This window comes from Rhineura floridana, chromosome 18 (genome assembly GCF_030035675.1).
Source record: "Rhineura floridana isolate rRhiFlo1 chromosome 18, rRhiFlo1.hap2, whole genome shotgun sequence".
In the NCBI taxonomy this organism is placed as follows: Eukaryota; Metazoa; Chordata; class Lepidosauria; order Squamata; family Rhineuridae; genus Rhineura; species Rhineura floridana.
The window spans coordinates 19,404,612-19,476,514 of NC_084497.1; the positions used below are offsets into that span (position 1 = coordinate 19,404,612).

General features: G+C 46.7%; 1 protein-coding gene across 1 annotated transcript; it reads right to left on the bottom strand.

The window, feature by feature from the left end:
* Nucleotides 1-7,437: 7,437 nt before the first annotated feature.
* Nucleotides 7,438-42,944, bottom strand: DISP3 (dispatched RND transporter family member 3). The gene is made up of 20 exons (XM_061601311.1): nt 42,008-42,944; nt 38,961-39,180; nt 34,303-34,439; nt 33,898-34,032; nt 33,001-33,161; nt 31,098-31,237; nt 30,430-30,575; nt 25,290-25,451; nt 23,634-23,795; nt 21,647-21,772; nt 20,602-20,738; nt 18,152-18,333; nt 16,103-16,233; nt 14,565-14,740; nt 13,838-13,964; nt 12,876-13,021; nt 11,558-11,717; nt 10,175-10,288; nt 8,856-9,022; nt 7,438-7,800 (listed from the first exon to the last, which is right to left on the bottom strand). Exons 1-20 carry the CDS (start codon nt 42,942-42,944, stop codon nt 7,438-7,440), a joined length of 4,029 nt encoding a protein of 1,342 aa, XP_061457295.1.
* Nucleotides 42,945-71,903: the final 28,959 nt, after the last annotated feature.

A 71,903-nucleotide genomic window follows, 5' to 3' on the forward strand; every position in this document is an offset into this window, starting at 1 on the left:
AGCGGGGCCACCCACCAGCCACTCATCCGACATCCATTTTTGCCCATGAAGTTGATTGACAGGGCTTTGAAGGTGCAAACCCCCTTCCAGCACAGCTTCATCTGTACCCGCCCCTTCACATAGCTGTAGGGGAGGTAGACATTGCTTGGCCAAAACAGCCTATTGTGCCAAATGTGGAGGCCTGCCCTGCCTAAGCAAGTTGCAATCCCAAACACACTTTCCTAGGGAGCAAGCGCCACTGTGCATGGTAGGACTTCCTTCTGACAGAACCTACGTAGGGTTGCACTGCATACAGACATCAGGTTTTATCTGGGGTGGGTAGGATAGGTTATCAAAAGCTGGACCTAATCCCCAAAGCTCCAGCTGTCAGACTTTGGGATTTTCACCCGCCGATCAGCAACTCTAGAAATTCTTTTTTTAAAAGGCACAAACTCACTAGCTTACTTGGTGATACAGGCAGTAGTGTAGTGGCAAATTCAGAAGTGCAGGGTCCCTTCATGATAGTCACAGCCATGCCCCTCCCCTTTTGGTGCTGGGCTGAGAATGAGATCCCCATTAATGCCCTTTCCCACAGCAATAGGAGCCAATAAGCATGAAAGAGAACGTTAGCTACTGAAAAGAGTCTTCTCAGTGGCTGACTCACCTCCTTTCACTTGGATTGGCTCCAACCAGCAGGAAAGGACAAGGAAGCATGTTAGAAGACTCTTCTCAGTGGCTAACACACTCCCCTTTCGTGTTGATTGGCTCATGGGATGCTGAAGACATAGGAACCCTGCTCCCAAAAAAGTAAGGGGTCTAAGACCTCCCAAGACCCTGGACAACTACACCACTGGATACGGGACCATTTCTTTTTATTTTAATGCTGATTTTATTTTCTTCCCCCTCCAGCTGCACAGATACATCAACAAGGAAGGTCGTTGCTCCTCGAGTGGAAATAGTTGCTTCTGGGGCCCATTTTAAAGCGAAAGCACAGTGCAGATAAATCTCCCTCCCTGCTGCAGCCTGTTCAGGTTTTTATAAGCCCAAACCCAGGGTTTCAATTTTGCTTCCCACAGGATCGTAACAAGGCTCCTGCAGGAAGATTTTAATTGTTCAAAAAATGGGAGAAAATGGGTTTGGGGGAGATACCATTTAAAAGTTTATTTTAATTTCTTGCTAGACTCTGGAAAGACCACTGGGGATCTGAAAGACATGCTGATTTTGGTCTCAGTGGGAGTGTGGTACACTTTTCTGCTCTGGTGGAACCATGGGACATTGGGGGAAGAGTCTGAGGCAGATTCCACAAGCATCCCTTGTTTTAAACGCTCTCTGCAGCAACGCTGATTTACCTAAGCAACAAGCGGGAGACCTCCCCCCCTTGAGTTTCCCCAGTTTGTCTGTAAATCAGTTAGTGGCAGCTCCAATACTGGAGAGCATCAAAGGATTTATGCCCGCCACTGTGGTAAATAATGGGCGGTTTATTACCTTCCTGGGAGAAGCAGGTTCTCTCGTAAGGAGAATTCAAGGCACACAAATTATGCTTGAAAGAACAAGGAAGGCTTCATCTGAGAAAAATGAGAGGGGATTGCAGCCCAGGGCTACAAACGCCCCAGCTGGATCCACACCAGTGCTGAAGCAACAGTCCTGTGCTAGCTCCCTGCTGCTTAGTTATCCAACCTGAGCCTGAATCTCTCGTTTCACAGGGAACGCTTCATGGTGCCGACCTTCAACTGTCTGATCTGCACCTTGCCATACTTTGCTTCAGCCAAGGACAAGAGACTTCCTGCCTGCCAGCGAACCCTCGCCTTTTCTTTATTAGGACAGTGGTGTTACCAGGAATCACATGAACAGTTCCAGACGTCACAGCCCTTGTGCAGTGCAGCAGCTGCATACTCATTTCCACCATCTATCTGGCAAATCACAAGCGTGTAGAACGCCAAGAACAGCCTCATTCTCAGACTAGCGGGAATTCTACAAGGCAAACACAGTGGCTTCTGAGATTTTGCTACATCCATAAGGGCTAGAAGCTTAGCCTTTTTTTTAAAAAAAGAGTTGAATATGTGCATAACACCATTAGCTGGACTTGCTCCAGAAGTGTAGGCAACAGAGCCTTACAGAACTCAATTTCTCTTAGCGCTTGGGGCTCATCACATGGAGAAGCCATGCAGCTAGACCAGAGGCCTGCGATTCTGGTCCTGACATCACGGCAAATCTGTTCTAGTTTGGATTGGATTGTGGTGTGGGACGTCACTGGTACCAGATCGGCATCTGGTTGGCCACTGTGAGAACAGGGTGTTGGGACTAGATGGGCCTTTGGCCTGACCCAGCAATCTTCACATGATTAAGAGCGAGACAGCGAATAGAGTCAACTCGCCCAACGATGATGGCACACCAGAAACAGCAGGGGTGAAAAGCAAATGGTATCATTTCACAAGCTGCACTTCTGCCGGGTTTCAGGAGTTTTGCAGCGACACTGGAAAATGGCCACATCGTCAAGCTTAGGCACAAGCCCTAGTCCATGGCTTGCATGCAATGCCAGCCTTACTCAGAGTAGATTCGTTGAAGCTAATGGGCGTGACTAACTTAGGTTCATTATTTTCAGTGGGTCTATTCTGAGTAGAACTTAGTTAGATACAAGCCCACATGTCCTCATCAAGGGAAGTGAATGAGAATGGACCTTTTCTGTGGTGGGTCCCCTCTTATGGAATGCTCTCCCCAGGGAAGCATGCCTGGCACCTTTATTGTTTGTTTTTAGGCACCTTTGGCCCTTAATTTGGAGAGCAATTGGTTATGGCTACAGCTTTTTGTACGTGTGAGTTCATCCTGTTAGTGGGATGGGTAGGACACACGTACACAGAGAGAGAGAGAGAGCTCTTGGTTTACTGTTACCCTTATATTTGGTTTTAATTTGGTTATCCCAGTCTACATCTGTATTGGAATTATTTGTTAAACTCTTTTTCCATGTGGGATTGTTTTAAATGTTTTAGATATGGAACTGTTATAAATGAGTTTTGCACTCGTTTTACGGTTGTAACCATTTTATAATTTTTTATTTTATTGCAACCCACCCTGGGACCTTGTGGTGAAGGGCAGATAAGAAATGTAATAAAATAAAATAAAATGTTCCTTGTCATTTCTATCCTCAGTATGCAAGTCACTGCAAGACACAGGTATAAAAAGCAACGAATAAATATGAAAAATATTAGAAAGCTAGGTGCCCGACAAAGGCAGGTATACAATGTCAACCTCCGCACGTTCAGACTTAGTCCTACTTGAACAGGCACTATACTGATTCGGCCAGTGGCAGCTCAAAAGCATTCCATTGACCTAAGAGGCCAGTACTGATGCGAGTTCATTCTTTGTCCACTAGCCTCTGCTTCCACTCATCCATATTTTTCCCTTTGCAAAAAATAAATAAAAATGATATTATTATAAATATTTTCAAAGGAAATATAGGGAATTTTAAAGGAACACCAATATTTTGAAAGGAAATATCGGTATTTTGAAAGATCGATAAATGAAAGGAAATACCAATAAAATTATCGTCGTTAATACTGATGTTTTAGAGGCAGATTTTTTTTTTAAAAAAAAAAATCTGTTTTTGAAAATAGCAGTGGAAAATCGTTACATAAAAATCCAATATGCAACGATAGAGACTAAGCAAACTAATGCAAAATTCGGCATGAAATCTGCACTGGGCAAAATTCTAGCACATCCCTAATAGACCTTCAGCCTGTGCCAACCAAGGAAAAATCTCAGCCCTGCCGACAGATCCACCTCTCTCTGTCTGCATTCCTGTGAGTAAAATGTTTTAAGAGGCAGCTCCTAGCAAGAAATTCTCCCCTGCTTTTTCCCGTTTGCATTTGCTCTCCATACTAACACTGATGCTTAGTTATTCCAGGCATAACCCTATGATGGAATCAGTGATGCTTCAAATGTACTTGTTAATGGAGTTGGTTTGTGGTTTCATGTGAAGTTTAATACAAACCATCTGCTTAGAACAGGCGGCTCGTGGGGGTGGAGGGCAGGGCATAGGGACCAGAAGAAAATTTAGTTCATGCTTCCAGAAAATAAATATGCGAACCAAAATGCAGCTGTCCTTTGGAAAAGCGCACTTCTCCGTATTTTGCGGCAGCATCCTGCACACAAATCTGTGCCTTTTAGGGGGAACACTTGCATTAAAAATAAAAACACCCTCGTATTCTTGAACAGACCCATACAAAAATGCACTATATTGGGGGCAGCGGCCTGCAAATCTGGGCCCGTTAGGTAAAACCGCACACAAAAATGGTGTATATTAAGAGAAATGCACGCTAATATACTGACGGATTTTCACAAGGGCTGTTTTTTTCTTCTTCTTCTTAAATCTAGCTGATGCAGAAATCTGATGAACTGGAAGGCAAGGTTGAAAAAGTGAGCAACCGAAGCTGATGTAAGATTTGCACATCCCTCCCTAGCAGGGTACATGCAGCGGTGAGCAAAGGGGGGTGCCTTTGGCAGCAAGGAACTCCTAAGCTTTCAAATCGCAAACCGGTGCCCTCATCACATCTGAGCCTTATGGAAACCTGATAACTCCCTTCTTGCATCCAAAAGAGGATGCTCTAATTGGGCCGGAATGGGAAATGTCAGCCCCGAGGCCAAATGTGGCCCTCGAGGCCTTTGTATCTGGCCCTTGGCACTTTCCTCAGGGCACACCCCTCTTCACCCCTGCTTTCCACCCTCCTCAGATGTTTTCGCCTGGCTGGGATGGGTCCGTGATGTCCAGAAATGCCATTTCCTTGCCTGGACAGAGGACAGAGAGGAGTGTGCGAGTGTGTGCAGAAACGAGCCTACTGTACAAAGGTAAACATTTACATTTTTTGCTCCGCTCACTTTTTGCCTGTGGACCTCCCCGGCACTGGCATGTGGCCCCCGGAAAGCTGACTAGAAGGGAATGCAGCCCTCAGGCTGGAAAAGGTTCCTCATCCCTCCTGTCGGGGGTTCAAGCATTGTCATGAACTGTTGGGGCGAGAACTGGGAAGCGACGTGGAGTTGCACACAGGTGTCCATCAGGGCCAAACTGGTTGGATCGTCTGCCGGGTACTGGGATGCATCTCCCTACCCAGGCTAGCACCTGACTCTCCTCAACAGGAAAGTCTAGAAAAGGGTCCTGTTGAGGATGGACAAATGTAGTCTTTCCTGGGTAGGGCTCTCTCTGAAGCTTGGCTTGCTCTTGTCCTCCATCTCCTGCTTCCACCCCCTCAGCGGCCGCTAATGGATTCCGTTGGCCCAGCCTCTTGCAGAAGGGAAAACGTTAAAATGACTTAAGAAATCATGAAGGTGTTTGTCACACTGTTTAGAAGGCCAACCTGCTACATTCCAAGGTAACCATTTTAGTCCCGATTTGCTCAGGGCTCTGTTTCCACTGATACCGCTTTGCTCAAGGACTCTGTATCCCTCAGTATTGTCTACACTGACTGGCAGCAGCTCTCCCATGTTTCAGAAAGGGTCTCCCATTTCTGCTCGGAGAGGCCGGGGATTGAACCTGGGACCTTTTGCATGCAAAGCGGGTGCTCTGCCACTGAGCTACATCCAATTCCCCCATCCATTTTTCTTCATTTATGTTTGACAAAGGGGACCTCCCTTGGCTCATTTGTGCCATCAAGTATTGATGCAGAAGGACTACCTAGTTCTAGCGAGGTTTAGGATTTGATCGTTTAGCCAGTTAGTTGAGGCTGCACTTTCTGTTTTACGTTTTGCTAAGATATACTCTAAAGGAGATTGAGTTTGCAGCTCTGGGTCGATGAGCCTGAATGTTCTAGTATTACCCTCTTTTATTTGGATGGACTTTTGGGTAAGATAGATTGTCAACTCTTCCCTGAACTTTAGAAAGGCTATTCTAGTCTCTACCCTAACCCTTGTTTGTACCCCCCAGTTTGTCATCTCTGGCTTGGCTCCTGGCTCCCACGCTCAATTTTATTTCCTTAGGGTTGAATCCAACTAAATTTTACTCAGAGAAGATACTTTGAAATCAATGAACCCAAGCTAGCCATGCCCATTAATTTCAATAAACCCTGATTACATTGACACCCCACTCTTTCATGGAATCGTCGAGTTGGAAGGGGTGGTAATTGCTGCCCATGGATCAAGCTCTGATGACAACTTTTATCATGAGGATTAGAAACTTTGCTTGGAAACAAAACACAACAAATGCACGCACAGATCCTATGTGCGCAGGAGACAGACAAAGGCAACTGGGTCCCTCTTAACAGACGGCATCAGTCAGCTTCTTCCTCTGATGTGTACGCAGGATATGTCACGGGGATACCGGGCGGGCGGTGAGGGGAACCTGAGGTGGCTAAAATAAGAGAATTCTGCACATCTTCTGTCTGCTATGACTCCCCCCCCCATTTACTCCCAAAACCTGGCAATTCCCTCATCAGCCACCATGTACAGATCCTTCATTCCAATAAAATTAAACTCGCTGGTTTAGAGCAGATAAAACAGGGAGCCAGGAAGTGAAGGGCCACTGGAAATTGAGAGGTGGGAGGACATTGGAGAGTAGGGGCGTTGGGGTGGGGAGGAAACGGGAATCAAATTTCTTCTGGACTTACAAAAAATCTTCTTATAAAATTAGATGTGGAAATTAAGGGAGTCAAAATACAAAACAGCTCACGGGTCCAGAGCTGGGAAGAAGGCCCATGCTCTCCAAACCCCCAGGAAGGGGTGCTCACTGCTGGTCCATCCCCTGCCTGTCCCTACACTCAAGTCCACAGAGAAAGGCCCGTCTCGCTGGGTTCCATCACAGGATGGGGCAGCCTTCCTCAGGTTGGTGCCCTCCAGATGTTACAGACTACAACAGCTGGCTGGGGCTGGTGGGAATTGTACTCCAAAATATCTAGAGGGCACCAGTTTGAGGAAGCCTGGGCCAGGAGTTCAGCTCATCTTCCTTTCATATCTCCAGTGGACCAGAGAGGGAAGAGATGGACCTTACGCCCTGGTGCCCTCCAGCTGTTGTTTGGCTCCAACTCCCCTCCAACCTCTCATCATTGGGCATGCCATTGCTAGGGCAAAAGGGAGTCCAGCAATATCTTCAGAGCACCAGCAGAGCTTGGAAAAGTTACTTTTTTGAACTACAACTCCCATCAGCCCAATCCGGTGGCCATGCTGGCTGGGGTTGATGGGAGTTGTAGTTCAAAAAAGTAACTTTCCCAAGCTCTGGGCACCAGGTTGGAGAAGGCTGCTCTGGGTGTTGTGTGTCATCATCAAGCCCTACCAGTATAAGGGCAGGACTCCAAGTGCACACATAACATCCAGGAAATTGAGAGTGAGGACTGTCATAAAAGTTCCCTGGCACATCCTCTGTTTAACCCTCGTGCTCCCAAGAGTCCTGCAAGAATTCCCGTTTTGGGGGAGAGGAAAGAACAAATACATATCGGGGGGAGGAAATATTAAAAGAGGTTGTCATGGTATGTGGAACTATAGGACTGTCCCATTGGGCAGGGGGATCTTGAATCCACTTCTTAGCAACACCAGGCAAATGCACAGGCCCACCACCACGGCCACAAGCACCCCAGCCAGGGCTTTGAGGAAGGAAGTCCGGCTACGGGTGAAGGAGGGGGGTCCCATGATGCTCAGCAGGGCAGTGCTCACAGTCAGAGTGTAAAGGATGGAGACGCCCGTGTTAAGGGCCACGATCTTGCCAAACTTCGCAAAGGGGGCGATGATGCAGAAGAAGAGCGGGACAGTGGCAATGACAGTGGTGACGGCGCTGGACACGATGGCCACGCCCACGTGCCGGACCGCCTCCATCGTCCTCCACTGGCGGCTGGAGCTGGGGTCCTGAAGGGAGAAATGGGGTGGGGTGTGGGAGAAGGGAAGTGGGTTGTCTTTAGGCCCCGTGAATTTGCTCGCCATGACTCCTTACAGAGCTTCGAAAAGTTACTTTTTTGAACTACAACTTCCATCAGCCCCAGCCAGCATGGCCACTGGATTGGGCTGATGGGAGTTGTAGTTCAAAAAAGTAACATTTCCAAGCTCTGCTCCTTCCCTCTCATCCCTGCTGCAGGCCTGTCCTCCCTTTTACAGAACCTTGTAAATGAACCAGTTAAGATACCAACTCCTGCGCACAGCAGAGCTTGAATTCACAGTTAAGGTTCAGCTGACGACACAGGAATTGGTATTAACGGGAAAAAGGATTGTTGTGTCTCCACGTGGGTCTGTCTGGATGAGGGATGGGCAAGAATTACGATTCAGTTCACACTCCAAGCCAAATCTATCAAATCTGCATGAAACCATGTAAGAACCAAAACACAGCCTTCCTTTGAAATTCACGCTTGTCCAAATTTTGCGATGCCGTTCTCCAAAAAATGTAGAAGTAAGGTCCAGAGACAAACAGGCTTCCAAAGAAGCATGCAGAATGGCATTGGAGCACTTGTGGGCCTCCAGAGATTGTTGGACTCCAACTTCCATCAGCCCTAGCCAGCATAGACAACGGTCAGGGATGGCGTCCAACCACCTCTGGAAGGCCACAGTTTCACTGTCCCTATATCAAAAGAAGCCAGAGTTGTGATTGAGGTAGCTAGGGGCAGCAAAGGCAAGTGATGGTCTAGTGACTAGTCCAAGGATGGGGAATCGGTGCCCTTCCAAATGTTGCTGGACTCCCATCAGGCCCAGCTAGCATGGCCAATAGAACATCACAGATGATAGAACATCAGCAATGTTTAGAGGGCCACAGGTTAGCCACACTTGATCTACTGGGGGGGGGGGAACGGACCGGCCCTGAGAAGTAATGTGGCTCTCCATCCAAATCTGAAGCTCACGTGGCACCTGGCTGATGAAGGCAAAGAGGTCCAAGGACAAAGTCTTACCGAAAGCCCAGGAAGTGGCCATCTTACCTCTGCCAGGTGAAGCGGCAGGGTCTCTCCTGCTAGAAGGAATCCTTCCACGAGATGGACACAGTAGTCGACAGAGGAGCCAACAAGGATGGAGAGGGAGATGGCCTCCACTGCTCCCATTTCCCAGCCAGACCAATACATGATGGTCACTACTAAACATACAACTCCTGCAGAGAGAGAGAGAGAGAGAGAGAGAGAGAGAGAGAGAGAGAGAGAGAGAGAGAGTGTGTGTGTGTGTGTGTGTGTGAGAGAGAGAGAGAGAGAGAGAGAGAGAGGAAGGTTAACTAAGAACATGAGAAGAGTCTGCGTGCTGGATCAGGCAAAAGGCCCCTCTAGTCCAGCACCCTGTCCCTGCAGTGGCCAACCAGATGCCCATTATGGAAAGCCCACAAACAGGACCTGAGCACAACTGCACTCTCCCCGCTTATCATTTCCCGGCCACTGGGAATCAGGGTCATACTGCCTCCGACAGTGGAGGTAGAACATAGCCATTGCGGCTAGTAATACTCTTACCTTAAGACTGCTCCCTTCATCCCCACTGCTTTTAAGGTTGAGCTGAAATGCCCACCCCAATTTCACCACCCTATATGAGAGCCAGTGTGGTGTAGTGGTTAAGGCAGCCTTTCCCAACCAGTGTGCCTCCAGATGCTGTTGGACCACAACTCCCATCAGCCTCAGCCAGCATTGCCAACGGTCAGGAAAGATGGGAATTGTGGTCCAACATCATCTGGAGGCACACTAGTTGGGAAAGGCTGGGTTAAGGTGTTGGACTACAACCTAGGAGACCAGGGTTCAAATCCCCACACAGCCATGAAGCTAAATCTGTGACCTTGGGCCAGTCACTGCCTCTCAGCCTCAGAGGAAGGCAATGGTAAACCTCCTCTGAATACTGCTTACCATGAAAACCCTATTCATAGGGTCGCCATAAGTCAGAATCGACTTGAAGGCAGTCCATTTCCATTCATTCACAGGTGACAAAATCTATTTCTAGATTTCAGGAATGGAATGCTGACAGCATTGGTCCCCTTGCTGGGTGTCTTTATTTTACAACAGCCTTCCCCAACCTGCTGCCCTCCAGATGTTTAGGTCTTGGAATGTAGGCATTTAGGCACATAGAAGCTCCCTTATACCAAGGTCCTTTGGGGGGGAAGGCCGTAGCTCAGTGGTAGAGCACCCGCTTTGGATGCAGAAGGTCCCAGCTTCAATCGCTAGTGGCATCTCCAGGAGAGCTATTGCCAGTCAGTGTAAACAATACTGTTTCCAGTGTTGCTATGCAAGAAGCCCAAAGATGCAAAATATGTAAAATGATATCCAGATACCTAAAATGGTGAGCAGCACAGGAAGCAGGAGGAGGACATGAGTGGTAAAGACAGCAACAGCGGCCACACAGATCACCAAGGAGAGGATGAGACCATACAGGGCACTTTGTACACCTGGAACACAGAGAATTGTGGGAGGAAGAGAGGTTTTATTTATTGCATTTGTTGAATTAAAAACACACCTGCTATGGAGGGCCGTAGCTCAGTGGCAGAGCACCTGCTTTTCATGCAGAAGATCCCAGGTTCAATCCCCAATGGCCTCTGCACTGGTAGAGCCCGTGTGAAATCCAGGAGTGCTGTTGCCAGTCAGTGTATGCAGTATTGAGCTACATAGACCAGTAGTATGACTCCGTATAAGACAACTTCCTATTTCCTAAGGGAAGGTCCATAGTTTGATGATGGAGCACCTGTGTTGCATGCAGAAGGTTCAACTCCTGGCATTTCCAGGTAAATAGGAGAGGGTGGTGGGTGATGGGAAGATTCAGCCCATATTCAGCTCTCTGACATTCGGGAACCATTCCTCGTCAGAACAGACAGTCCTGGTGGGCTAAATGGGTTAGCAATTTGACTCAACAAAAAGGCCCCTGAGTGTGTAAATGTCCCTTGTGAACCATCTTGTCAAGGTCCATAGTCATCCAGCTCTCTTAACAGCCCTGGAAGTGGGGCACATGAAATGAGGGAGGCACTGGGATGAATGCGCACCTGTCCCTCTTATAAACAATACTTCGTTGCAATTGCTGTAATTTTGCTGGTATTTTTCTTTTATTTCCATTGCAGCCCACTTTGAGAACAATTGCTTCCAAAGGCATAAACAATCAACCATCCAACCAAACATTCATTCATTCATTTATATCCCACTTTTCCTCCAAGCAGTTCAAAGTGGTGTACATGGTTCTCTCCTCTCCATTTTATCCTCACAACAACCTTGTGAGGTATGTTAGGCTGGGAGATAGCGACTGGCCCAAGGTCACCCAGTGATGCTACCAAGATGCTATAGATGCTACCAAGCCAGACTGGTGGGAGGGAGGGAGGGAGAGAAAGAATTCACAGATGCCCCAACAATCAGAGACATGGTGTGGTGTGGTAGTTGGACTAGGACCAGGGAGAGATGGGTTCAAATCCTCACTTAACTTGGTTGGCCTTGGGGGTTAATGTACTTTAAGGGTTGTTGTGAGGATAACATAGGTGGTAGCAGGGGGCAGCCACGCATGCCATCCTCAGATCTGTTGAGGACAGATGGGTTAATGGTGCTGTTGCAATAAGCTTCACTGTCCACGTGAATTGATACTCCCAGTTTGCTGCTGTTAACCCCGTCTAGGCTCTTCCTGGCTCTTCAGCTGGGATGCTCTTTGGCTTTTGTGAGGAAAGCAAAGGACCACTTACCTATGATCTCCATGAAGATTTGTTTCCAGTGCTCGCAGGTCTGGAAGCCCCGGCGCAACGCTGAGCCTTTCGGGAACTGCTGGAGTTGATCCTGGAGGAAAGTTTCCCACTTGAGATAGTCAGAGTAAGTCTGGAAGGATGACTTCCCTTTGTAGGTAGTCTGGAAGAAAAGAGGTCCCTAGTTCAGTCCTCAGAATCTGCAAGTAGCCCCTGAGACCCCGCAGAGCTGCTGACGATCATTAGACAATACTGAGCAGGGCGGAACAATAGTCTGATTCAATTTAAAGCAAGTTCCTACATCCCTAGATCTTAAGGAAACGGCTATAGTTCAGAGGTAGAGCACCTTCTTTGCATACAGAATGTCTCCTAGACCTGGTTTCTGACACACCCAGACACTGGAAGATCATCCCCAATGTATCTCTTCTTGCTTGTAATCAAGAGTTTGAGCCTGGGTTTATTTCCTCTTCCCTCCCCATTGATATTCCTTTTGTGTCATGTCTCTTTAGATTGCAAGCCTGAGGGCAGGGTCTCTCTCTCTCTCTTCTCTCTCTCTTTCTGAGTTGCAAGCTGTTCTGGGAGTCTTTTTGTTTGGTGAAGAGCCCTTTTTTTAAAAAAAAAAGTCTTTAAATAATACAAATCTGAATATATCTCACCCAGCATTCTGTATGTGGGAGGACTAGGGGAAAATAACCACTGAACTTTAGGATTAGTTGTTTCTTTCAATCCTTGGGCAAGCTTAAACAGACAAATGGACAACTTGAAAAAATAAAATGCATGGCACAGAAAGCTTGATTTTTTTTTTAATTCAAAAAGATGAAATTGCTGGGGATAAGAAAATATTCTGCATAAACCAAGACATGCTACTCCTAGACAGTCAAAAGAGGCCCATCTCAAGGCACCCATGCTGGTTAGCAGAGGCTCTGTGCTCTGAAATTTGGAGACTATATATCTCAATTACCAACGAGGACTAGAAGCTTGACTTTTTGAAGCCAAAAGATGAAATTGTTTGGGGTAAAACAAACATTCTGCACATGCTATTATCAGAAGGTTGTAGCTAGCGCTTTTCCTATCCAGAGCTGACCCATCAAAGTTAACGGACATAACAAACTTAGGTTCATTAATATCAATGGTTTGCATCCAATACTACCCAAAGTAGACCCACTGAAATCATTCAAATTAACTTCAGTGCGTCTACTCTTAGTAGGACTAGTATTGAATACAAACAATTGAGTAGTCATGTCCATTAACTTCAGTGGGTCTATTCTATAGCACGAGCACCTGTAATGGGGGTGACAGAATCCGGTTGGGGAGCCCTCACCGACTCAAAGGCCATGGAGATCCACTGTACTTTGCCATCCTTCACCCCCACTGCCCCATGAGAGAGCTGTCCGGGCAGAAGATTTGGCTCGGGGAGGTTCTTACACTCTGGGTGCAGCATCTGCAGTACTGTGGAGATACTGTATCCTGGAAAGAGAGAGGGGGAGAGAGATGGCTTCTTTTCATACAACCTAGACTACCTGAGGCTGCATTTGAAGAACTGAATGCAGAAACCCAGACCCAAAATAGGTTCAGCACCTTGGACAGCTCCTTGAAAGTTCAGGCTAAAACGCGGAGCGGATTCACTGCCCCACTGACATGGGAGACGCCAGTCTTCACTGCCAACCCCCCACCCCCTCCAATCATAATGCATTATCCACAACCAATGACTTTCCGTGGGTTGTTGGGCTGGTTATTGATTTTGCGTGGAAGGTCAATGGCCTCTCCAATTGGATGGGAGAGAGATGCCATGCCGTTTGCATCGAAAGGCGCACCTGCCTAATTTGAACTTTCCAAAGCGTTACGCAAACCAAAACACAGCCATCCTTCAACATGTGCACTTCTCTGAATTTGGCCGCGCAGTTCTCCAGCCACGGAATGTACACAAACATTCATACACTGGGGCAAAGCGTGCAGAAAAATGCATATATGTCAGTGAGAATAACATAAAAAGTGAAGCCTGACAAAGATCAGCCAGCAGTGGGGTACTGATTAGATGGTGTTGGACTGAAGCTTGGGAGACCAGGGTTCAAACTGCTCAGCCATGAAGCTCAGTGGGTGACCTTGGGCCAGTCACTCTCTCTCTCTTGGCTTAATGGACCTCACAGGGTTGTGGTGAGGATAAAAACCGAGGAGGGGAGAATCACGTTGTTAGCCACCTTGAGCTCCTTGGAGGAAAGGTGGCATACAAATGCAATCAATCCATCAATCCATCTATCAATCTGTACATACATACATACATACCTGAGGGCAGGCATTGGGCTCCTCCTGGTTTAACAAGCTCTGCATTGCGGGCGATGGCCTTGCAGATCCGGCACAAGTTGCCAATCTCTTTGAAGAGGTCAAAGCCGTCATCATAGATGACGCTGCCCTTTCACAAGGAGACACACAGAGAAAGGGAAAAACAAGTGAGACAATGCCTTGCGATCCAATGGCCAGTCCTACTCAGAGTTAGGCCCACTGCAGTTAACGGACATGGCTAACTTAGCTTCATTAATTTCAGTGGGTCTTCTCTAAGTAGGGTTTCCTTGGATATAACCCAATGGGATTACCCACCGTGAGCAATGGATGCAGGACTAGATGTGCCATTGGCCTGATCCAACAGGCTCTTCTTATGTCCTTATGTTTTCAAACCTCCTGACTACCCTGGTTGTCCTCCCTTAAAAATCGAAGAAGAGCCTTCTGCATTAGGTTAGTGGCCCATCCAGTCCGGCATCCAGTTTCTCATAGTGGCCAACCAGATGCCCCAAATGGGAATCCCGCAAGCAGGCCCTGAGCGCAACATCAATGCTCCTCTCCTGTGGTTTCCAGCAACTGGCATTCAGAGGCATCTGACACCAGAGGGAGGACAAAGCTGTCAGGGTTAGTAGCCATTCACCGCTTTCTCCTTCTTTGTCATTTTGTCTAATTGGGGGGAGGATAGTCTTGTTGTCACCCAACCCTCTCATTCCATGCAGGAAGGCGGGTGTACCATGTCTCCAATGACGTGGTTGTCCATGCGTCGGGAGCGATTCACCCCTAGGATGCCAAACACCACAAACACCATTGCCCCTGTGTCCACTAGGGGGCGCACCGCTGGTTTCCCACAGCTAGCATTCCCGCAAGGGTTGAATCCAGAAGTGATCGACAGCTTGGGTTTTGCGGAGGCTGGGGAAGAGATGGGTTGCAATTAGTGTCCAAGGCTCTTACTGATGATTATTTATTGAAGTTAAATGTAAGAACATGGAGTTGTGTTTAACTAAGTCCTACTCAGGGTAAAGAGAGCCAGGGTGGTGTAGCGGTTAAGGTGTTGGACTATGATGTGGGAGACAGGGGTTCAAATTCCCATGTAGCCATGAAGCTCACTGGGTGACCTTGGGCCAGTCACTGCCTCTCAGCCTCATAGCCTCATGAAAACCCTATTCAGAGGGTCGCCATAAATCAGAATCGACTTGAAGGCAATACATCTACATCTACTCAGGGTAGACCCATTGAAAAGAATGGACTGCAATCAGCCATGTCTATAATTTCGATAGGTCTACTCTCAGTAGGACTAGCATTGGATACACCGCATTAAGAAGAGTCTGGCCAGCGAGTCAAGCCAAAGGCCCATCTAGTCCAGCGTCCTGTTCTCACAGTGGCCAACCAGATGCCCCTTTGGGGAGAAAACACCAAGGTCACCATTTTGTTTCAAGCCTTGCTTTCAGGCCAAAATCCTCAGAAGGCAGTTTAGTACCAGCCATTTAAAAGCAAACAATGGCACAAAGTTCAAAGCAGACAGTAAAACAACCATCATAAGGGGGCATCATTCAGGGGGCACAGGAGGGGGAGCTAAATGAAGGTTTAAGTGGTTAGAGTGTTGGACTACAAACTGGGAGACCAGGGGTTGAATCCTCACGTAGCCATGAAGCTCACTGGGTGACCTTGGGCCAGTCACTGCCTCTCAGCCTCAAAAGGAGGCAATGGTAAACCCGCTCTGAATACCACTTACCATGAAAACCCTACTCATAGGGTCGCCTATAAGTCAGAATCGACTTGAAGGCAGTTCATTTCATTTTTTGGAGAGCCAGTATGGTGTAGTGGTTAAGGCAGCCTTTCCCAACCAGTGTGCCTCCAGCTGATGTTGGACCACAATTCCCATCTTTTCTGACCATTGGCAATGCTGGCTGAGGCTGATGGGAGTTGTGGTCCAACAACATCTGGAGGCACACTGGTTGGGAAAGGCTGGGTTAAGGTGTTGGACTACGACCTGGGAGACCAGGGTTCGAATCCCCACACAGCCACGAAGCTCACTGGGTGACCTTGGGCCAGTCACTGCCTCTCGGCCTCATGGAAACCCTCTTCATAGGGTCGCCATACGTCGACTTGAAGGCAGTCCATTTCCATTTCCACTCTACCACCTGCCAGTGGAGAGGAGTGGCACAGCAGGTAGTGGAGGGCTGTGCCATAGCAGAAGCTCTGAGCTTCACCCTGGCAGACGGGAAGCTGTTGGCAATGGTTCTCTCACCGGCAGTATCCACTATGGCTCACCTTTTTCACTTGGCACATACAAGAAACCCTTGTTTGGTCCATCCGGGCTAGAGCTAAGAAGACAGCCAGGAGGTGCCATGCACACTCTGCCGTGATAAGGAGGCTTGTGCGACTGGGCAAAATATAGTTTCCTGGAAGAGGGAAAAGTAAGTAAATGAACTGGAATGTTCAATATGAGCGCCATAGAACATCCTTTGGGGCTTCAGAGAAGCCCAAGACCCATTTCAATGTCTATATTTCTCTCCTATCCAAGAGTTGTCACAGATTCTGTGCTTTAAGCAGTAGAGGTCAACAGGCAACATAGAAAAGTAAATGCCTCACTTGCCAATTTTCGCCTCTCATGCAGCTGGTAAGAGCCACAGAGGCGTTTCTACAAGCACAGAAATTGTATCTGGAGGGTCTAGGGCAGGCTATCACTTTTTAAAAAATGCATGCACACAGACCTTTGAGCACACAACAAAATGAGTACATAACACTAGAGCAATTCAGCCCTTAGCTATTTCTGATATTATTAAATGCCTATTAAAAATTCTCTAGGCATCCTCCATGATGTTTAAAAACACAATATACAATAAAAATCCACAGTAAGTTATAATATCCAAGTTAGTGTAAAGCCCCCATTACAAAACTAGAATTAAAATACAGTAAACCACAGGAGCTAAAAATAAGAACAATGCAATTCAGTAGTTAAAACCACCAGTCATACTACAGGGATTAAAACATGATCTTAAAAAGCCTGGGAGGAAAAAAAAGGCTTAGCCCAAGACCAAAAAAGACAGCAAAGTAGGTGCCAGGCGGGCTTCTCAAGGGAGGGCATTCCATAGCTGGAAAGCCAGTACCAAGAAGTCCCCCACTCCCATAGCCACTCTTTGAACTTCTGATTGAAGGAGGAGGGCATTCCATTAGGTACCACGGTCCCAAGACATGTAGGTGAAAACTAGCACCCTGAAGCGGGCCTGAAAATAAATCAGAAAACAATGCAACCAACAAAGAACCTGTCCTTTCTCGCTTGACTTTAAGAGAAAGGTTTAGCTTGGATGTCTTACATCTCAGGGAACCCGCAGAAGAAGATACCAACACAACATTTTAAACCAATCAAGGAACCCTGGGAAATGTAGTTCTGTGAAAGGGCTGCAGTTCTCCAGCAGCCAGTCATCTGAATCCTCAGAAGACTACAACTCCCATGGTCCTTTGAGGAGGAAATAGCACAGAACCCATTTCAAAACATGCTTGAGTTTTGCAGTGCAGTTTGTCCACAAAGGCAGTCAAGCTCAGTCTCTAGGAAGCCCCCGAAAGAAGGAATTCTACAAGTATGGCACAGCCATGACAATGGGTTGTATTTAATACTAGTCATACTCAGAGTAGACCCACTGAAACGAATGGACAAGACTAATGTTGGATCATTAATTTCAGTGGATCTACACTAAGTAGTACTTAGCTGGATACCATCCAATACATCTATGTGCTATTACTTAAACATAGGACACTGATAGTATAATTAGAGGGGTCCCCCCAACAGTGGAACTGATCTATTGCAATGGGATTCCATTGTGTAAGTAAGTTAAATGTTGTAACCACAGGCCATAGAACGGCAAATCAAAATATACACAAAAACATGAATACATCGTACATCTGATGATTAGTAAAATAAAAATAAGTAGTTGTTACAACAGTCCATTGGCATCAAAGGTCAGATCAGAACAAAATCTTGAACTGTGCTTGGACGATTACGGGCAGTGGAGTACTTAAAAAAAATACCACAACCACACTGGGTGACTGTCAGTGCTAGCCCTACTCAGAGTAGACCCACTGAAGTTAACAGACACGGCTAGCCAGTTCATTAATTTCAAGGGAGTAGGGCTGAGATGAATACAACCCACAGATCTGTAGATGTCTTGCAAAGCTTATAGCTGCAGCCATGAGGGCTAGGAAATTGCTTTCTAAATCTAAAACTGGAATTTAAAGAAATGTGACCAGGCGCAATACATTTCAAGTAACACTGCACAGGGACTCCATCCCTGCCCTAGCTGTGCCTGACCGTTCCGTTACCTTGTGCGCTGCTGTTCCTTCGCAGCCACATAGAAATTGAAGTCGAATTTCCACCCTCTCTTGGCATCGCAGGACAAGGTCGTCATCATCCATTTCTTGGGGCCCATCTGTTCGACATGCCCTACTGTGGACATACAAGCGGTCAGCCTCTTGGTGAAGTTACCGTAAGGAACTCTATACACCTAAGCAATGGATTAACGAAAACAGAACACTTAACCACACATATCTTGGAGCGGGGAAAAGGGGGCACAAAAAGAGAGATTAGCATGGCATACTTTCCCGTTTCACCCTGCCTGAAGCTGCAGCTAGATGGTAAAAACATACACCAGGTGTGGGGAAGGATCGTAGGGTTGTTGTGCGGATAAAATTTATTTATTTATTTGATTTATATCCTGCCCTTTCTCCCAGCAGGAGCACAGGGTGGCAAACAAAAGCACTCAAAACACTTTAAAACATCATAAAAACAGACTTCAAAATATATTAAAACACAACAACCATTAAAAACATATCGAAACAAAACACCTTTAAATACATTAAAAAAAAAAGCTTTAAAAACATTTTTTAAAAGGTTAAAAATATATTAAAAAGCAATTCCAACACAGATGCAGACTGGGATAAGGTCTCTACTTAAAAGGCTTGTTGAAAGAGGAAGGTCTTCAGTGGGCGCCGAAAAGATGATGCCTGTCTAATATTTAATGGAAAGGGGGAAATGGGGAGAGGAGAACCATGTGTGCCGCTTTGAGCTCCTTGGAGGAAAGGGTGGGATATAAATTAATAATTTGAGGAAGGGCCACAGCTCAGTGGAAGAGCATCTACTTTGCATGCAGAAGATCCCAGGTTCTATCCTATCTGGCATAGAAACAGTGATGGATGTGGGGCTGTCCCAGGTGCTGAAACACAAGCTGTGGCTCATAGAATAGGGATATGATTGGAGCTGTCCAAGGTGCTGAAACCAAAATTACTGTCCCTGTAACAGGGATGAGGAATGTCTGTGACCTCCAGATGTTGCTGAACTATAACTCCCATCAGTTCCAGCTCGCATGACCAATAGCCAGGGATGATGGGAGTTGTAGTTCAGCAACATCTGGAGGGTCTAAGGCACCCCACATCTGGTGTACACACAAAGGAAAGGGGAGAAAGTCAGCTCAGTTTGCATTTCAAGACAAATTGACTTGAATTGCCATTTTCAAAACCGTATGAGAACTGAGACGAAGCTATCTTTTGAAATGTGCACTTCTCTGAATTTTGAAGTGCAGTTCTCCAGCCATGTAATGTGTACAACAACACATATACTAGGGCAAAAAGTCCAGAAAATACAGATATATTGGTGAAAACAGCAAAGAAAAATTCATTACGTTAGGGAACACTGCTTGCCGAAATGTGCGCATTGAGAAAATTGTACTAAAATGCTGATTAATTTTCATAAGGAGTGTTGTTGTTTTTAAGCAAACTGATGTGGAAATCTGAACTGAAGATTTGGAAAATGAGGAGCTAAAATGGACAGATTCACTCATCTCTCGCACAGACACACACAGATCTCATATTGTGTGCAAAAACTATTCCACAAGCCCTTCAGAAAAGTGCTGCTGTATCAGAGCAAAGCTAGCCTATACATCTCAGGATCCTTCCATTTCCGATGTTCAGGCTGTGAGTGTCATTCATTATTTAGCAAAAATGGCACCACGATATATATATATATAAATTAGATAATGGCTTACTGTTGTAAGCTAGCCTATACATCTCAGGATCCTTCCATTTCCGATGTTCAGGCTGTGAGTGTCATTCATTATTTAGCAAAAACGGCACCACGATATATATATATATAAATTAGATAATGGCTTACTGTTGTGGGGCAGGGGACAAGATGTATGAAAAATCTGGAGGAAGGGGAAAGGGAACGGAGTGGCTGGAAGCTTGAACAGTGAGCACTCCACACTGTGACACTGCATTGCAGGCTCTGCTTGTAAGGCTACATTCACACTATACATTTATTCCCCTGGTCTTCCACTTTAAACTGTCGTGGTTTCCCCCAAAGAATCCTGGGAAGTGTAGTTTGTGAAGGCTGCTGTGTGTGTTCCCATCCAGAGTGGTTTAACTGTCAGTCCCTCTTCCCAGGGAACTCTGGGAATCATAGCTTTATGAAGGGAACAGAGGTCTCCTAAGAACACACAGCACCCTTCACAAACTACACTCCCCAGGATCCTTTGGGGGAAAGGCATGCCTGTTTAAAGTGGAATAAATGTAGAGCATGAATGTGGTCTAAGTCTCAGAATTCTGAGTTCTGGGCTTATGCATGGAAGTTGGATAGCACACCTATCCCAGGTCGCATATTTTGAAACAGCACTCAGATAGGTCTTTGGAGAAAGAAAAACAGGGGCTGTGGTAATGACAGCATTGTGTGGCACTGCCTTTTAGCCACATGAGCATTGACGGATCCTGGAAAAACTTACCGGAAAAGAGGGGACTTCCCCATCTCCCGCGGACACCATTTGCCATGGCGCTGGGACAGTGGCATTGAGAGAGAACCTGTAGATCACTGGCCTGCCTTTGCCTTTGGATTTGAAGATGTAGACTGTCCCCTGGGGGTCTAGAGAACATGTACAGTCAGCCTGAGGCAGCCCCTCTAGTAGCAAAGGATCCTGCCATGCCAGAACAAGGACACAATCCACCCACCAATTGGGCATCGCCCTCAATGTCAGTCATTCCATGTACCATGAGACAACTGATAGGATGCCGTGAGAAGCAGGTTATTTTGAGGAGGATGCCTTCGGTCTCTCTGTATGAGTCACAGCTTCTAATCACACTCTGCCAGTGGGGGAGGAAGGAGGAGGAGGAGGAAGGAAGAGTGGTGATTCTGTTGCTTCTCCATGTTGAAGGTGATTGAATGATTCAAATCACTCTCCTTGCAGAGACGTTGTGAGAGGAAGAGCCTGTCTGTCACATCTCTGCATGAGTAGTTGTTCTGGGCTTGCCTCCTTCCAGACCCAAACCAGTGAGGTCTTCTGATGGCTGGTAATACTTAAACCAGCCGTCGCCAACCTGTTGTTTTCCAAATGTTCTGGACTACAACCCCCATCAATCCCAACCAGAGGTATGAAAACACCACTACATTTCTCGATCCAAGAACAATCTGGCATAGGAACTGTGCAACTTTCAGAACTGCTGCCTGTGTTTGCTTATTTTCCCTCCGCCTCCCTTCTTCCTCTTGTGTCATGGCTTTTGGGTTGTCTGATTTTGTTGATCTTATGTAAGCTGCTCTGGGAGCCTTTGAGGATGAAGAGCAGGGTTTAAAAGGCTTTAAGTAAGTAATGAAACAACCCAGCTATTAGACTTTTATTGAACATTGCTCTGTAGCGCTTCATTGCTTAGCCAGCCTAGGGACTAACAGATAACAGAAAGGTGCACTCCACCATAGAACTCCTATAAGGGTATTCTATTAGGGCAAGGAGGCATGGACGTATGAATAGACAGAGGTGGGCACATTCATAAACTCACCCTGCACAGCTGCATCGCTCACAGCACTCCCTCGACTGCCCCACGCCAGACCCGATCCCCTTTTTTTCTTCTCCAGTGAGGTGCGGATGTTATTCTGCAGATTGCGGGGTTTTTCCTGAAACAAGCCTGTCACACAAGGTTAGTCAGGGACAAAAGGGTATCCAGCATCAACAGACATACAACCAAACTGGGCTGTCCTCGCTTGTAAACGAGGAAGCAGCCGTGCCACAGAGGACCCTCTATTGGGAAATTGTTTTAGGAACAAATGCTTCGGATGGTTTGGCTTTTTTCCCCCCCAAGCCACACCCCTCACCCCGAATGTTCATGTCTGGATGGAATGCATCCTTCAGCGTGGAGGATTGCCTTACCACATCTGTGCCCATTCGACCCTTTCAGCCTGCGGAACTGGCCTGTTACAGCTGCCACATAATACTCGTTCTGCACTTGTAAGAAATCGATCTCTTAGCATGGCAGCATCTACCCGTTGGAACTCTCTGCCTGTTGACATCAGGCCGGCGCCTTCACTGTGCTCTTTTCGGTAGCTGCTTAAAACATTTTTGTTTAGCTGAGCCTGCCCAGACCCATAGATATTGATGTTATGGAAATATGCAGAGTAATTCAGTGGTCTGAGCTGCGTGCGTGCCAGTGTGTGTGTTTACCTAAGCAGCAGGCTTTTACCCTGCATTTAGATCACTGAGACTTAAGACTTAGTAAAATAAGAAAAGCTACTTTATTTATAGAAATACATAGCAGATGGGAAAGGCATACCAAGTTCTAACTAAGTTGGAAGTGCAATGTCCAGATGGCTCAGGAGAGACACAAAGATGTCTCCTCTCTCCTTGGACAGTCAAAGAAGACGACAAGGGAAGGAGGGGCAGGTCAGCTTCCCTGAGCGTATCAGTTTACAACGGAAGGAAGTTAGGTAGAGAAGAGGTCAAGGCAGGCAAGCCTAGCCAGCTGGAGGACCCGAACTCTATCTCCCTTCTGGAATACACACAAAAGAACTCAAACAGGAGTTGCCCTTGCCCCACTTCCAACAATTGATGTATTTTAATCTTTTGGATCTCTTGCTATGTTCAAGGTTTTTAAAATGTTTTTGATTACTTGCTTTTAACTTTTTTATTGATAATGTTTGTTGTTGTTGTTGTGAACCACTTAGAAGTTTTCTACAATCAAGTGGTATATACATTTTGTTAAAGAAAATAAGAAATAAAACCAACAAGGCCTCCAGAGAGGGGTGTGTAAGTGTGTGTAGAAACTACCCTATGTAAGAAAGTTACGGTACGTTGCAGCTGACAGAAAAGACTCTTCTCTGCCCAGGATCCTGAACAGCCAATACTGAGCTTGATGCACAGTCCGACCTAGCATAAGATAAACTATTTCATTCCTCTAATGCAAAGCGATGTGCGCTAACACAAGGAACATGGGAAGGTGCCTTATACCAAGTCAGGCCATTGGTCCATCTAGCTCTGTGATCTCTGCACTGACGGACAGCAGCTCTCTGGGGTTTCAGGCAGGAGGACATTCCCAGCCCTACCTGGAGATGTCGTAGGATTGAACCTGAGATGCTGTACCATTGAGCTATGGTCCTTCCCTTAAGACACAGGAACGCAGGAAGGACCTTATACTTGAGCACACTGATGTGTTAAACCTCCTGATTTGTAGATGCTAAAGTCTTTGTCCTGAAATGTATAAAAACCCCAGGTAACCAGTGCCATGGGGCAGTTCTCTACTCACTAAGAGGGAAACTGACCAAGCATATGCTTGTCATCCAATAAAGGCCTACCTTTTTGCTGCAAGCCTGTGTTCTTTGGTTTTACTCAAGGACCCCCAGTCCAACGAACTACAAAATTCCCCATCAACTATTTTGCACTGATACTGAACCACCTAGACCTGGCTCAGGATCCTCATGTACAACTCTGCCAGCCAGCAATCTCCTGCCACAGCTGTTTCACGTTGGGCATTCCAGTAGGCAGGTCCGACTCACCTGAGCAGGTGACGCAGGAGATCCCCTCAGCGCTCAGGTTGTACTTGAGATCCAGCAGCACCTGGATGTTGGTGTCGGGCCTGAACAGGAGGGGAGCCCGGCTGGCCGGGCGGAGGCGGCTGGCGAAGAAGACAGACAGAAGGAGAACGGAGAGAAACAGCCCTGGAAGAAGAAATAGGGTGAGGTTCAAAGATGGGTTTGGGATTATACACAGACCGTGTTGAGATCTTCTAAATAGGAAAGTGTTGTCGCTGCTGGTATTGTTGCTGCTGTCGTTACTGCTATGACATTTATATCCCACCTTTCCTCCAAGGAGCTCAAGGTGGCCTACAAACATTCACACATGGTTCTCCTCCTCCTCATTTTATCCTCATAACAACCCTGTGGGGTCAGCTAGGCTGAGAGATGGTGACTGTCCCAAGCTCACCCAGTGAGCTTCATGGCCAAGCAAGGATTTGAACCCTGGTGTCCCAGGCCCCAGTACGACACTCTAACCACTACACCACACTGTTACAATATTGCACACACAGCGGGATATACAGAGGCAAGGTATAAGCTGTCTAGAACAACTGCGACTTGAGTAAATCATTTTAACACATGGGAGGGGAACCATTTACAGGCCGAGGGCCACATTCCTGCCCAGGGGAGGCTTCTGGGGGCTGCATAACAGTGGTGGGCAGGGCCAGATGCAAGAGCGGGCAGAAAAACAGCTGTGACTCTCACCTTTGTACAGAAGGTAAAGTTCCAGCCATGCAAAACTAACTCTCTCTCTCTCTCTCTCTCTCTCTCTCTCTCTCTCTCTCACAGACACACACACATGAGCCTCCATCCTCCTTCCAGAAAAGCAAGAGACATTATCACAGTTCAAGGATACGTTCCAGCCAGGCAAAATGACTCAAGGTAGGTGTGTAGTCTTGGGAAAGCGGGTGTGGCCTGGGGACAAGGGCGAGCTGGGGAGAGCACCGAGGGCCAAGTACAGAAGCTTGGAGGGCCACATTCGCTCCTTGGGACGGCAGTTCCCCAATCCCGATGCTGTTCTAGCTTTGAGGAATTAAGAGATTTCTGTTTCTGAGAATCATATAAACTACTCAGGGGCGGGAGGAATTCAGGGCTGAAAAGCAGACTCAGGTCTCCTGTTTTAACTGCTGTGTCTTAATGGGATCATTTCATTGCGTATTTTAATTATGGAGGCTTATATTTTAATGGCCGTGTAAAGGGTTTTTACATTTTGTATACTTTGACAAAGGAGGCTGCTTTGGCATTAAGTGGTATAACGACAACAATAATAACGGCCCAATGTTTGATAGGAATTTAATAATTTTTCAATGGCATTTTCATATTGTGTATTTTGATGATGGATGCTTGTATTTTAATGGCTGGTTTTTATACTTTCTAAACTGCTGTGAAGACTGTACGCAACAATTTAATAACAATCATCACAAGAACTTTAATAATTATTATTCTAGGTTGTATCCAAGTAAGTTTTACAGAGAGTAGACCCACTGAAATTAACAAACCTAAGTTCGTCATAGCCATTAATTTCAATGTGTGTACTCTGTGTAGGACTAGCATTGGATACAACCCAATAATGATGACGACAACAACAATAATCAGATTAAATCTCCATAAAGACAAAACACAATGAATAGCGCTTACCAACAATCACCCATTTGCTCTTCACTGCCGACCACAGAGCCCAACACTGGAGAAGCTCTTGCAGGTGAGCGATTAGCTGTCCCTGGTTGCTCTTCTTTGTGGGTTGCTGAAGGTTCTCGGGCAGCACTGAAACCAAGGGAACATCCCCCATTTCCAGAGTCACTAGCAGAGAAAGAGAAAAGACAACCAAGGCTGAGGGCAGGCTTCCTTCCTTCCTTTTGTCTGTCCTGAATCTTTCAATGTTCACCTTCATTAGGTGAGGGAGGGAGAAAAACTTATCTCCACTTTCTCCACACCATGCAGAATCTTATGCACCTTACTTACCTTTGTTTCCAAATCAGAGGTAACCTCTCCCTATAAGGGGAGTTGCTTCAGTCCCTCGGTCATTTTGGTTGCCCTTTTATAGAACCTTTCCCACCTCTTGTGGTGGTTATGTGCCTTCAAGTTGATTATGACTTATGGTGACCCTATGAATCAGTGACCTCCAAGAGCATCTGTCATGAACCACCCTGTTCAGATCTTGTAAGTTCAGGTCTATGGCTTCCTTTATGGAATCAATCATCTCTTGTTTGGCCTTCCTCTTTTTCTACCCCCTTCTGTTTTCCCCAGCATTATTGTCTTTTCTAGTGAATCAGGTCTTCTCATGATGTGTCCAAAGTTATCCTTTTATGAGCGGCGGCATCATGACTCCTGAACCTAGCAGTGATATGGACACAGAGCCAGAGGCTGTGGGGGCACCAGATAGAAAGTTGGGTCAGGTTCAAGGCTCAGAGTTGTCTGCTGACAATCAGGAGACCATTTCACCTGTTGGGCAGGAACCCCCAGAGGAGCCTCAGAGATCAGCAGGGCCTATAGGGCCAGAGCCTTGACCCTCACGAGCACCTTTCCCTGAACCTGAAGAACCATTCGCCTCCCACTGCACATCACCAGTCCAGGTTTGCAGGGTGCGTGCCAGGAAGGAGGCTATGGAATGGAGGAGGAGTGCCCATCTTCAAGCCAGAAGGTTGGTCCTTTAAGGCTCTAAAGTTCTAAACAGGAGACTGGAGGAAGTAATCTGGAGACAGCAGCTTTCAAGGCCTCAGTCTATTCCCAACCTTTGTTAGAGCATGTTGCTTACTTGGAGCTATCCTTGGGTCAGCAACCTTTGCCTTGCCTTGCCTTGCCTTGCCTTGCCTTGCCTTGCCTTGCCTCTTTCTCTGTGGGATCCAGCATCGACAGGTGGCAACCAGAACTATATGCAATATTCCAAGTGTGGCCGCACCACAGATTTGCAGGAGGGGCATTGTAATGTCGGCATTTATTTTCAACCCTTTCCCCAATGACCCCAAATGTAAAAGTTGCCTTTTGATAGTCCTGTTTGACTCTCTGCACCCCCTCCAAATCATGAAAGGACAGCTACCTTTCAGCTTAGCATCTGCCTCTTGATAAGCTTCTTTGTCTCCTCCAAAGCCTGAAAAGGACACCTTCCCTTCAATTTAGCCTTTTGGAGTGAAGCACTACCTTCCTGCCTCCATCACTATTACAAGCACAAGCAAGCCTACACAGAGCTACCTTCCCTGCCCTGTTGACCTGAGGGGGTTCCCAGAGGAAATTGCCCTCCTGTCTTGTATCATTCCAGGGACGCTGCAAAGAAGCCATTTCCATAAATTACCATACAGTGCAGGGATGGCATATCAACGAGGTTACGCTCCTGAGGCAGGAGCTCTAAGCGCCTCAGGCTGTTTGCTGAGAGGCACCTGACCCTGGATTGCAAAGGGGAGGGATGTGCAAAATGTTCCGCAAGGAACAGCCTCCGACAAGGCAAAGAAAAAAAAAACCCCAACAAAACTCTTCACCTGAGTTTCCCAATCTAGGCAAATGCTTCCAATCAGGAAGCTGTCACATCAGGTTGGCTCCAAGGCCATCAAGAGGATGGAGTGGGAGGGATAAGGATATAGAATCATAGAATAGTAGAGTCGGAAGGGGCCTATAAGGCCATCAGGTCCAACCCCCTACTCAATCCAAATCCAAGCATTCCCGACAGACGGCTGTCCAGCTGCCTCTTAGGTAGGCGGTCTCACTTAGTGTAGGGTTTCCCCTTTCATTCCTTGACTCAGGCTCTCTACCTATAGCACCTCTGTGGTTGGCAGAACATTTCCCAAAATAATGGTGTTGGGTGGCTGGGATTCATAATCCGGTAAAACTTGTGTGCTTCACAGAGGCATCAGGATGTTCATTGCTGGAACAGGTTTTTGCAGTGACAGACCTCTGGTCTGATCCAGCAGGGCCCTTCTTATTTTATGGAGTCCCCAGTCCCTTTGAAGTCAATGAAATTAATACAAGCACCATAACCTAGTGGATTAAGCTGACAGTGAAATCAAGTGCCACCTTCTCCCAAGTGCCACCACCAAGTGAGACAGAGGGCCTTCTTTGTGATACACTATAAAGTGAAACACTTTATAGGGGGAATCAGCAGAGGGAAGACCAGATGGTCTTTCTGTTTATTGCCCTCCAGGTCACTTGTTAGATATGTTAATTTGAATTTATTTCATAGAATAGTAGAGTTGGAAGGGGCCTATAAGGCCATCAAGTCCAACCCCCTGCTCAGTGCAGGGATCCAAATCAAAGCATTCCCGACAGATGGCTGTCCAGCTGCCTCTTGAATGCCTCCAGTGTCAGAGAGCCCACTACCTCTCTAGGTAATTGGTTCCATTGTCGTATGGCTCTAACAGTGAGGAAGTTTTTCCTGATGTCCAGTCGAAATCTGGCTTCCTGCAACTTGAGCCCCGTGTCCTGCACTCTGGGATGATCGAGAAGTGATCCCGGCCCTCCTCTATGTGACAACCTTTCATGTACTTGAAGAGTGCTACCATATCTCCCCTCAATCTTCTCTTCTCCAGGATATAAGAAGAGCCTTGTTGCATCTGGCCAAAGGGGACGCTGTCCTCACACGGGCCAACTTGATGCCTCTAGGAAGCCCTCAGGCAAGACCTGGGTGCAACAGTTCTCTTCCCCACGTGTGACACTTAGCAACAGAGGCATATCCCAGAGACAGAAGTAGAACATAGTTGTCGATGCCTAGTAGCCGTCGATAGCCTTCTCCTCCGTGAATTTGTTTGGTTCTCTTTTAAAGCTGCCCAAGCTGGCGGCCATCACAACTTCTCGTGGGGGTGAATTCCACAATGCACCACGGGGCCCGTTTTAAGAGAGGAGTTGCTGCACAGTGCTTGCTTACAAACTTACTCGCCAGTAGACACATTTATAGTGAACCCTTATGGGATGGAACATGCAGGAGAGCCCTGGAGCCGGATCAGGCCAGTGGCCCATCTAGTCCAGCGTCCTGTTCTCACAGCAGCCGACCAGGTGCCTCAATGGGAAGCCCTCAAGCAGGACCTGAGTGCGAGAGCTCTCTCGCCGCTTGCGATTCCCAGCAAGTGGCATTCAGAGCAGGGATGGGTGAGTCTCTCAGTTTTGGCTTTTCTCATTTTCTCATCTTGGCAGCGGTACGTTCAGTTCTCCACATTTCTGTATCTGCCTGCAATTTTTAAAAAAAATCAACTCCTCATTCCTCAGCATTTTAGTGCCATTTCTCCTAATACACACATTCTTGTATGCAGTTCTCCTCCAGCATCACCAATTATGCCGCCTGACGAGATCAGCCACACAAGGCCTTCTCTCGGTCCCACCAGTTAAGATAGCGAGGCTGGTGCGGACCATAGAGCGGACATTTTCGATTGTGGCCCCCACCCTCTGGAATTCCCTTCCTTTTGACCTTCGCCATGCCCCTTCCCTGATAGGTTTCCGCCGGGCCTTGAAGACCTGGCTGTTCAGGCAGGCCTACGGGATCTCTGGGGTGGGTTGCTTTTAATATTGGTATATTAATTATTGTTGGTGGTTTTCATTGGTTTTCATTGTATTTTATCATGTACATGTACATCGCCTAGAGTGGCCGTTAATTCGGCCAGATAGGCGACTCACAAATAAAAAATTATTATTATTATTATTATGCACATTTTCACGAATATATGCATTTTATGCACCTTCTCTCCAACAATATATGCACCAATATATGCTGGTGTACAAGCTGGGAGAATTGCATTACAAAATTCTGAGAAGTGCACATTTTGAAGGATAACTGGGATGTATTTCTTTCTTCCCCCTCCAGGATGCACACCTTAATGTGGTGAGGGGGTTTGAGAGTGTCGAAGAAGCTGAGAGCAATGCCGTCAGGCGTCTCGACCAAGAGGCTAGACTCCTAGCAGGGGCACCCACGGCGGAATGGTCAAAGCTGAGACACCAGACTAAGATGCATCCAGACTCAGAGGAAGGAAATGGTAAACCACCTCTGAATACCTTTTTCCACGAAAACCCTATCAACAGAGGATCCAAAATGCAACATGAGATAGAGCTGGAAGATGAGACCCCCCAGGTCAGAAGGCACTCAACGAGCTACTGGGGAAGAACAAAGGAAGCCACAGAGCTGCACTTACAAGATCTGAACAGGGTGGTTCATGACAGATGCTCTTGGAGGTCACCGATTCATAGGGTCACCATAAGGAAAAATCGACTTGAAGGCACGTAACAACGAATTTATTTCTTACTACCACTACTATTTTATTACCTGAGGTCACCCGGAAGTCCCAGGTCAGGTTACAACAGTTTCAAATACATAATTAAAAACTTGAAATCATGAGATTCAACTAAGGTAGAAACATAGGAAGCTGCCTCATACTGCATCAGACCCTTGGTCCATTACCTCAGTATTGTCTACACTGACTGGCAGCAGCTTTCCAAGGTTTCAGGCAGGAGTCTCTCCCAGCCCTTCTGAGAGATTGAACCTGGGACGTTCTGCATGCAAAGCACGTGCTCTGCCACTGAATTATGGCCCTTCCCCTACTCAGAGTAGACCCACTGAAATTCATGAACCTCAGTTAGCCATGTCCATTAACTTCATAAAATCATAGAGTTGGAAGGGCCTATAAGACTCAATGCAATGGGTCTCCTTTGAGTAGGACTAATGTTGGATACAACCCATTGTGTTTCAGTTTGTGTATTGGGTTGAGAAGCGTGGATTATGCCATTTCCCATTAAAATAAAAATCAGATCAAACCTTCTCCCCCACTCCTAGTTAGCTCAGCTCTAGTTTCCAGCGACCACCTACCAGGTTCGTCTTCCACGCTGAGCAGAGGTATGTCATCGTCTAGGTAAGGAAGGCTTCCTGGGCCTGGTCCGCTTGCAGCCTCCGAGGAGACGAAGAGCCCGTCCGAAATGTGCAATGCGTTTGCCTTCATGCATTTTTGGCTGCAGCTGTGGAAGAGGGGAGGACGGGTGCCAACTAAGCATCTCAAAGCTCTTTGCCCCCACAAAACATCTGCGGCTCATTTTCCTCGGCAAGAGCCAAGGGCAGATCGACCATGTCAGGAGACGCAGGCATCAGGTGTGCTCCAGGCGTACGCAATTTCCACTGCTAATTCACCGAGGGGGGGAGGAGTTGAGAGAGGGGGAGGCACACCGAAACTCACACAATGTACTTTTCATATATCATCTTGGAAGCCTTACCACACGGATGGGAAGCAGTGGTGCCCTCTAGATGTTGCTGGACTCCAGCTCAAAAGAACATTAATAATGTTATTTAGTTTAATTTTTGTAAGTGGTATTGCTTTCATTGATGTATTTTTTATACTTGTGTTTTATGAGTGTGGCTTCCTTAGGCCACTGAGTGAAAATCAAAACGGGATCTGTTTTGTTGCTATGTCTCTTTAGCCATTAGGCTACACCACCACCTGCCCCCAAACATTTCCAAATAAAGCTCCATCGATAAAGCCTCACCTGGCCTGGCACGCGTTTTCCAGGGGGGACAGGTAGAGAGACCAAACCCCAAGTGCCGCGGGCATAATGAAGAGGACGGCCACCCAGCAGCAAGTAATGATCAGAGACATGAAGAGGCCAAAGTCATGGACAGCTGGGATCTGCAGAAAGATTAGGGAAGGGGGAGACGTTCAATGCGGTTTGCGTTTAAAGGCAATTTAAATTAATTTTGCACTTTCTGAAACAACATGAGAACTGAAACACAGCCATCCTTCAAAATTCGCACTGCTTCGAATGATGTGTATGAGAGAGAGAGAGAGAGAGGAGAGAGAGAGAGCATATATTAGGGTAAACTGGACATATAAATATACATATCAGTGACAATAACACGCAAGAGTGAATTATGCTTGGGAGAACTGCTTCGTAAAAATGTGTACATTAGGGCAAAACTCTATAAAAATGTGTAACTGGAGAAATTCACAGTAAAACGGTGAAGGGTTTTCACAAAGACTTTTTTAAAAAAAGAATTTGCAGACTGATGAGTACTTGTGGAGAACTGATTTTAGCACTGGGAAAAAAATGAGATAAACTGAAACTGACAGATTCACCCACCCCTAGGAAAAAGCAGGTGAGAATTTGAGGGACTGTGTCAAGGTCTCCTGGGAATGAGGCAACAGAGAGAGCCACACCAGGACTTGTGAAGGTCGGCATGGAGATTTTGGAATGCCACTTTCTGGCCTCATATGGCAACCCCCCCCCCCAGCCAAAGCAGCTCACAAACTACTGTTAACAGCAAGCTCAGGGTGTGAGTGCCGACAAGCTTATACTCCAAACGGGGTCATGGAGAATCAGGAAGGAGATACTAGCATGCTCAAAAGAACCTGAAGTTATAGAAGTTCAAAAAATCTTTAGGAAAATTTAAAAAATGAAGAGGGAACTCCCCCCACCAAAAGCACCTAATGGATGCTCCACAGAATATTGTGCAACTGTGAAGGGGTAGAAGCAGAAAACTGGGGTGGTGGTGGAATGGGATGGAGTGTCCTAGAAGATGGCAAGGCAGGCTGGCTGGCACCCTAAACAGAAGCACTCAAGAACATAAGAGGAGCCCTGCTGGATTAGGTCAATGGCCCATCTAGTCCAGCATCCTTTTCTCTCAGTGGCCAACCAGATGCCCATTATGGGAAGCCCGCAAGCAGGTCCTGAGGGCAACAGCGCTCTCCTTTCCTGCAGTTTCCAGCAACCATGGAGGCGGAGCATAGCCATTGTGGCTAGTAGCCATCGATAGCCTTATCCTCCATGAATTCTCATAAAGCCATCCAATGCTGCAACGTTTTGCTGCAGGTCCCACTTGCAAAAATGTGGTAATAAATAAAACAATAAAGTTTTCTGCTGGTCAGTTTTTTGTTTTGCTGTTACTGGGATTACGCTTCTGTATTTTATCGTTGCATTTAATTAGGAATTATAAGGATGTATTAATTTATTGTATGTTTTTTAAGTCGTTTTTGTTAACTTGTTGACCATCTGCATTTATTTCATACAGTGAATTGTGTAACTTTTTTTCCTGTTCCTGTTGTGAGCAGCCTTCTGCAAAAATTGTTATGGAACAGTGGCATACAAGTAAACAGCGATGATGATGATGAATAAATGCGTCTGGCTGGTCACCATTGCGAACACAACACTGGACTAAGATGGTCCTGATCCAACAGGGCAGTTCAGGGATTCTGGGTTTCATGCAACTAAGTCCTACTCAAGGTAAAACCCACTGGCATGAATGAATCCTACTTAGTCGTGTCTATTAATGCCAATGGCTCTGCTCTAAGTAGGCCTAGCGTTAGATACATCCCACTATCCTGGGACATCTTAAAAACTTACAAGTGGATTTTGCCTGCCTTTAGCAAGAGAGGCAGAGAGTTTGCATGCTCACCTGTGAGAAAATGTTGGCGGCGTACGCTGCAGCCGTGGTCAAGGAGGTGAAGAAGGTGGCCTTGCCGGCTGTCTGGATGGTGTGGACCATTCGCAGGTGGAGATCTTTCAAGTGGGTGGCCTGCCGGTAGGTGTTTATGAAGACAAAGACATCGTCCACACCTAAGATTACACAGAGAGGGAGGGAGGAATTGGGGAACGCGCCGAATTAGCCGGCATGTGGTTTTTGGCTGAGGCTATGGAAATGTTGGAGAATTCAGACGGACATGGAAACAGGATTGGGAATAGCCGTTGTTTGCTTATTTGTTCCATGTCTGGAATGGAAATCAGTCCAGTGAATACAATCTGTATTTCATAGAATCACAGAATAGCAGAGTTGGAAGGAGTCTGTAAGGCCATCAAGTCCAACCCACTGCTCAATGCAGGAATCCAACTTAAAGCATCCCAGGCTGGTGGCTGTCCAGCTGCCTCTTGAAGGCCTCCAGTGTTGGAGAGCCTGCCACCTCCCTACTTGCTATTGTTGTCGCTTTCAGTCCTCAAATGGTACGCCCCTGCGCCTGCCCCCTGCATTTGCAACACTGCAATGAATGGGATGCAATACTGCAGCCTTACCTGGAGATGTCACTGGGGACTGAAGCTGGGACCTTATGCATGCAAGACAAGCTAGTCTACCACTGAGCTGAGGCCCTTATGACATGAGAACATTGGAATCTACCTTATACTGATTGGCTTTTCTAGCTTGGTACTGTCTGCACTGATTGGCAGCATGGTTTCAAGCAGGGGACATCCCAGCCCTAGCTGGAGATGCTGCCAGGGACTGAACTTGGGATGTTTCGCAGGCAAAATCCACATGCTCCACCACTGGGCTACAGTATCTGGGCAGGTGAAGGCAACTTACCAATCCCCACAATGACAAAAGCAGCCACTCCATTCAAGATTCCTAGGTACTGGATCCCAAACACCACATGGTAGAGAAAGAGAGCCACGAGGCAGCTGAGTCCAATGCTAGCAATCCCAAAGAATGAGAGGAACACTGGAAGAGGAGAGGGGGTGGCAAATGACCTTTCAGAGGGAACACACCGAAAGCCAGACCCACACATGCATGCCCATTGCTCGACTACGCAGATCTCACAGGTTGTGGGAAACAGACAGACAGGCGGAGAGCCTTGTGCATCTCAGATGATGAGAAACTATGCAGGTTACAATGGCTGGCCAAGCGTTCCTGTCTCGCAGGCTGCTGGTCCACAAAGAGGCAGATTCATTGGGGAGCACAGAAGCGTGCGTTGCTTCTAGCAGAGCTTACCCGAGCAAGAAGCAAGGATGTAGACCAAGACTGCGATGCAACTACTGCTAATAAAAGCCAGCAGCATGTCATTGTTGAAGGTCTTCCTCACTTCGTAGTCAAACAAATCCGTCCCACCGTAAAGCACTTGAACTTTGCTAGAGAGAAACACAGGAGGAAACGCTATATAATTTTGTTTTGTTTTTTAAATTGCCAGCCCTAGGTCTTATTTATTATTTATTTATTTGTTAAACTTATATACCGCCCGACTAGCAATAGCTCCCTGGGCGGTGAATATAGAAAATACAATAAATCACAATATGATACAATAAAACATAAAGACAGTCTAAAATCAATTACAGCAAAATTTTAAAATTAAATTAACATTAAATTAAAATGCTTCAGAGAAAAGGAAGGTTTTAACTTGACGCCGAAAAGAAAGCAGTGTCGGCGCCAAGCGCACTTCCTCGGGGAGACTGTTCCATAGTTCGGGGGCCACCACTGAGAAGGCCCTAGATCTTGTCACCACCCTCCGGGCCTCTCTATGAGTTGGAACCTGGAGGAGGGCCTTCGTAGTAGAACGTAGTGTACGGGCCGGTTCATATCGGGAGAGGCATTCCAACAGGTATCGCGGTCCCACACCGTATAAGGCTTTATAGGTTCTTCTCTGTTATGCCTATAATTCTAGAAATGGGCCGTGTCAATCACATAACACATTTCTCCACCTCCTGCAGCTGCCAAGAAATGTGACTGCGGGGGGGGAATTACACATTGTCACACCAACATGTGTGTTCATGACTAACGGGAGGAAGGCGAGGGAGAGAGCACCATGGAACCGGCATTTCCGGTTGCAACCCCTGTGTTGTTCAGTATCACATCTAGGTCTGGTGTCAGACTCTAGCAGTGGGGAAACCGATCTGCAATGAGTAAAGAAATCCGGATGATAGCTTCACAAAGCAGGCTGGGGCAGTTGTTTCAGGAGCAGGCCACTGTTGTACTTGTGCAAAACACATAGCCAGAAAAAGCAGCACTGGGATATTCTAGAAGCCGGTGGGTCTGGTGGGGCAGAAGGGAGGGAGCCCAACAGGAGGAAAAGCCAGAACCAATGACAGGCAGAACCAGCGAATTCTAGTTTTGCCCCCAGCCTCTTCCCTGTGGAGTTCTATAAAGGCACCACTGAGGTTACAGAGGGGAAAGCTGACAGGCAACGCCATTCCCCAGACAGGTTGCAGGCAGGGTGTAGTCATCCAGGGTCTCAGGGGGGGTCTTAGACTGCTTCCTTTTTTGAGAGCTAGGTCTCAGCAAGATCCCTGTCTCCAGCATCCTATGAGCCAATCAGCACGAAAGGGGAGTGTGTTAGCCACTCAGAAGAGTCCTCTAACTTGCTTCCTTGCCTTTTCTTGTTGATTGGAGCCAATCAGAGTGAAAAAAGGTGAGTCAGCCACTGAGAAGACTGTGGCTGTGAGAGGGAATGGGCTATGAGTATTCTGAAGGGGCCCTGCACTTTTGAATCAGGTGGGGGCTAGATGAGGGCACATTGAGGTTGATGGAGCAGAGCCCCACTTGCCCTAATGGACCTCCACAGCTGGAAGAAATTTCTCCCAGCCTTGGAGCCCCACTGACCAGCGCCAGGTTCAAAACCAATGCTTATGGGTAGCAGGGTGGAGACAGATACAGAATGGTGGCTCAGTGGGTAGAGCTAATTACTTTCTACACCTGACTCCACGAGCCATTAACAGGCAGAGGTCAAAGTGCCAGACTAGGATGTGTTGAGGCTCAGGTTCACATCCCCACTCAGCCATGAAGCCTGGCTGATCATTTGTTCTCAGCCTAACCTACCCCACAGGGTGGTTGTGAAGACGTCAGGATAAAGCAGAGGGTAGTGAACTATGTACTGCACCCTGAGCAACTTTGAGGGATATAAATACACTCTCACACACATCTATATCTGAGTTACTTACAGGTGAGCAAACCCAACAACTTATCTTCCCCCTTTCTGTCGGAACGCCTCTCCCGATATGAACCGGCCCATACACTACGGTCTACTACGAAGGCCCTCCTCCGGGTTCCGACTCATAGGGAAGCCCGGAGAGTGGTGACAAGATCTAGGGCCTTCTCAGTGGTGGCCCCCGAACTATGCAATGGTTTTCCCGAGGAGGTGCGCCTGGCGCCGACACTATCATCTTTTCGGCGCCAGGTTAAAACCTTTCTCTTCTCTGAGGCATTTTAATTCCTGTTAATTCTAAATTATTATATTTTGATTTTAGACTGTACAGTTTTGTGTTATTTTTATTGTATTTTTAATGTTCACCGCCCAGAGAGCTGTTGCTAGTCGGGCGGTATATAAGCTTAATTAAATAAATAAATTATCTTCCCCCTTTGTTGGGGTGCTGTGGGAAGGAAGAAAGCCTTTTCATTGTTGCTATTGTTAAAAACAATTTAGAGTCAGAAACCTTTCCAGCAATCCACCAGACCCCAGTGATCTACCAGTAGATCCTGATCTCCCCTAATCTGGAGGCGACAATGGAATCAGGATCCAACACTTGGCCGGTGGGTCAGAAGAAAACTTCAGACAATGACACAAAAACCTGTGGAGGTTGCTCCTCTGGGACAAAGAGGGCGCAGCCCCACCGATCTCGGTCTGCCCTCATCCAGTCCTCGTCTGCTTGTCTTCTTGCTTACAACCTGTCCAAAGGATACCCACGCTGCCTATCAACTTCCTCCTTCTTAGTGTCAGTATTGCCCCTTGGAGAAGTCAGCAAAGAGCAGGATGTGGACAAAGCTGGTTCTGCCTGTTATTGGCTCTGGCCCAACTTCCTGTTGGCCTCTTGGCCTTTCGCCCCACCACTTCAGAAAACCCCACCAACGCTCCAGCCACTGAGGAGAAGCAGGATGTGTGTGTGTGTGTGTGTGTGTGTGAGAGAGAGAGAGAGAGAAACAGACAGACAGACAGACAGACACAGAGAGAGGCTCCCTAAGTCTTTCTCTCCAAAACTTCCCTCTAGAGCTTTGCTTGCATGACTCCCAAAGCCATCAATCCCACCTAGAATCTGAATCAGCATTTTCATTACATTAAAGCACAAAGGGTGAGATGGCAAATAAGTGGGCGAATTCAGGAGGCAGAGTGGCCTGTCTCGAGAGCTGCACAATATATCCCGGCTAGGCTGCAAAAAGAGTCTCCAAGCAAAGCTAATCCCAGATAATTAAAATGAGGACAATGATAAAGCCTGAACCACAGGAGAGTGGCAGAGACAGAACGAGGCCCTGCTCTGTTCCCATTTCTCTCTTGGCAGAATGGCTTCAAGCATCGTGTTCGATCCTCCTCTGCCATCCCTCCCTCCCTCCTCTCCATCCAGAGAAGCCGGAAGAATGATCAGAGTTCAATGACACGTTACAGCTCAGCAAAAACACGCAAGAATGGTGTGAAACAGGACCAGTGAGGGGTGTGGATGAGGAGGTGGCATAGCCTGGGGAAGAGTCCTCAGGGCCACAAGAAGCATAGGCAACCACCAACTAGGATGGCTTTAAAAGAGGATTACACAAATTCATGGAGGATCAGACTCTCAATGGTTACTAAACCTGACGGCTCAGCTTTGCCTCCACTGTCAGAGGCAGTATTCCTCTGAATGCCAGTAGCTGGAAACTGCCGGAGGGGAGAATGCTGTTACCCTCAGGTCCTCCTTGCAAGCTTCTCATTGGGGCATCTGGTTGGCCCCTGTCAGAGCAGATGCTGGACTAAATGGGCCATTGGCCTGATCCAGTACCCAGGATCTTCTTATGGGCCAGACAGAAGAGCCTGGAGGTCCACATTGGGCCTCTGAAGTAGTATGTTCGTCCCCACTGCCCGACCAACATCCCAACCTCATGCGTTAATTGAAAACAAAAGATGAGGGTCTGAAGAGGGCTCCAAAGGAGGTAGATCGTGACCTGATGGGTCGCAGGGCTTGCCCAAGATATTGTGCCGGCCAAAACAACATTGTAGTGCCAGTTCCATGATGAGAAGGAGATTGGCCAGGCTGTTGAACCTTCCTTCAGCACTGGTGGCTGGACAGTGCCCTCCACTCTACTCTAAGACAAAAGGCTAGGTTAGGGAGTACAGGCAGAACTTGGGAAAGATACTTTTTTGAACTACAACTCCCATCAGCCCCAGCCAGCATGGCCACTAGATTGGGCTGATGGGAGCTATAGTTCAAAAAAGTAACTTTTCCAAGCTCTGGGTACAGGTCATGCCACACAGAGCTGTGTCCTCCAACACCTCACCACCCTCCGTGACACCTGAGGGCAGCAGGCTAGTCTAGAGTCCTGCTGCCCACTCCCATCATCTGTCACCTGAAGCCACCGCCTCGCTCTGCCTAACAGCAGGGCCAGCCCCAGCGAGCAAGACGAGAACACAAAACAAACATGGACGTCCAAAGCAGTGGTGGCTAGTGGGGTGGAAGGCAGGGAGCCCCAAAGCAAAGGAAGCCAGAGCCAATGACAAGCAGAGACAGCTCATTCTAGTTTTGTCCTCATCCATTTCCCTGCTGAGCTTGGTGGGGCAGTGCCCCATCTGTCCTAATAGACCAGCCTCCACTGGTCAAACGGCTGCAGCAACATCATCATTTTTTTGAGCAAAAAACCAAGGGGAGTGGCCTTTGGAAGGGCTTCCCACCAATTTGCAGCATCTCCTCCTTCCTCACCTGGTGGATTGCTTGGCCAGCAAAGCCACGTAGGTCACCACAAAGCTCTGGAACTTTCTCCGCTGTTCCTCCCACCGGTCCTCTAGTGAGTAATAGCTGGGCAGCGGGGCTCCGAAGAGGATCTCGCTGCGCAAGAGGGAACTCTTCCTGTTCTCGACCGACAGACCCTCGTCCACGTACCAGTAGAATTCCGGGTGGGTCATGGCCAGCTCTAGGGAGCCTAGAGGGAAGCAGAGAGACCAGTGGATTGCAGAGGGACCCTGGCTCGGTGGAAAAGCATCAGGCTTTGTGAGGAGAAGGTCCCAGGATTGCCTCCTAGCAGCTCGGGTGAAAAGGACCAGGTGGCAGGTGATGGGGAAGGCCTCTTGATGAGACCCTGGAAAGGGAAAGTCCTCGGTGTTAGAGCAGAAGGTTCCAGGTTCAATCCCCAGCATCTCCAGGTAGGGTTGGGAAAGACCCCTCTCGGAGACCTCTACCAGTCTGTGTAGACAATCCTGGGATAGATGGACCAATGATCTGAGTTTGTATAAGGCAGCTTGCTGTGTCCCTATAATTCCACCCTTTATTCATGCGGGAGAGAGCTTTTTCAGCTGTGGCCCCCAAGCTTTGGAACACCCTACCCCAAGAAGTCCGCTCTGCTCCTTCCCTGATGGTTTTCAGGAGACTTCTGAAATGATCTTGTTCTGGAGAGCCTTTGGGAGGGACTGAAGGTAGAGCCTGACACTGATTTTATGCCTTCTACATTAAATTTTACCCTTGTAGTCCCCTTTAGTACCACTCCCTACATATATGTACAACTGACCTACGCACGCGCTTCAGGAACCACAAGTCGGCAATTTTGACAAAAAAAGTGGAGCAACCAGTTGCAAAGCATTTTAACATTGAGGGTCACAGCCTGTTGGACTTTTCCATTACAGCGATAGAGATGCCAGCAGATCCAGCAGCATTGACTGAAAGGGAGAACCTTTGGATATACTCTCTGGACACATTGGCACCACAAGGCCTGAACCTGGCGGACAGTACCAGCATCACTGAGCAAATGAAGCCCCTCTGAGCATTCCATCCTCAAAGCTCTATAACTGCCACCTTGGTAACAGCATCTGCATGTTAGCAGCTGATGAAGGCGGAGGCTGAAACGTTTTGTTAATATAATAAAAGCCTCTATTTTGTTAATCACAATTTCGTTCATATATATATTTTAGGTGATTAACGGAATCCTTATAGGGATCCAGAGCAAGCTTGAGTGAAGTTCTGTTTGTTGCTTTCAAAACTGTCTTTTATATATTGTATTTTATGTATTTTAATTGTATTTTATGTATTTTAATTTATTTTAATGCTTTGGTGATTTTATTGTTTACAATTTCATTATATACCTGTTTGATTTTATTTTTGTAAGCCTCCCTGAGTGCCCTATTATAGGGTAGAAGGGCTGGATAGAAAGATTTTAAATAAATAAATAAATATTCAGACTGGAATCTTACCTCATTTTAGGGGAAAAGGTCATAGCTCAGTGACAGAGCACATGCTTTGCTTGCAAAAGATCCCACGTTGAATCCCCATTGCGCTAGATGGGCCAATGGTATGACTCAGTATATGGCGGCTTCCTGTGTTCCTATGAGCACTACTGCCAGTCAGAGCAGACAATGCTGGACTAGACAGAGCAATAGTCTGGCCTAGAATAAGGCAGATTCCTATGTTGCACCCTCCATGAGCCGAGTTTCTGCTCTAGACTATCGCTCGGAATTATTCTGCATCAGCCTTTTCCAAACTGGTCCCCTCAAGATGTTCCTGGACTCCAACACCCATCAGCCTCAACCAGCATGGCCAATGGTCAGGGATTATGGGAGTTGTAGTACAAAACACTTAGCGAGGGCCAGCTTGGGGAAAGCTGTTCGTTATTATATTCCATAGGCATTCTGCACCTAGCCAAATAGCCCATTGGCTATAAGGCTGACAAAAAATATGACAGGAGAAAACAAGAAGCTTCTTGTCCACCACAGTTTTTAAAACTACTAGCAGCCTCACAATCGTTGCTGCTTGGGAAGTCCAAGAAACCAAAATCTTTGAAATCAGTGCAGTTCTGAAAGGTCCAGTCTGCCATCTTGATTCAAAATGGCACCCAGTTGTACCCAAACATAGACAGAAACCTGTTCCTTGATCACAGGAACCATCGTGCAATATTTGGTCTTAAGGGGTGTCCAAATCCATGGCGAACAGACAGACAACTTTCCAAAATACATAGTAGAAGGTAAGCCACCGCCACTATGGCCAAAATTCTCAAGTCTTGCAATGTCATGGGTAGGGCCAATTATGAAGATCTTATTCCATGAGAATGGCCCACATCATTGGCATTGCCCATACATTGTGAACCATTAGAGGTAATAGTCACACCTTTTCTTGAATGAATCCATGGAACATCAGCTTCCATGATGGGCTCTAGCATGTAAAGGAGGGGTGGGGGAAGCTGTGGTCCTCCAGATGTTGTCAGACTACTGGCCGTGCTGGCTGAGACTGAAGTGATTTGGAGTCCAACAACATCTGGAGGGTCACACAAGTTCCCCAACCTGTGCTGTAAGGGATGGGACAGAAATCCAACCCTTGAGATGTGGGAGGGTAAGAGAAGTACGCAAGCTGTGTCAACTGCATTATAGTGACACCTTGTAGTAGAATACAGGCATTTGGACAGTCACAGCTTTCTCTATCGCTGATAGAAAGGAAATCAGAAAAGGTTTTCACTCAGGCCATAATTGCATCAAAACTGGCTAACAAAGTGTAAGCAGACATCTTAGCAAGGTTTTTGGAAATTATTTGCAAGGTTGTATGAGATCCTGAGATCATCAATAACTGGCCAGATGCTGTCTTGTATCCAGCCAAGTCCTATGTAGAGTAGACCCACTGAAATGAATGGACATAAGTTAGTCGTGCTTATTAACTTCAATGTGTCTACTCAGAGTAGGACTAGCACTGGATACAACCCATTATTTCTTGAGACAAAACATTTCATCTGCCCAATGGTTGGGCCAGTCCCCTGATGCAACTTGACTCACCTTGAATGTCAGCCAGATCCTGCCCTAGACCATCATAGTAGATCTTCCCACCCCTCTCAGTGGGGAAGAAATAAGTCATGAGAGAACTAGGTGGGGAACAGTAAGAGTAGGAACCCAGTGGGAGATCTTTGAGGACCTCATGAGGCTTCCAGCAAAACTCCCGGAAGTGAGGGTGATCCATAATTTTGCGCTCAATCTCATGGATGGTAACCAGGCGCTCAGAGGTGAAGATGTTGTTCTCAGCATCGCCCCGGGCAAGGAAAATCAGCTCGATGCGCCAATGTGCATGGGTTTGCGTGTTGGTGCTCACAACTGCATTTGAGTATTCCCAGTGGGGCAGGGCACTCCGTGGTTGGCGGGAGGTTTGGTTGCCCGAAGGTGGCTGGCTCTGGAGATGACTAGTCCTCTCAGGGTCCAGGCTACTGCGCTTCTGCCTGGCTGCACCAACACCCCCTGGATGTGAGGCATTGCGGCGAAGATGCTGCAGCTGCTCAAAGATCAGCCTCTGCAAGGTCTCCGAGTTGAAATCCGTCAAGTCCCGGCGGTTGCGGCCCCAGGAGCCAAACTGGGACTTGAGGGCCAAGGCCAGTGCGTCAAAGCGCTGGGAGGACTCATGGTTGCGGATCTCGAAGGCATTGTAAGAGATATCGATATCCAAAGCAGGGTAGTGTAGGAACATCACAATGGCCAGGGTGGTTGGAATGGCACAACCCAAGAAGAGGATGAGGCTGGCAGAGTAGGGATTGGTGAAGATCCAACCCACGACATCCCAAAAGCTAGAGGTCAGCACAGCCGTGGCTTGTGCCTGTGGCCTGGGATTCCACTGGCATTTCCCACAGAGCTGGAGTCCTTCAGTTCTCTTGCAGGGGCCGAAGACTACCTCCTCTTCCTCATTCACCCAAGCATCTTGCAACAATGGGTCATCTTCACCATCCATCCTTAACACCTGCAGGTCAATAGGAAAGAGAAAGGGGAGTCAGCTCATCGGATAGAACCAATGGCCTGGTTTGTACATAACAGACCATGATTGACAACTATAGTTTATCAAACCACAGCTTAGCATTAAGTGTCAACCCTGCCCACCAGCTTACCCATGGTTTGTTTCCAGCCAACAAACCACAATCTGAAACCATGGTTTGTTGCTGGCTTATGAGTCATGGTTTGACTTAACTATGGCTTGACAGTACATGTGTGAGCCCAGCACCCTTCCTTAACCATGGTTTGTTAGACCACCCTGCATCAGCACTCACCAAACTAAATAGGGACATGGCAAAAGCAGCTGGAAAACAAAACAAACATTGGAGAAATAAGCCCTGGTTTGTTTAATAGTCTGTGGGACAAACCATGATTTATTAAGCAAACCATGGTTTAAACCAGGGATGAGGGACTTGTGACCTTCCAAATGTTGCTGAATTACAATGCCCACCATTCCTGGACCATGACTCCCATTTATAGTCCGGCTTAATATCAGCTTCTTAACCAATCCTTCATGTTTCTCAGGTTCACTATCCTCAGTATAACCTAATAAAAAATCCTACTGAGGGCAGCAGCAACACACACTAAATTATATCCTTAATAACCTCATCAAGAGTAAAATAATGCTCAGCTATATAAATAACACAAGAGAGGAGAGAGTGTCATGTCAAAAGCTATACATTATACATAGATAACCATGCAAAAGTGTCAAAAATCTTCCTAATTGGGTCTTCAAATTGTAATTGGCACATCTCCCATGGTCAGACGTGATATGATTCTGAACTTGTAATCAAGCTTTTAACTTCTGCTGTTTTGTATATTTTTACATCATTGTCAAGATTTTGTTTTTGGAAACCATCTTGAATCTCATTTGATACTGGCAGTAGAAAAAATTAAAAATACAGCAACAAATAAATCAGTGACTGGGAATCTGTGTAACCCTTCAGAAATTGATGGATTACGACTACCATCATCCCTTAAAATTGGCCAGGCTTGCAAGGGCTGATGGCAGTTGTGAGTCCAACAACATCCCAAGGGCTACAGCTTTCCCATCCTTCAAAGAAACAAAATGAATATCAAAGACTACAAATCCCATCATCCATTATTGTTGGTTTAGCCTGATGGGAGCTGGAAGTCCAAATATTTCTAGACGGCTACTCTAGATACTCCCCTGAAGCAAACAAAATTATCAAAGACTGCAAATCCAGTCATCTACTACTATTGGCCATGCTGGTTTGAGCTGATGGGAGTTGGGAGTCCAACAATATCCAGAGGGCTGTAGCTTCCCCATCCCCAAAACAAAGAAAGTGAATATCAAGGACTACAATTTCCATCATCCATTACTATTGGCTACGCTGGCTTGGGCTGATGGGAGCTGGAGACCAACATCTGGAGGCCCCCAGATTCCCCATCAATGAAATAAACAAAATAAATATCAAAGACTACAACTCCCATCATCCATTCCTATTGGTTATGGGCTGACAGAAGTCCAATATTATCTCAAGAGCCACAAGTTCCCTGATCCCTGAAACAAAATGAATCTCAAAGGCAGTTCTCGTTCCCTCGCTACACTTCTGTACAAACCGCCTCTTCCAACCTCAGCACCAGAGCCGCCTGATGCCGACAGCAGCCTTGACTCTTCTGTCCCTCACTTTTAAAATTAGCTCCTTGCTGGAGAGAGAGAACACCACTATAGGCATCGAAGTGGATTCATTCCCTCCCCACCTCGCATCTCGGATTGCCATCCCGTCAAGGTTTCTAATTTAGTGGCCCTGTCCAGCTTGTCTAGCAAGGAACACTTTATGCTTCAGGATGAAATAAGTCAAGATGCCTTTCTCCCTCTCATTAAGACCGGGAGTACATCTTTCTCTCTCCCACCCCCCACATTTGTAACCTTGTTAGTTATTCTCCTTGCTGCAACACACACAGAGAGACTCATCAAAAAACAGGAAAAGCCAGGCTGGATCAGGCCAGTGGACCATCTAGTCCAGCGTCTCTTGTCCTCACAGTGGCCAACCAGATGCCTCTATGAGAAGCCCACAAGCGGGACCTGAGCTCAAGAGCACTCTCCGCCTGCAGTTCCCATCAACTGGTATTCAGAAGCATACCGGCTCTGACTATGGTGGCAGAGCGCAGCCATCGTGGCTGGTAGCCATTGATCTCACAGTCTTTGCTCTCAGTTAATAATGGCTCCCTGAGTGCAGGCCGCATGGCTGCTACAGCATGTATGATGTTGCCTCTTTGTAGCAATAAGCCTTCAGTTTCTTTATTCTTTCAACTACCAGTTTTAACAGACTAATTATCTCTGCACTCCACTGCAATGTTGTTGTTATGTGCCTTCAAGTCAACTACGACTTATGGCGACCCTGTGAATCAGCGACCTTCAGGAGCATCTGTCGTGAACCACCCTGTTCACATCTTGTAAGTTCAGGTCTGTGGCTTCCTTTATGGAATCGATCCATCTCTTGCTTGGCCTTCCTCTTTTTCTACTCCCTTCTGTTTTTCCCAGCATGATTGCCTTTTCTAATGAATCATGTCTTCTCATGATGTGTCCAAAGTATGATAACCTCAGTTTCATCATTTTAGCCTCTAATGATAGTTCTGGTTTAATTTGTTCTAACACCCAATTATTTTTTTTTGCAGTCCCTGGTATGCGCAGAGCTCTCCTCCAACACCACATTTCAAATGAGTTGATTTGAATATATCTATATATATGAAAATTAATGGAAATGGACTGCCTTCAAGTCAATCCCGACTTATGGCAATGCTACGAATAGGATTTTCATGGTTAGCGGTATTCAGAGAGGGTTTACCATTGCCTTCCTCTGGGGCTGAGAGGCAGTGACTGGCCCCAGGTCACCCAGTGAGCTTCATGGCTGTGTGGGGATTCGAACCCTGGTCTCCCAGGTCATAGTCCAGCACCTTAACCACTACACCACACTGGCTCTCTATATAATTATATATACACCAAAAACTTTAACAGTTTACTCCCCACAGAGCTACAACTCTCAGCATCCTTAGCAAACTACAGTTCCCAGAATTTCTTTGGGGGACGCCGTGTCCTTTGAATGTTCTTTAAATATAAAATGTGGATGTGGAGTTTTATTCCTGCAATTTACTGCACACAGCCACCGAAATGCAACATGGTAACATACCATGCCTTAACACCAAAAAGTTGAGCTTCATTTGGTAAAAAAAAAAACCCACAATCAGTCAAATGACAGGTTTGGGGTTCTTTCACTCTGCGACTGCAGTGAGAGATTTTTCATGGGGAAATTCAAGTCGTGAGCATCTTGGCAGGATTTCCACCCTCTCCTACACTTCTTTCTCCACCAAAGAAACATCATCATAAATCAGGGAGGGGGAACCTGTGGCCTTCCAGATGTTGCTAGACTACCACTTCCATCATCCCAGACCGTTGGCTGGAGCTGACTGGAGTTGTCGTCGTAAGAACATAAGAAGAGCCCTAAAGCTGGATCAGTCAAAGGGGGCCCATCCAGTCAGCATCCTGTTCTCACTGTGGCCAACCAGATGCCCCCAAAGAGAATCCCACCTGAGGGCAACAGCACTTTCCCTTCCTGGGGCTTCCAGCAGCTGGTATTCAGAAGCATCCTGTCTCTGACCATGGAGGCACAAACACAGCCATCGTGGCTAGCAGCCATTGATAGCCTTACCCTCTATAGATTTGCCTAATCCTCTTTAAAGCCATCCAAGCTGGTGGCCATCGTGGCCTCTTGTGGGAGCAGATCCCAAAATTTAACTATGTGCTGCATAGGCACAGGAACAAAAACTACATTTTTCTCCTTTCATAGAATCATAGAATAGTAGAGTTGGAAGGGGCCTATAAGGCCATCCAGTCCAACCCCCTGCACAATGCAGGAATCCAAATCAAAGCATCCCTGACAGATGGCTGTCCAGCTGCCTCTTGAATGTTGGAGAGCCCACTACCTCTCTAGGTAATTGGTTCCATTGTCATATGGCTCTAACAGGAAGTTTTTCCTGATGTCCAATCAAAATCTGGCTTCCTGCAACTTGAGCCCATTATTCCATGTCCTGCACTCTGGGATGATCGAGAAGAGATCCCGGCCCTCCTCTATGTGACAACCTTTCATGTACTTGAAGAGTGCTCTCATATCTCCCCTCAGTCTTCTCTTCTCCAGGCTAAGCATGCCCAGTTCTTTCAGCCTCTCCTCATAGGGCTTTGTTTCTGCATTGGCTACCCTAAAACAGCTTGTCACAGGGCAGAGAGCAACACTCCCAGCCATGTGCACGCTTGGATCCAACATGGTTGGATGCATCTCATTTTGTGTCCTCATTGCAAAATTGTTTGCCCGGAGAGCATGAGGGTCATTGCTAGTGACACAGCACGTGCTTTGCATGCAGAAGGTCCCTGCTTCCATTCCTGGCATCTGTCCTTCCCGAAGTTGAGAGTCTCACACTCGACAGTGGTGTTTTCTCTTTTTATCCAAGTAATAGACAGTTGCAGCGCAGAGCGCCTCATACAATTGGCTACTCTTTCTAGGAACTTAGTTTCTCTCTAGCGCTAGCTAAGCATGACTTTGCGACTATGGGCGTTGACTCAGCAACTGGGTCCCCCCCCCCGAGTAGGTTGGGAGTGCACACAAGCAAATGGAGACTCCTCCTGAGCTGAGTCTGTTGAATTTCCAACTTCAAGCATCTTCGAGAGCAAGGTGAAGGTGGAGCTTCGGCTGGTCTTTGTCTTCCTTCTCCGATGGAGGGGGGCTGCTGTCAGTTCAGGCATGGGAAGTAGAGGTCCGCCCTGCTGGGAAGTGTCTGACAGGACTGGCTGAGCTCCCGCACGGAGGCCTGGAGTTGTGGGTGCTGTGGAGTCTAAGACGGGGTCTGGGCACCCACTAAGTCCAATCCACTGCTAGCCCCCTCTCCAAGTGTTTCATCCCAATCCTTGTCCTCACCCTCTGTCTCATCCCCACCATCCAGCCTTGCCCAGTCATGACAGCATCTCCAGGTAGGGTTTATTTATTTATTATTTATTGATTACATTTATACCCTACCTTTCTTTTTTCATGAAACCCAAGGCGGCTTACATAGGGTTTCCAGGCGGTCTCCCATCCAGGCACTGACCAGACTTGGCCCTGCTTAACTTCAGCAGGGAGCTGGCCTTATGTGCCTTCAGACCACAGCCTGGGACCATAGCCTGGGTTGGGAAAGACCCTTGTCTGGAATCCTGGAGAGTCACTGGGTAGCAGCTTTTTATCTTCCTCTTTCTTAAGGGAAGTGTCAAAGCTCAGTGGTTGAGAATCTGCTCTGCTTGCAGAAGGTCCCAGATTCAGTCCGTAGCACCTCCAGGCAGGACCGGGAATGTCTCCTGTCTGAAACCCTGAAGAGCCACTGCCAGTCAGTGTAGACAAGGCTGAGCTAGATAGATCGGTGGTCCAGCTCCATATAAGGCAGCTTCCCATGTAACTCTTCAAATCAACCCTTTATTTAGAACCATGAGGACTGGGATCTTATTTTAGTTTTCAGAAGGGCCCTATCTCAGCGGCAGAGCACACGTTCCCCAGCATCTCCAGGTACAGCTGGGAAACACTGAATGAAATTCTGGAGAGTTGTTGCTTGTCAATGCAGACAATGCTGAGCTCAACGGCAGAGCATCCGCCTTGCATGCAGAAGGTCCCAGGTTCAACGCTGGCATCTCCAGGCAGGGCGGGAAGAGTTCTGTGCCTGAAAGTGCAGATGCAAGGTGGGCATGGCTTGCACAAAATGGCCTCATGGGTTGAATGGGGAGGGCTGGGAGGCCTAATTAGGCCCACGTACAAGCAGTTCCTCCCGTCCTGCTCTAAACCAGATGTGGAGAACCTTTGGTCCTCCAGTTGTCGGTGAACTACAACTCCCATCAGCTCAAATAAAAGCACAGCCAATGGCCAGGGAAGATGGGAGTTGCAGCTCAGCAACATCTAGATGGCCAAAGGTTCCCCACCTCTGCTCTAAGCAAGCAACGCGGGACTCCCAGCTCTGTAGGCCAGGCCAACAACCAGCCCCTCTAGCTACTACACCACCCTGCGCTCTCCAGGGAACTGCCTTTGATGAAATTCAGCTTTGCCAGCCTTGCCCTTGACCTTCTTCTGACAACGAAGTCCCTCCGTGCTGGGAAATTAAGGGAGAGTCTCCACCATGAGCCTTCCTTTCTTGAAAGCAAAATCTGTTATCTTCCCCCTGGCAATTTCCACGCTGGCAAGGTGCACTTTGTAGCTTGACCCTGAAAGTCGCAAGCAATTTCAAAACACAGGCAAGAACCAATTTGAAGTTTCACCTTCTTCCTTTTTTTTTTGCCAGAGTGGAGGAAGGGAGGAAAGCTCCGCTTTTGACAGGGCTTGCGAAGGGAGACTATATAATGCAGGCCCCAGCTCAAGGGCTCCAGAAAAACACCAAAATGGGTGCTTCCAACAGGCAAGCTTAGCAGAATAAAATGAAAACCTTGCATTGGCTGCCTGTATGTTTCTGAGCCTGATTCAAGGTGCTGGTTTTACCCTATAAAGCCTTACATGCCTTGGGACCACAATACCTGATGGAACGCCAGTCCCGACACAAACCTACCCGTACACTATGCTCAACGTCAAAGGTCCTCCTCTGGGTGCCTACTCCGAGAGAAGCTCAGAGGATGGCAACAAGGGAGAGGGCCTTCTCAGTGGTGGCCCCCAAATTATGGAATGAACTCTGTGACAAGGTGCGCCTGGCGCCAACACTGTTATCTTTTCGGCGCCAGGTCAAGACTTTCCTCTTCTCCCAGGCATTTTAACAGCATTTGAATAACATGTGTTTTTAACTTGCTTATCGATTTTTATGGGTTTTAATTTGGTATGGTTTAAATTTGTATACTTGTTTTTAATGTTCTTAATTGCTGTAAACCGCCCAGAGAGCTTCGGCTATGGGGTGGTATATCAATGCAATAAATGCAATAAATAAATAAAAACCTCACAATTACATCAAGCAATAGGTTTTCTTTTAAAGCACTCTATTGGACAGCGGGAAAAGGACACAGCAGGACAACAACAGAAGGCCAAGCTGCAGTCCGTTCTGTTCCGTAACAAAAGCAGCTTTTCTAGAGATGCCAAAGCTGAGAGCTGGCAGACGAAAGGAAACAAGCAACATAGAATGAGGGATCCCTGTGAAAGCTAAGTTTTGGGGGGAAATGTAGCCAAGAAAAAAAGAAAGACCCTAGTGCTTGTTGGGTTTAAGCAAGCTTGCATGCCGCCCCCTTTGATAGGAAGATGTCCCCTCTAGGTAGAATTGGAGGACATCTCTATGCTTGTTTACCATGATGTAACTTCCTAAAGGGTGGAGTTATTTACCTTCTCTTCCTACTCCTTTGTTAAGAGGATATTGATCCTTTTTGCATATTCTCCAGTAAGCTCAGGGAGTGAGAAGCATACACATGCTTCTCTTCCAGGATGATCCTTACTATGGACTAAGACTTCTATTTTTCTATCCAAGGTAGAGCCTATGTTTCCTGAACATATGAAAGGTTGTGAGTAAACATTCTTAATACTTTTTACCTAAGAAGACCGTCTCTGTTGTTCATTTTATTCAACTACTGTGCATGAGGGAAAGGTGGGACTGGTTATTCTCAAATCCGCTGTTGCTAAATATACTTCTGCTAAGAAATAGGACTACAAATTGTTCCTATTTCATTTTAAAACAAGACAGTGCTAAGGTCTAGTCCAAGGCTGGGGAACCTGTGGCCCTCCAGGCATTGTTGAACTACAGCTCCCATCAGCCCTGACTGTTGAGCCATGCAGGCTGGGGCTGATGGGAGTTGGAGTCCAGCAACATTGGGAATGCTACCAGTTCCCTGTTCCTGGCTCATACGCCACATCCGCTCCATAACTTTAAAGCACATTTAAGTTGCTCGTGGCTTCCACTGAAGAATCCTGGGTACTGTCGTCTACTCCCCAAAGAGCTTCAGTTCCCAGCACGCTTAACTATAGTTCCCAGGATTCTTCAGGGGAAAGCCACGACTGTTAAAGTGGTATAAGAGAGCTTTAAAGGTGCGATACGCCAGTCTCATTCCTCACCCCTTCTGAAGTACAGCCTTGACGCTCTCCAGGGTGCTGAATCTTTAGAGCAACATATTTGCTGGACCCAGTGGCCCTCCAGATGTTGCTAGATGACAACTCCCATCACACTGTGACTGTTCACAACCCCCTCTGGCCTTGCTGGCACCGGAGCCCTTGGAGACTTTAAATAAACCCACCCCTCCTCCTCACTGGCAAAAATTGACTAAGTCATCATCCCCGTAGCCTTGTTGCAATTTCCCAGACTGATTGGAATAATTGCTTCATTAGTTGTTTTTAAGGCTCTGCAGAGCCAGGAAAAAAGCATCACACACACAAAGAGAAATTACTTGTGCAGCCCTGGAAAGCAGCTGGGTCTGAGGAGAGGGGAAGGTGCACCAGCTGCAGAAAACCCAGAAGGTTGGAGCTTCTCTTGCTTTCTCCCCACCACTCCCTACAACCTAACCTTCTGGGTAGATGAAAAGCCATACCAAAAAAGTGCCGCCCCCTTAAATTAAAAAAAAAAAAAGATGCCACAGAGCTGGAAAAAGGCAACGAAAAAATGATCAACAACGTTCCTCTGTGGAGAGGTTACACGTTGGGGGCTTTTTGGTAAGGGCAGGTAAGAGGAGGGGATGCAATAGAGATACATAAAATTATACATGGTGTGGAGAAAGTGGAGAGGAGGTATTTATCTCCTTCCCTCTCTCATACTAACAGAACCTCCTGCTGGGAGGAAGGGCGGGATACAAATCAAATAATAAATAAGTAAACCTCATGGGGTCCTCCAATGAAGCTGAAAGTTATTATTATTATTATTATTATTAAATTTTATTTATACCCCGCCTTTCAGCCAAAGGCCCTCGAGGCGGCTTACAAACAAAAATAAACACAGGTGTAGAAATACAATAAAAATGCAATACAAACAATACCATTTACAAAAATGAAATTAAGTAACAAATAACAGTATCATTATCGGCACCGCCAAGAAAGAGGGGGTGGTGTTAGCGGGGGCGGCAGCTCCCGAGAGGCAGAAGGGTGACAGGCATTTGTTACAGTGAAGCTGTTTGCTGTTTCAGTGTTGTCTTCCTCTCCATGTCCTCGGGCTTGCTCAGCTGCTGGGGCTTCTGCTGCTGGTGATAGTTTATGTTGGGGGGTGGCTGCGGGAGCTCGGGGTCAGGGACCTGGGCCTTGCTTGGAGCAGGAGAAGGACACGGCAGCGGCTGTTTTTATGCTGTTTTACACTCCTGTTTTTATGCTGTTGTATTTTAATTTGTAACCCACTTTGAAATTGTCTGTACATTGGGAGACGCTGGACAGACAAAAGGAAGTAAACCTCTTTAAGTGGAGAACTTCATCCCAGCCTCCAGCTGTATCATGGTTTGTAGCCACTGACAGCCTTTTCCTCCATGGATTTGTCTCCTCCGCATTTAAAGCCATCCAAGTTGGTGGGCATCACTGCCTCTTGTGGGGGCAAATGCCACAGCCCAGCCGTGCGCTGCGTGAAGTCCTTTCTTCGGTCTGTCCTGAATCTTCCAACGATCGGCTTCCTGGGATGTCCACGAGTTCTAGTGTTGTGAGAGAGGGAGAAAAACCATCCCTCCATCCAGTTTCTCTGAGCCATGCATGATGTTATATGCTCCTATCATCTGGCCTCTTACCTTTTCTCTAAACTACAAAGCCCTGGAGGCAGCTTGCGCCAGAATATCAACTGCTGGGGAGCACAAATGGGCTGTCACCAGCTAAATATGGCCACCAGGATAGAAGGAGCAGTTGCCTAAATATCAGAGACTAGGGGAAAACAGTGGGAGAGATCTTATTTGCCGTCCTGTCCTACATGTGAGCTTCCTGGTTGATCAGTGTGGAAGGCTGGGTGTTGATTTATTTTATTATACGTGTATACCGCCCCATAGCCGAAGCTCTCTGGGCGGTTTACAGTAACTAAAAACATTAAAAACAAATATGCAAATTTAAAACACATCTTTTAAAAACAATTTAATTGTCCTGGATGGGTCAGGATGGGGAACCTATGAAATACCTTGACAAGCAAGATGCATCAGGCCCCTTTGCTATATGTAGGGATGGGCGAGAAATTCAGTTCAGTTCACATTTCAAGGCTAATCTGCCAAATTGGCACTTTCCAAAACAATATGAGAGCCGAAACACAGCCATCCTTTGAAATTCACAGTCATCCGAATTTTGCCCAGCAAACCATGTTTACAAAAAGATATACGTTAGGAGAAAGCATGCACAAAAATGAATACGAGTGAAAAAAACATGCAGTAATGCATTATATGCCAAGAAATTGCTTGCCAAATGTGTACATTAGTTTTTTTTAAAAAAGTAAATATACTGCCTTCAAGTCGATTCCGACTTATGGCGACCCCATGAATAGGGCTTTCATGAGGCTGAGAGGCAGTGACTGGCCCAAGGTCACCCAGGGAGCTTCATGGCTATGTAGGGATTCGAACCCTGGTCTCCCAGGTTGTAGTCCAACACCTTAGCTGCCTACAAAAATGTGCTTTACAAAAATGTGTTTATTAGGAGAAATTTGCACTAGAATGCTGGAGAAATTTCATGAGAATTTTTTCTTGAAAAAAAATTGCAAATTGCTACAGAAATACAGAGAAGCATATTTAAGATTGGGAAAACGAGAAACTGAGATGAATGACGCTGACAGATCTTCCCATCCCTAGCAATACAGCAGGGGTAGTCAATGTGATGACATCCAGATGTTGTCGGACTACAACGCCCCTCAGACCAAGCCGACACAGCTAATGAACGTTCATAGAAGCTGGCGTCCTACAACAAATGGTTGTATAGTGGTTATTAATTTATGTGGTTTTTTTTAATGGCTGAGATGTAGTTGTTATGAAATTGCTTTTGAGATGTTTTATGGGGAGAGATCCGTAAGTGACATTATATAAATAAATAACCGCCACTCTTCTCTTCTGGCTTCCTGGTAACAAAGAGGGATGGAAGCTTGCCAAGCAAGGAGAAGCACCCGCCAAACTTCTTAGGATGAAGACATGCATCCGATGGGATTCTTGTAATCTTACGGGGGGAGGAGGTGGCAGAGTGCCCTGTTTCGAGTGTTTACTGCTGGAGAGAGGATCCTTCTGTTTTATAAATGAGAAGCGAAGCGTCCAAGCTCAACAGCTTGCTGTGGAAGCCCAGGAGAGGCTTCTGAAAGAATCTTTTCAAGTTGAGAATTTCTTATCCACTCACTCAAAGTATTGGGTCTGGCTCACACATTGCAAGGAAATGCCACCTTCCTTGTTTTGGGGCAAGGAAGCTTTAGGGCAAATACAGCTTTAGGGGTGGGGGGTTGCATTGAAACTCAGGGTTGTATCCAACTTTAGTCCTAGGCCACGTTCACACCATACATTTATTCCATTGTTATTCCACTTTAAAGTGTCATGGCATCCCCCAAAGAATCCCAGCAAGGGTAGCTTGTGAAGAGTGATGAGAGTTGTTAGGAGACTCCTCTTCCCCTCACAGAGCTATGATTGCCAGAGTGGTTTAACAGTCAGTCCCCCATCCCAGGGGACTCTGGGAACTGTAGCTCTGTGAAGGCAATAGGAGATCTCCTCTCACAGCACCCTTTACAAACTATACTTCCCAAGATTCTTTGGGGCAAGCCATGACTGTTAAGAGTGGAACAAATATATGGTGTGGATGTGGCTCTACTCAGAGTAGACCCACTGAAATTATGAGGCATGACTAGGGATGGGTGAATCTTTCAACTTCAGCTTCTCAATCTTTCAGTCTTGCATTCAGTTATCCACATTAGTTTGATTTTTGTTTTTAAAAAGTTCTTTCTAAAACAGCATCAGCATTATAGTGTGAATTCCTCCTAATTTACACATTTGGATGCAATTTTGCCTAATATACATGTTACTGCAAAGCAAGTTCCCCTAAAATCAGGTATTTTTGCACATTCTTTTTGCTGATGCGTATATTTTTATGAGCATTTGACCATAGTACATGCATCTTTGGATAATTACTTGATTGGGAACTACATTTCAAAATTCAGAGAAGTGCCAGTTTCAAAGGATGGCGGCCTTTCAGTTCTCATGTTGTTTTGGAAAGTGCAAATTAGGAAAGGTCACCTTCACAAATGAACTGAATCAAATTTCTTCCCAATCCACTAGACCAGCCTTTGGGTCCCCAGATGTTGCTGGACTACAACTCCCATCAGCCCCAGCCAGCATGGCCGCTGGCCAGGAATGAAGGGAGTTGTAGTTCATCAACATCTGGGGACCCAAAGGTTGGGAAAGGCTGCCCTAGACAAGACTAGCTTACATCTGTTAATTTCAGTGGGTCTCCTCTGAGTAGGACTAACCTCAGCTACAACCCTAGAGAGGGAATTTACTTAAAATCTTGAAATCAAGCTTATCTGCATGCATTTCTCCTGTGTCTGTCTCGCTCCTTAATCCCAACCAGACGTGAGTGATGCATTTACTCCATTTGTGAATTGCTTCCTAAGAAGAACCTTGAAGCTGTTTTCCAATACAATTAAAACATACATAAAACAATTTTATATACATAATAAAATATGAACCATCTCACACATTAGCTGCATTGTTATTTACATACACGCCAGAGTTTCCTAAAGCAATCAGCGGATAAACAGATATATGCAACAATACATATGTTGTTGTTGTTATGTGCCTTCAAGTCAATTTCGACTTATGGCAACCCTATGAATCAGCGACCTCCAACAGCATCTGTTATGAACCACCCTGTTCAGATCTTGTAAGTTCAGGTCTGTGGCTTCCTTTATGGAATCAATCCATCTCTTGTTTTGTCTTCCTCTTTTTCTACTTCCTTCTGTTTTTCCAAGCATTATTATCTTTTCTAGTGAATCAGGTCTTCTCATGACGTGTCCAAAGTATGATAATCTGTTTCATCATTTTAGCTTCTAGTGCTAGTTCAGCTTTAATTTGTTCTAACACCCAATTATCTGTCTTTTTTGCAGTCCTTGGTATGCTCAAAGCTCTCCTCCAAGCCCACATTTCAAATGAGTTGATTCTTCTCTTAATCTGCTTTTTTCACTCTCCAACTTCCACATCCATACATAGAGATCTATGAGACACCAAACTAAGATGCATCCAAACTCGGAGGGAGGCAATGGTAAACCACCTCTGAATACCTCTTACCACGAAAACTCTATGAACAACGCATATAACCACATATAAATACTTGTATTAATATTAATAAAATTATACTACAGAAAGACGGTGTCACATGTGTAATGTATGTATTTTTGCATACAATCTTGCTTATAATCAGTAAGGCCTTTTCGAAACAACAACAATGCACATGTGACTCAGACACAAATAGGCACTCAATGCAAGAGGCAGTGTGATGCAGGCAAATCTCAATTGTATCAGAACTGCCAAATCTCTGTGTATAAATCCATTTAAAGTGGATTTCTCTCCAACACAGGAAGAGCTCTGTTGGATCAGGGCAAAGGCCTATCTAGTCCAGCCTCGTGTTTTTGCACAATGGCCAATCAGATGGCTCCGGGAAGCCTGCAGGTGGGGCATGAAGGCAAAAGCTCTTTCTCATGGTTACTCATAAGAATGTAAGAAGAGCTCAGAAGCTGGATCAGGCCAAAGGGGGCCCATCTAGTCCAGCATCCCATCTTCACAGTGGCCAACCAGTTGTCTCATCTGGGAATCCCACAAGCAGGACCTCAGTGCAACAGAGCTCTCCCCTCTTGTGATTCTCACCAACTGGTAAACAGAGGACTACTGGAGGTAGAGCATAGCTATGTTGGTTTCCCATTGGCATCTGGTTGGCCACTGTCAGAACCAGCAGGCTCTTCTTGTCTTCTTAAGGCTGGCAGCCATATCCTCCATGAAGTCAACATGAAACCTGTTTGAAACCAACATGCTTGTCAATTGGATGGGTTGTTCCCACCTTCCTCCAAACCTTCTCCTCCTCAGCTTCTGATACCATGCACTGCCCCACTGATAAAGCACAAGGGAATACTCCCCAAATAACAGCCTTTGCATCGGAACGTCAGGAACTGGGCTCCAAGACTGAAAAAGCAGGGATCATTCCTAGGACTGTGAATTCTGGGTTATATATATACACACACACACATATTACATACATACATACATATTACATACATACATACATACATATATAAAGATTGCTTCTCAGTCATCCCAGAGTGCAGGACATGGAATAATGGTCTCAAGTTACAGGAAGCCAGATGCCAGCTGAACATCAGGAAAAACGTCCTAACTGTTACAGCAGAATGACAATGGAACCAGTTTGGCCCTCTCTTCAGCACTGGTTAGGCCTCATCTTGAGTACTGTGCCCAGTTTTAGACATCACACTTTAAGAAGAATGTAGACAAACTGGAACAGGTTCAGAGGAGGGCAACAAGGATGTTCAGGGGACTGGAAACAAAGTCCTATGAAGAGAGACTGAAAGAACTGGGCATGTTTAGCCTGGAGAAGAGAACATGGAGGGAAGATATGATAGCACTCTTCAAGTACTTGAAATTTTGTCACACAGAGGAGGGCCAGGATCTCTTCTCAATCATCCCAGAGCGCAGGACACAGAATAATGGGCTCAAGTTACAGGAAGCCAGATTTCGGCTGAACATCAGGAAAAAAATCCTGTTAGAGTGGTAAGACAATGGCACCCAATGACCTAAGGAGGTGGTGAGCTCTCCAACACTGGAGGCAATCAAGAGGCAGATGGACCTGTTGGGTATGCTGTAATCTGGATTCCTGCACTGAGCGGGCGGTTGGATTCAATGGCCTCATAAGCCCAACTCTATGACTGTATGAAAGAAAAATCTTGCCTTAAAATAATGAAATATTATTGACACAAATGAATTATCTAATAATTTTTCTTTCCTAACCCTACCTGGAGATGTTGGGGATTGAACCAGGGACCTTCTGCAAGGCAAATGCTCTACCACTGAGCTACGGCCCTTCCCCATCTCCAAAATGGCTAATTCCTGGGCTCCAGAGGGAATTGGGGGGGGCAAAGTAAGAGACCAAAATTAAGGTTCGGCAGCTGCTGCAACTCACTGCTTCCCAAGTAGAGTCAGGAAACCAAATGAATGGATTTTTTCTCTCTCGTTTATACAGACAACAGCCAAGAAGGTGAGCCATGTGTGTTTCTTTTTTTGGGGGGGGGTGTTGTGGTGCTTAAAGATGAGCATGTCCTCAGATCTCCCGCTAAAGCAGAGGATTCTGGTTTCCGGCTTCCTGCTAGTAGTGCAAGCCATGCAGAAAAAAGGAAAGGCATTAAAACATTAATTCGGCTCACTGAGCAAAAGCCTGCACCGAGCCACAAAGGCCAAACAGTGGGGTGGAAAGGGAGTTGCAGGGTGGGGGGGAGAGAAGGAAGATTACTTCCATGAGCAAAACATTCCTCGGTAGCAAATTGAATTCCTTGTTTGAGATCTTGGTGACCCAACGCCTTCCTCTTGTGCCAAGGGCTAGCATGTGCCAAGAGTTTAAGTCACACGGCAGGCCTCACAGAAACTTCAACCCTTCCTTCCCCGAGGGATGGATGAGCTATTTCTGTCCCATATGAAGCCCACATGTGCTCAATCCCACAGGTCCTTCTGCATGCAATGCACGTGCTGTCACACTGAGCTATGGTCCTTCTCCCACCCAAAAAAGAGAGTAAGATTCCAGTCCTCACCATTGTGACGGGCTGCCTTATACTAGGTCAGACCATTGGTCTACCTAGCTCAGGGTTGTCTACACTGACTGGCAGCGGCTCTCCAGGGGACATTCCCAGCCCTCACCGGAGATGCCAGGGGTTGAACCTGGGACCTTTTGCATGCAAAGCAAGGGCTCTACCAATGAACATGTGGCCTCAAAAAATTGCCCAGGAGGAAATACGGCCCTCAGATGGAAAATGGTTCTCTGCCACTGGCTTCACGGAACTCTCCGCCACTGCCATCTGAAATACGATCAAAATGCTTTTAACAAGCCTAGTTTTGCTACACAGAGAGATAGAGAAGTGCCTTAACAAACTCCCGGTTTAACTGGCAGGCAGCTTAACCGAGGAATCCGTTCTGGGGTGGGGGCAAAGAGAGGCATCAAATTTCAGAGGAGTGAACAACTTATCTCTGCTGTAAGTGGATCGTCTAGGAATAAAGCCTTCACCTGCTGATGATCTTGCTCCTTCGCTGTCACTGAACGCCGCTACATCTGATGCAGCAGAAAGCCTATCTCCCTAAGCATCCTGAGCACATTGACGACAATTGGGGGGGTGCAGGGAAGAGGGAGACAGAACACACATCTCATTAAAGATTACAGCTCTTTCCAAAGGACAAGACGCGACATGGTTTAGAAGACGCCAAGGGAGAGAGCAGAGGAGAACAAGACTTCAAGCATCTTGTTATGTGGAATATGTAAACGGAGACAGGCAGGCATCAGATGCTTGCCCCAGCCTGGCCCTGAGGAAGGTGTGTGTGTAGGGCGAGAGGAAGACCTTGAGAAATGGCCTTCGTCTGGGGCCCCAGGGGGTGAAAGCGGCCCTCCAGGCCTCTCTTATCTGGCCCTTGAGGCTCTCTCCAGGCCATACCCCTCACCAGCCTCCTCAAGGGCTTGGGCCAGACTGTGTCCTGTAACTGCAACGATGCTTTTGGAGGTTGGAGGGGTAGAGAGAGGGGGGAGTAGGTGTGCATGTGCGAGAGGGGTGTAGGGGTGCACAAGTGAGAGGGAGGTGAGTATACATTGCTCTGCCTGCTTTTGCTTCTGGATCCAGTCCTCCACTGATATGTGGTCCCCAGAAGGCTGCCCAGATGGAATGTGGCCCTGGAGCTGGAAAAAAAATCCCCCCATCTTAAGCTATATGGGACCAGGTGAGGGATTATTAGGCAAGGGACTGAAATTAAAAAACAGGAGGGCAGGAATGTGGTGCTTCTGAATCAAGCGGCATTATGACTGCATTCAGAATGGCATGATAGTACCACGCTCTCTGCTTAACAGGAGCAAGTGTGGGGCACGGGGCAGATCAGGACAGGGATAAGCAACGTGGTGCCCTCCAGACACTGCTGGGCTTGCATCATTCCTGCCAAGTGGTCATGCCAGCTGGGGCTGATGGGAATTGTAGTCCGACAACATCTGGAGGGGCACCATGATGGCTGCCCCTGGATCAGGGATAACTAACCGCCAGCCTTTGCATAGTCAAAAACGGGGAGCAGCCATTGCTCTTTGTCCCAGAATACTATGTAGCTAGGAGGAAGGGCCATGGCTCAGTGATAGAGCCAATGTGTTGCATGCAAAAGGCCACAGGTTTGATCTCGAGGTTGGGAGAAACCCCTGGCTCAACAGCCATGTTCAATACTGAGCTAAATGGACCAATGGGAATTGGAGCCCAACAGCATTTGGTGTCAGAGAGTCGCGATGCTCGAAACAGAGAGTATTGAGCGAGCTTAGTGTGTGTGTGTTTGAATCCTTGCTAAAGAATATACCTTCCCTGCAAATCAGTCAGAGACTTTAAGCTTTAAAATAAGAAATAACTACTTTATTCTGGAAGTACATGCTTGATAGGAAAGAGTCCTATATCTAGCTAACGAGCTAAGCTGGAGCTGTAAACACTGAGCCCAGTGCTTGCCCTCATGCTTTGGAGGAGAGGGAGAGACAATGGAATATGTCTGCTCCCCTCTCAAGAGAAAGAAGAAGTAAGGAGTAGGGAAGGAACTGTGGTCAACATCCTATGCATATCAGTCTAGCAGGAAGGAAGAGATAGCAGGAGATCAAAGGACAGGTATAGCCTAGCAACCAAGAGGTCTCCTCTCTAGCTACCCTTTTTAACCCCATGCAGCCTCAACCCACAAGTTGGAGTTGAACCACATATATTCCAACATCTGGCAGGTCCTAGGTTCCCCATCTATGTTTTATGATCAACACCTTCCAAGTACATCAATAGTCTTTCCCTAGTTCTGCCTGCAACACAGCTGGTATAGCACAGTGGGGAGGAGAGCCTGGCTGGGAGTCCAGAGTCTGTGAGTTCAAATCCCCGCTTATGTCTCCTGGGTGTCAAGGGCCAACTAAAGATCACCCCCACAGTGAGTGGCTCAGGGTTACGTGCCCTGACACCTGTGCAGCCGTGGGCAAGCTGCAGAGTCCCAAGGAACCCAGTTGCCCCCCAGCTGGCAGTTGCAGACAAGGAAGGGGCTGGCTTGTGCAGCTGTGGCAAGCTGAGCAGGCCCTGGCCAGCTGGGGAGGACTAGCCTCAGAGGGAGGCAACGGTCAACCCCCTCTGAATACCGCTTACCATGAAAACCCTATTCATAGGGTCGCCATAAGTCAGGATCAACTTGAAGGCAGTCCATTTTCCTTTTTTTTTCAGTCCTGCCTGGAAAGACCAGGGATTAAACCTGGGTTCTTCTGCATGCAAAGCAAACGCTCTGCCAATGAGCTATCGGCCTTCCTCACAGATGGTATTATGAATCTTAGAAGTAGCTTTGAATCAGACTATCGGTCCATGGTCCAGCCCAGGATTGCCTCCTCTGAACAGCAGCCACAGTTTCCCAGCCCTTATATTTCATAGAATCAATAGGTTGTATGCAATGCTAGTCCTACTTATAATAAACTCACTGAAGTTAATGAACACTAACTTAGGTCCATTCATTTCAAGGGTCTAGTCCAAGTAGGAGTCACTGAATACAACCCACAGAGTTGAAAGGGACCTCCCGTTTCATAGAATCATGATCAATAAGAGGGACCGTGGAGTTCATCTAGCCCAGCCAATCCCAGCTCAATGAAGGATCTGCAATGGGGTATACAACTACAGCAGAGATAGGGAGTCTGGAGAGCTCCACACATTGGACTCCAGCTTCCATCATCCCTGACCATTGGGCATGCTGCCCTGGGGCTGAAGGGAGTTGGAGCCCATCAATGTTTGATTGGCCACAGGATCCCCATACCTATTCTAAGGTCAACAACTTAGGTTTCAGCACTTAGGACAGCTCCAAAGTCTTTCCCTAGTTCTACCTGGGACCTTCTGCCTGCAAAAAAAAGCATGTTGCTCTGCCGCCGAGCTACAATCCTGCTCCTGTAGAAGAGATGAGGCTTTGGGGCCTCTGGACATTGCAGGACAACTCCCATCAGCCCTGACCATTGGGCATGCTGGCTGGAGCTGATGAGTGTTGGGAGTCCAACAATATCCGGAAGGCCACAGCTGTTCTCCTGGCTCCAGCGCCTCAAGGAAAAAGAGATTGAACATCACTGAACAGCCACTTTTAAATGCTGCATGGTTGGTTTTGTTTTTAAAAACACCCGGCTTGTACAGGCTCCGATTTTAAAAGGTGGAAAAATGGACTCCACTTTTTATTGAGTCTTTTTTTTTTCATGGTCTCATGGGCCAGTCTGTCTTTCCACTTCAATCCAGCTTTAAAAATTGGCTGCCAGATTCGACTTGGCGTGCAGAGCTGGGCACTGAAGAGCAGTGAGGAGTCGGAGGAGGGCAGCAAGCATTTCGAGCGACTCACTTTTGGGTTGGCTTACGGGTATGGATAAATATTGTTTGGAGGGTTCTTCTTACACAGAAAGGCCTTCCATGTATACCTTTTTATTGCAGGGGTTCTCTATTACTCAGGGAAGCCTTCGAGCTTGCTAAAAAGAAAAGCACACTCACTCACAAGAGCATAGAGATACTCCTTTGATTAAGGGAGGCTGGCTTCACACTCCAAGGGCTGGAAATTGCCAAAGACTTTTCAGAAAAGAAAGGAAGAAAAAGAGAATTTCTTTTGGAGGTGGGAAAGAGGCAAGACAATTGAACAACAGCAGCCTGATGTCTATCAGAGTCAATAACGCATTCCAATTGATGCTGTCTACCTTTGAGCAGAAAGCTTTTAATCCCCCCTCCCAGTATATCCAATTATACTTGAGTGACATGCGTTTTCCAGAAAGGAAGAGCAGATGAACACACACGAAAAGCATCCCTAATAATTTAAGAGGAGCCTTGCTGGATCAGACAAAGAGTCAATCTAGACCTGCATCCTGTTCCCAACAGCAGCCAGTGAGCATTTGTTATTTAGTGCTTCGGAGCATTCAAAATGCTTTGAGTATATCATAGAGCTGGAAGAGACCTCAGGGGGTCATCCAGCCCAACCCACTGCTCCAGTGCAGGAATCTATAGCATGCCTCACAGACAGCCATCCAGCCTCTAATTAAATATTGCCAATAAAGGAGTGGCCACCTCCCAAGGAAGTCTGTTTCCACCATCAAACAGCTCTTGCCAGTGGGAAGCTTCTCTTGATGTTTTGCCAAAATCCATTTCCCTGCAATGTCCACCTATCAACTGTAGCCAATACTGTTACTTTTGTGTTATATGGACACACCATATTTTAAGTGAGCTGTTGTTCACCACTCTGGGAACTACTTGGCTGAAGGTTACAAATAAAAGAAAATAAAAATATTGCTTCTGGAGGTAGTACACATCCATCATCGCTAGCAGCCACTGATAGCCTTCTCCTCCATGCATTTGTCTAGTCCTCTTTTAACGCTATCCAGGTTGATGGCCATTGTGACAAACTATGGGATTTGCTCCCATAAGATAACTATGTGCAATGTGAAGAAGGACTTTCTTTTGTCTGTCATGTGTCCCCCCCTCACCTTACCTGTGTGAATTCTATGTTAATGATCTTCAGGAAAGGGACCTGCAAACTGTTGGGCAAGCCTGAAAGCCTCCCCATTTTTGGAGCCTCGATCTGCCCAGTGTACCTTTGATTCCCACCTTCGACAGCTAGGCCAGGCTCTTATTTTCACTCCTCTCCCCCACCCCGACCTCAAAATCAGGTATGCCAAATGCCAGCAGCACCCCCTTTGGCATCCAGATGGCCAGGCGCGCCTTCCACCGACAACATTTATGCAGATAGAACTGCCCGCCCTTCGGCTGTAAAAAAATATTCTCCATTAACAAAGCCTGGCAAAGATCGAGGCCTCCGGCGTGCCAGCTCACAGAGTGTATGGCCCCCAGGCAAATGGCAAAGAATTTCTGTGGAGACCGAGGAGGTGTGATGGGTACTTGACAAAGAGGCCTCACTTTAAACACACACACCGCAGATGACCAGGCATTCAAAAAGACAGACGTCCAGGATAGGCTCTGCCTATCTAAAATGTAAAGTGCAGAATTTTTTAAAAAAAGAAAATATGAACAGAAAGGTAGAAAAGGTAGAAAAGCTCAAACAAGCATTAGGCATGAGAAAAAGGCCCCCAGAAATCTACGTCCTCTGCTGCCTCAGAGCCTGGTCTCTAGAGCAGCCTTTGGGTCCCCAGATGTTGTTGGACTATAGTTCCCATAATCTGACCATTGGCCATGCTGGCTGGGGCTGATAGGAATTGTAGTCCAGCAATGTCTGGGGACCCAAAGGTTGGGAAAGGCTGCTCTAGAGCTTTCTCTAAGACACGCGTGGGGAACCTTTTGCCTTCCAGATGTTGCTGAACTACAATTCACATCAGCCCCAGCAAGCATGGCCTAAGGCCTGAACTGGAACTGCTCCAGGCCCTGGTGAATTGGAACACACAGAAAACATGGGCTGGACTCCCCAACAGTAAGCGGAGCACACCCCTCCTTCAACATTTGCACTTCTCTGAATTTTGCCAGGCAGCTCTTCTGCCCAGGAATGTGTACTAAACTGCATGTACTAGGTAGCAGGTGCACAAAAAAGAATACATTGGTGAAAACATAGAAAAAACACATTTGATTAAGAAAAATTGCTCTGCAAAAAAAGTGTAGAGAAAACGGCATACAAACATGGGCATATTAGGAGAAATTTGCACTAACATGCTGATGAATTTTCATTATCCCCATACTGAATTTTTATTAAAAAAAATCAAAAACTGATATAGAAATGCAGAGTGCTCAGGGTTGGCAAAACGAGAAACCCAAAGTGCCCAGATTCACCATCCCTAACTACAACTCCTATCAGCCTCAGCCAGCATGCCCATGGGGTATAGCAGTTTTTAAATATTTCATTGTTTTTAATATTTCATTGTAATGTTTTGTGGCTGGGTAGCTATATCAATTTGAATCATCATAATACAGTGAGCCTTTGCAATCCTTTCTGTTGCAAATGCAAGGTACAGACCTTTGCTCTTCTTCAGGCTCCTCCATAATAAAAGCAAGACAACAGACATGCAAAGCAAAAACCCACCCGATAAACTATTCATGCGCAGCGGATGTCGGGGCAGCGGTTCAACATTCATTGTCTCGCTGGGCCCAACTAAACATCTATTTAAATCCATTATTCAGTGTCCAGGAGTGCTTAGAGTTGGGGTGGAGACACACCAGCCCCCGGGGGACTCCCCATTTGGCCCACAGCCTCCCCTCCTGACCCCTCCCTCAGCACCGCAATAAGCCTCGCAAGAAAACCTCCCACTGAAGACAACTGGAGGCTTCCCTCCCCTGCCCAAGCCTAATTGCAACATGGGTAGACTGTGTTTTTTGGGGGAAGGAGATTGCAGCTGGGGGGGGAGGGAACGGTTAATGCCCCCAGCCAAAAAACACCCCCATGCTCCATGAGGCTTTAACACATGATTTCTTCCAAGCCTTAATGTAGTGGAGTAGTGAGTTTACATTGATCAAGAGTGTGAGACAATGTGGGGGGGGAGAGGGGGAGAGAGGGAGGGGAGAGAGAGAGGGAGGGAGAGAGGGAGTTCCACCCACTACCAGCTTTGGCCCATCTAGGAGCAGAGAGGTTGAACAATCAACCCCTCTGCCCAGGGAACTCTGGGAATCATAGCTCTGTGAGGGGAATAGGGGTCTCCTGTCAACTCTCGGCACCCTTAAACTACATTTCCCAGCATTCTTTCGGGGGGGGAAGCCTGGTCTGTTTGATGTGGTGTCGCAGTGCTTGAAACGTGCAGTGCACATGGGACCTAATGTAGCTCCATTCATTCCAGTGGTTCTACCCCAATAGAACGCCGTTGGAACCCACTCTCTGCCTAGCATACCTCATGGGGTTGTTGTGAGGATAAAATGGAGAGGAGCCGAACTGCTTGTGCTGCCTTGAGTCCCTTGAAGGAAAGGCAGGGTGCAAATGAATATGATAAAGTCACATTGAACTAAAATTGAAATTCATATTTCATATGGATAATTAATTTGAAAAGGACTAGGGTTTTTCCTCTCTTTTTTAAGATGTTGGCAATGAAATCTGTTTGATCTCTGTTGTTACAGCCTACATCATCTTCCTTCAGAGATGCTTCCCGAGCTAAAACCATTTCTATTTTTGATACTCAGCCTTATGTACCCATTTCTTTAAAAAGAAAGGATTTTTAAATAAAAAAACCTACCCACAGATCCTTCCTAAGCAACCAAATTTTTGAAAAGTACTTTTTTTGTGTTGACAGACTGACTATTGTTACTATTTTCTGGCAAAGAATTCCAAAGGGAGACTATTTCTTGTTTTATTTTTTTAAAATTAAGATTCTTTGCCCAAAACTCTGAAGGAAAGCATAAGGGTTTTGGAAAGGTAAGAAGACAGGCATCTGAAATCTGGAAAACTGAACTGCAGATTAATGAGAAGCAGAGATGGACAAAGTTTGCCCTGCGTGGGCATATGCAGTTGCAGCCAACTAAGTTTTACTCAGGGTAGACCCACTGAAATTAATGGACCTAAGTCAGTCATGCCCATCAATGAAAAATCAACTCATTTGAAATGTGTTGGAGGCTGCGGATACCAGGAACAGTGAAAAGACAAACAATTGGGTGTTAGAACAAATTAAAGCCGAACTAGCACTAGAAGCTAAAATGATGAAACTGAAGTTATCATACTTTGGACACATCATGAGAAGACATGATTCACTAGAAAAGACAATCATGCTGGGAAAAACAGAAGGGAATGGAAAAAGAGGAAGGCCAAACAAGAGATGGATTGATTCCATAAAGGAAGCCACAGACCTGAACTTACAAGATCTGAACAGGGTGGTTAACGACAGATGCTATTGGAGGTCACTGATTCACAGGGTCGCCGTAAGTCGAAATCGACTTGAAGGCACATAACAAACACACAAGTATTATTTACTTCAGCCTTTCCCAACTTGTGGTTGGACTGAAACTCCCATCAGCATGACCAGGGGTGCAGTTGTCCAGTGTTGCAAGGGGTCTTAGACCCCTTACTTTTTTGGGAGCAGGGTCCCAGCAGGGTCCCTGTGTCTCCAGCATCCTGTGAGCCAATCAGCATGAAAAGGGGAGTATGTTAGCCTCTGAGAAGGATCTTCTAGCATGCCTCCTTGTCCTTTCCTGCTGATTGGAGCCAATCCGAGTGAGAGTCAGCCACTGAGAAGACTCTTCTCAGTAGCTAACCCTCTCCCCTTTGAGGCTTATTGGCTGTTAGGGATGCCTTTTGTGGGAGAAGGCATTGACAAGGACCTCATTCTCAACTCAGCAGCAAAAAAAAGGGAGAGGGGGCATGGCTGTGACTAACATGAAGGGACCCTGCACTTCTGAAGTTGCCACTCTGCTACTGAGCGTGGCCAAAGGTCGGGAAGGATGGGAACTGTTGCTCAGCCACATCTGCGGACCCAAAGGTTGGGAAAGGCTGGTTTACTTGGATAATATTTTATAGTGGCTACCTAGGAACATAAGAAGTTGCTACACACCATGTCAGAGTAGTGGTCTGTCTTGTCTACACTCAGTACTGTCTACAGTGACTGGCAGCAGCTCTCCAAGGTTTCAAACAGTGAATCTTTCCTAGTCCTACCCGAAGCGAAGCCACAGATTGGACCCAGGACCTTCTGCATACAAACCAGATGCTCTACCCTTTGAGCTATAGTCCTTTCCCCACTACCTGTGGAACTGGACAAATTCAACAAGGATGGTCTTATTTAACAGCCCACAACTAATAGGCAAGTGGAACCTCCAACTTCAGAGGCAGTGTATCTTTGAAGACCAATAAGGGAAAGCTCTCGCCATCACGCCTCGCTTGAGAGCCTCCCAGAGTCATCCATCAGAAAAAGGTTGCTGGAGCCAGTGTGGTGTAGCGGTGTTGGACTGCGACCTGGGAGACCAGGGTTCGAATCCCCACACAGCCATGAAGCTCACTGGATGCCCTTGGGCCAGTCACTGCCTCTCAGTCTTGGAGGAAAGCAATGGTAAACCCCCTCTGAATGCCGCTTACCATGAAAACCCTATGCCCCCCCCCATTTGGACTGCCAGGTCATTTGGGCCAAGCCACGCCCACCCGCCCCTACACCTGAACATCATATTTTGCAAGCTGATTGTTGCCGCTTGCAGACTGTGATGGGCTACCTTTGATCTAACAAGGCTTTTCTTTTATATTCTTAAATTTGTACTCCAGACATGTCTTTTAAAAAAAGATGATTGCTCCAAGTCTTCCCCCCCCCCGCTCAGATCTATCTGAAGTCAAGGTTCTTCATCCAAGACTCCCCTTCCCCCACAGACCTCTCCTCCTTGTCAAATGTCAGTAGACGCTCTGGTGGCTGCGTGCACGTAATGCATTTAAAGCACATTTCCTCCCTCCACCACCAAGAACCATGGGAAATTTAGTTTGTTAAGGGTGCTTAGAATTGTAGCTCTGTGAGGAGGGTAAACTACAGTTCCCAGGATTCTTTGAGGGGAAATCATGTGCTTTGAATGTATGGCGTGTCCACACTGCCACACTCTACTCGATCAGCTTCTCTTTCAACTCTGTGCATCTAGATAGAAGCCTAACGACTGAAGTAACCATTGCCTAGACTCAGGGAGATAAGGAGTGATTTCCCTCATCTTTTATCATACTGGGAAGCTCATTATCAAATCTGGCTTTCTGTCTCGGAAGTGGAAGCCGGCAAACGGATGGGCCGCCAATCTAGAATTTGACAGGGGGTTTGATGGAAGAAAGCCATTTTGTACAGAGTTCCACAGAAGCAAGAAAAATGTTGCACAAATTCAGCTTTAAGTAGGGCAATCTCCAATGCATCAAATTCTGCTCCAGAGCCAGCAATGCAGATGGAAAATTTTCCAGGGATTTTTTTTAACATAGAAATGTTTTCCTGGAAAGTTTTCCAGGGCTTTATTTTTGCCTGTGGAAAATTTTCTCGTTTCATTAGTAGCAACAAATTGTAGTCAATAGCAAATGCAATATTAAGCAAACTGGGTACTTTCAAAGTCCTTAGCTTGGTTTACTAAATGGAAGTTTAAGAGAAGCATGCTTGATTTGATCACCCTAGCACAGGCATGTTGCTGAACTACAACTCCCATCAGCCCCAGCCAGCATGGCCAATGGCCAAGGATGATGGGTGCTGGAGTTCAGTAACATCTGGAGGGCCAAAGGTTCCCTGTGCCTGCTCTAAGTCATCAGAAGATTTTCTGATGCAAATGATAAATGACCGTTTTCCAGTGCAAGTTGCCTTCACATATTAAGCTAATTTGCACAGGAAAAAATCCCAATTCAGTTTTTCCAGAAAACCAGCTTGACTGTCCAGAGTGCAAATTAAGTGCAGGGCTCGCCTGGATATGGGCCACTGCCACAGATGTTTTGCTGTGGGATTCCCAGAAGCAAAGGGGAGGATTTTTGGAAACAGGATGAACCAATTAGCTGAACACTGAAGCTGCCTTATGCAGAGTGTGACCATTGGTCCATCTCGTTCAGTACTGTCTACACTGACTGGCAGCGACTCTCCAAGGTTTCAGGCAGGAATCCTTTCCTAGCCCTACCTGGAGATGCTGAAGATTTTTTGGCATACAAAGCAGGTCATCTACCACTGAGCTATATTTATTGCCCTAAAATAAAATGGAATAATATTCTAGTCCTCACGGTTCTGAAGAAGAGGCTGGTTTAAATAGGGACATAGGCTGCCTTGTACAGAGTAACCATTGGCCCACCTAGCTCAGCACTTTCTATCCCGACTGACAGAGGCTCTCTAGGTTCAACTGGAAAAGCAGCTGTATGGAAGAGCATTCCCTCTATGAGGAACGGTCGAAGGAACTGGGACTTTTCAGCCTGAAGAGAGGAGGGTGAGAGGAGAACGTGATGGTCCTCTTCAATTCCCCAAAGGGTTGTCATAGAGAAGACAATGACTTAGGGTCATGGCTGTTGGAAGTGGGGCAAGAACTCCTGTTTGGGTTCTTTTGTTTGTATTCCAGAAGGGAGATAGAGTCTGGGTCCTCCGGCTGGCTAGGCTTGCCTGCCTTGACCTGTGCCCTTCTCAGCCTAACTTCCTTCCACTGTAAACTGAAATACTCTGGGAAGCTGACCTGCCCCTCCTTCCTTTGTCTTCTTCTTCGACCATCCAAGGAGAAGGGAGACATCTTTGTCTTTGCTCTCTCTCCTGAGTCATGAGGGCAATACCCAAGTGTGGCATTGCGCCTCCAACTTAGTTAGAACTAGGTATGCCTTTCCTATCTACTACGTATTTCTATAAATAAAGTACCTTTGCTTATTTGACTAAGTCTTAAGTCTCAGTGATGTAAATGCAAGGTAAAAGCCTGCTACTTAGATAAACACACACACTGGCACACACGCAGCTCAGACCGCTGAGGATCTCTGCATATATACATATTTCCATAACAATGGTCAACTAAGTTTCATGCAGAGCAGACCCACTTTAATTGAAGAATCTAAGTTAGTCATATCCATTAAGTTCCATGGGTCTGCTCTGAGTAGGACTAGCATGGGGTACAACCCTTCGTTTCTGCTGCTCCCTGAGACAGCAGAACTAGATCAAATGGACTGATGTGGCAAGAGGGTAGATTTCAGAGGACCATTAGGAGGAACTTCTCAATAGGAAGAGCAGGTTGTCAATGGAAACGGTGAGCTACAGGGATGGTGGGCTGTCCCTCACTGGTGGTCTTCAAGCAAAGAGTGGGCTATCACAGTTCAGGATACAGGATTGCCTGTATCGAACCAGAGGCTGGACTAGAGGACCTTCAAGACACCCCCTTTCCAACTCGTTATGATTCTGACTCTCGGAGCCAGCCCAACACCTGCCTGAGGTGAAAGACCAAGATGGCGTCCACTCCACACTCCATATACAAAAGCCAACAAGACTGGTAGTTGAACCTCACATCAACAACGGTGACAGGTTAGCATCCTCCATGGCACCCAAGGTTAGGAGGGGCAGGACAGTAATATACACAGCTCTGTCCTCCAAAACAGGGCAACAGCCTGGGGGCTTAGGAGAAACAGACAGGGGGTTGACACTACTCTGCCTCCTGAGTTGCCTCACTTTGCCCAACGCTAGAACTGGCCAGGCTGAATCCCTCAGTTTTAGTCAAATTATGCCCTACACATTTTCTGCTGAAAGGAGTTGAGGGGACCATGCTCTTCCTGGACTCCCTATAATTCAGGGGTGGGGAACAGTTTGTACACACACATCTCTGTCTTATATCCAGCCAAACAAGAGGCATTTATGAGAGTTAAAGGACACATTCTAGGTAGGCCAAAGAGTGCGAAGCTGGGTTAGTGAGCGGTTTGTCCTGGGGAAAGTTCTAAGGGCCATACAGTGAGGCCTGGAGGGCTGCATTTGAGCTCTGGGTCTGAAGTTCTCTCCCTCTACTAATAATTTGACTCCTGATTAAGGTAGACTGCTGCTACCTTTGCTTGTTAGCCATCCACAGGCCCATCCTCAATTTGTCTAAAAATCTTTTAAAAAAATAAATTTTTATTTATTTATTTATTTATTTATTTAAAAAGTTTATACCCCACCCTTTTTCCGAGGAACTCAGGGCGGCTTACATTAAAAACCAGAAATAATTAATAAACATCATATTCATTTTAAACAATTTAAAAATAAATTAAATAAACATAAGTTAAAACTAACTACATTAGTTAAAAGCCTGTCTAAATAGGGCAAAGTCTTCACCTGCGCACGAAAAATCGATAATGAGGAAGCCAACCAAACCTCACTAGGGAGAGAATTCCACAGTCCAGGGGCGACCACCGAAA

Bases quoted from the DNA above. Each gene is read 5' to 3' on its own strand.
- DISP3 (XM_061601311.1), bottom strand. From the start codon at position 42,944: ATGGATGGTGAAGATGACCCATTGTTGCAAGATGCTTGGGTGAATGAG. The intron at 33,162-33,897 runs GTAAGTTGCCTT...GTGTAATCTTAG, and splicing joins TTTTGTCATTGTGGGGATTG to GTGTGGACGATGTCTTTGTC. The intron at 13,022-13,837 runs GTATGTATGTAT...CTCTCTTTCCAG, and splicing joins AGCCCAATGCCTGCCCTCAG to GATACAGTATCTCCACAGTA.